The sequence below is a fragment of the Streptopelia decaocto genome (assembly GCF_964273445.1).
Source record: "Streptopelia decaocto genome assembly, contig: HAP1_SCAFFOLD_257, whole genome shotgun sequence".
NCBI classification, from domain to species: Eukaryota; Metazoa; Chordata; class Aves; order Columbiformes; family Columbidae; genus Streptopelia; species Streptopelia decaocto.
In genome coordinates this window covers 48,247-113,000 of record NW_028115184.1, presented here as the reverse complement: position 1 = coordinate 113,000, position 64,754 = coordinate 48,247, and the positions used below count along the sequence as shown (strand labels likewise).

General features: G+C 59.7%; 2 protein-coding genes across 5 annotated transcripts; one reads left to right on the top strand and one right to left on the bottom strand.

Annotated features, from left to right (window-relative positions):
* Positions 1–6,708: 6,708 nt before the first annotated feature.
* Positions 6,709–11,715, bottom strand: LOC309452883 (acrosin-like; the record flags this gene model as incomplete). Its single annotated transcript, XM_082077544.1, has 5 exons — positions 6,709–7,061; positions 7,845–7,990; positions 8,783–9,048; positions 10,496–10,699; positions 11,645–11,715. The coding sequence occupies 5 exons, from the start codon at positions 11,713–11,715 to the stop codon at positions 6,720–6,722; spliced, it is 1,029 nt and encodes a 342-aa protein (XP_081933670.1). The 3' UTR covers positions 6,709–6,719.
* A 1,129-nt stretch (positions 11,716–12,844) lies between these two features.
* On the top strand, positions 12,845–44,282 carry CFP (complement factor properdin). 4 transcript variants are annotated; one of them, XR_014186661.1, is made up of 10 exons: positions 12,846–12,966; positions 17,273–17,432; positions 18,619–18,782; positions 21,326–21,511; positions 22,476–22,649; positions 24,192–24,395; positions 25,482–25,593; positions 27,468–27,619; positions 28,912–28,983; positions 44,272–44,282. XR_014186661.1 is itself a non-coding variant. In XM_082077545.1 (9 exons), the coding sequence occupies exons 1-9, from the start codon at positions 12,915–12,917 to the stop codon at positions 28,917–28,919; spliced, it is 1,212 nt and encodes a 403-aa protein (XP_081933671.1). In that variant the 5' UTR covers positions 12,846–12,914; the 3' UTR covers positions 28,920–29,037. The 4 variants fall into 4 exon arrangements, 3 of the variants coding, with proteins under 3 accessions (XP_081933673.1, XP_081933671.1, XP_081933672.1); XM_082077545.1 differs by lacking the exon at positions 44,272–44,282 and having other exon boundaries at positions 28,912–29,037; XM_082077547.1 differs by lacking the exons at positions 24,192–24,395; positions 44,272–44,282 and having other exon boundaries at positions 12,845–12,966; positions 28,912–29,037.
* The last annotated feature ends 20,472 nt before the right edge of the window (positions 44,283–64,754 follow it).

The window sequence follows — 64,754 nt, the reverse complement described above, 5'->3', positions numbered from 1 at the left end:
ACATTGGGGGGGACCCCAAACCCCCCCCAGAACCCCCCAAAACCCACCCAAAGGGCTCCAAAATCCACCCTGGGACCCCCAAGGTGGGGGGACCCCAATATATGGGGGGGACCCCAAAAAATATGGGGCGACCCCAAAATGTGGGGGGGACGCCAAAATGTGGGGGGGAGCCCAAAATATGGGGGGACCCCAAAATGTGGGGGGGAGCAAAATATGGGGGGAGCCCAAAATATGGGGGGGACCCCAAAAAGTGGGGGGACCTCAATATATGGAGGGGACCCCAAAGTGGGGGGGAGCCCAAAATATGGGGGGACCCCAAAATATGAGTGGGATGCCAAATATGTGGGGAGCCCAAAGTGGGGGGGACCCCAAAATATGGGGAGACCCCAAAATATATGGGGAGGACCCCAAAGTGGGGGGGGACCCCAAAATATGGGGGGACCCCAAAATGTGGGGGGACCCCAAAGTGGGGGGGACCTCCAAAATAAGGGGGACCCCAAAATATGGGGTGACCCCAAAATATGGGGGGGAGCCCAAAATATGGAGGGACCCCAAAGTGGGGGGGACCCCAAAATAGGGGGGGACCCCAAAGAGGGGGGGGAACCCCAAAGAGGGTGGGACCCCAATATACGGGGGTGACCCCAAAATATATGGGGGGGACCCCAAAGTGGGGGGGACCCCAAAATGTGGGGGACCCCAAAGTAGGGGGGGAAAACAAAGTGTGGGGGACCCCAAAATATGGGGGGACACCAAAATATGGGGGGAACCAAAAGTGGGGGGACCCCAAAATGTGGGGGGACCTCAATATATGGGGGGGACCCCAAAATATGGGGGGACACCAATATATGGGGGGACCTCAAAATATGGGGGGACCCCAAAATGTGGAGGGGAGCCCATAATATGGGGGGAACCAAAAGTGGGGGGACCCTAAATTGTGAGGGGACCCCAAAATGTGGGGGGACCCCAAAGTGGGGGACCCTTTAATATGGGGGGACCCCCAAAAAGTGGGGGGACCCCAAAATATGGGGGGACCCCAAAATATGGGGGGGAGCAAAATATGGGGGGCCCAAAATATGGGGGGACCCCAAAAAATATGGGGGGACCCCAAAGTGGGGGGACCCCAAAATGTGGGGGGACCCCAAAATATGGGGACCCCAATATATGGGGGGGACCCCAAAGTGGGCGACCCCAAAATGTGGGGGGACACCAATATATGGGGGGACCCCAAAAAATATTGGGGGACCCCAAAATGTGGGGGGGAGCCCAAAATATGGGGGGACCCCAAAGTGGGGGGGGACCCCAAAAAGTGGGGAGATCCCAATAAGGGTGGGACCCCAATATATGGGGGGAACCCCAAAGTGGGGGGGACCCCAAAATACATGGGGGGGGAACCCCAAAATATGGGGGGCACCCCCAAACCCACCTGCTCGACGCGCAGCTCCACGTCCCCATGGACGGATTTGCCCTTGAAGAGCTGCACCCTAAAAATGGGGGGGACCCCAATGTGGGACCCACAAGTGGGACCCACAAGTGACCCCCAAGTGACCCCCAAGTGACCCCAAGTGACCCCCCCCCAAAGTAACCCCCCCAAATGTGACCAAGTGACCCCAAAGTGACCCACAAGTGACCCCCAAATGACCCATAAGTGACCCCCAAGTGACCCAAAGTGACCCCCAAGTGACCCCCAAGTGACCCACAAGTGACCCCAATGTGACCCCAAGTGACCCACAAGTGACCCCAATGTGACCCCAAGTGACCCACAAGTGACCCCCATATGACCCCAAGTGACCCATAAGTGACCCCAAGTGACCCCAAGTGACCCACAAGTGACCCCCATATGACCCCAAGTGACCCATAAGTGACCCCAAGTGACCCCAAGTGACCCACAAGTGACCCACAAGTGACCCCATATGACCCCAAGTGACCCATAAGGGACCCCCAAAGTGACCCCAAGTGACCCCAAAGTGACCCCCAAGTGTCCCCAAGTGACCCCAAGTGACCCCCCAAGTGACCCCCAAGTGACCCCAAAGTGACCCCGAAATGACCCCCAAGTGTCCCCAAATTGACCCCAGTGACCCACAAGTGACCCAGAAATGACCCATAAGTGACCCCAAGTGACCCCAATGTGACCCCAAGTGACCCCAAGTGACCCCAAGTGACCCCCAAGTGACCCCCAAATGTTGGGGGGGGGGTTTCTATAGGTCCCAGGGTTCTATATGTCACATGGGGGGGTCAGGGGGGATCTATAGGTCCCGGGGGGGGGTTCTATAGGTCCCAGGGGGGTTTGGGGATCTATAGGTCCCAGGATGGGTCAGGGGGGATCTATATGTCCCAGGGGGGTTCTATAGGTCCCAGGGGGGGTCAGGGGGGTTCTATATGTCCTGGGGGGGTTCTATATGTCCCGGGGGGGTCAGGGGATCTATATGTCCCACAGAAGGTCAGGAGGGTTCTATAGGTCCCAGGGGGGTCAGGGGGGTTCTATATGTCCTGGGAGGGGTTCTATAGGTCCCAGGGGGTTGGGGGATCTATAGGTCCCAGGGTGGGTCAGGGGGGTTCTATAGGTCCCAGGGGAGGTCAGGGGGGTTCTATATGTCCGGGGAAGGGGTCTATAGGTCCCAGGGGGGGCAGGGGGGTTCTATATGTCCTGGGAGGGGTTCTATAGGTCCCAGGGGGTTGGAGGATCTATAGGTCCCAGGGTGGGTCAGGGGGGTTCTATAGGTCCCAGGGGAGGTCAGGGGAGGGGTCTATATGTCCCAGGGGGGTTCTATAGGTCCCAGGGGGTTTCTATAGGTCCCAGGGGGGTCAGGGAGGTTCTATATATCCTGGGGGGGGGGTCAGGGGGTTCTATATGTCCCGGGGGGGGGGGGTCTATAGGTCCCGCTGGGGTCAGGGGATCTATATGTCCCACAGAGGGTCAAGGGGGTTCTATATGTCCCAGGGGGGTTCTATATGTCCCAGGGGGCATCTATATGTCCCGGGGGGGGGGGGGCTTGGAGGGGTCATGGGGGATCTATAGGTCCTAGGGGTTTGGGGGGGGGGGGTGAGGGGTTCTATAGGTCCCAGGGGGGTCGGGGGGGTTCTATATGTCTCTATGGGGGGTGGGGGGGGTTCTATACGTACCAGTCGGTGTCGGGGGGGCCGATGACGAGCAGCAGGGGGGGGGCGGGGCCGCTCGGGGGGGGTTTCCCCGCCCCCCCCGCCCCTCCCCCCGCCAGGAAGTTCCCGTCCGACAGGCGGCGCCGCAGGAACTGCATCCTATGGAGCTATAGGGGGCGCTAGAGGGGCTATACGGGCCTTAGGGGGGGTCTATAGGGGGATCTATAGGGGATATAGGGGCTATACGGGCCTTAGGGGGCTACAGGAGGATCTATAGGGGCTATAGAGGGATCTATAGGGGGATCTATATGGGGATCTATAGGGGGATCTATAGGGGGAGCTAGAGGGGGAGCTAGAGGGGCTACAGGAGGGTCTAGAGGGGCTATAGGGGGATCTATAGGGGGGGCTAGAGGGGATATAGGGGCCTTAGGGGGGGTCTATAGGGGCTAGAGGGGGATCTATAGGGGGAACTATGGATCTATAGGGGGAGCTAGAGGGGATATAGGGGCTATATGGGCCTTAGGGGGCTACAGGAGGGTCTATAGGGGGATCTATAGGGGGGGCTAGAGGGGCTATACGGGCCTTAGGGGGGTCTATAGGGGCTATAGGGGGATCTATAGGGGGGTCTATGGGGGGGCTAGAGGGGCTACAGGGGCTACAGGGGGGTCTATAGGGGCTATAGGGGGATCTATAGGGGGGGCTATGGGGGATATAGGGGCTATATGGGCCTTAGGGGGCTACAGGAGGATCTATAGGGGCTATAGGGAGATCTATAGGGGGATCTATAGTGGGAGCTATAGGGGATATAGGGGGCTAGAGGAGGATCTAGAGGGGCTATAGGGTGATCTATAGGGTGATCTATAGGGGGAGCTATAGGGGGAGCTATAGGGGGAGCTATAGGGGATATAGGGGCTATACGGGCCTTAGGGAGCTAGAGGAGGATCTAGAGGGGCTATAGGGTGATCTATAGGTGGATCTATAGGGGATATAGGGGCTATAGGGGCCTTAGGGGGCTACAGGAGTTATAAGCGCTATGGGGGGGTATAGGGTATATAGGGGCTATAGGTGTTATAGAGGCCTTAAGGGGCTATAGGGGGATCTATAGGGGGATCTATAGGGGGATATAGGGGCTAGAGGGGCCTTACGGGGCTGTATAGGGGGATCTATAGGGGGCAAGGGGGTCTATGGGGGAATTTATAGGCAGATCTATAGGGGGAGCTATAGGGGGATCTATAGGGGGATCTATAGGGGGATCTATAGGGAGCTATAGGAGGCTGTGGGGGGATTTATAGGGGGCAAAGGGGACTATGGGAGGATCTATAAGTGAATCTATGCTATAGGGGGCTCTATAGGGGGCTATAGGAGCATCTATAGGGGGATCTATAGGGGGCGGGGGGGACTATGGGGTTCTATAGGGGGATCTATAGTGAGCTTTATAGGGGGCTATAGGAGGCTTAGGGGTCTATGGGGGCTATAGGGGATTATAGGGGGTGGAGCTATAGGAGCTATAGGGGTCTGATCTATAGGAGCCGGGGGCTCTAGGGGCTCAGCCTCTGCAGGACCCCCCTATAGGGACCTATAGGGCCAACCTATGGGGCTCCGAGATAGGAAGGGACACCCTATAGGGCCTATAGGGGGCTGCCCTATAGGGGACGGGGTGAAGGTGCCTATAGAGGAGCGTCCCGGGGGGTATAGGGGGATCCCCTATAGGGGAAGGAGCTCTATAGGAGTCTATAGGGGAATGGAGGTGGGGGGGGATCTATAGCGGAGAGGAGCTATAGGGGCTATAGGGATTATAGGGGCTGGAGCTATAGGGGATGGGGCTATAGGAGCTATAGGGGAAGGGGCTATAGGGGCTATAGGGGGTGTGTCTATAGGGGATAGAGATATAGGGACTATAGGGGATGGGGCTATAGGGGCTATGGGGAGGGGTCTATAGGGGATGGAGCTATAGGAGCTATAGGGATGGGTCTATAGGGGATGGAGCTATAGGGGCTATAGGGGCTATAGGGGATGGAGCTATAGGGGCTATAGGGATGGGTCTATAGGGGCTGGGGCTATAGGGCCTATAGGGGAAGGGGCGCTGCCGGGAGCCCTATAGGATGCTATAGGAGTCCCCGGGAGGCCCCGCCCCCCTCCCGCGCGCTCACTTCCGGCCCCGCCCCATCCCCACCCGACATGACGTCAGCGGTGACGTCAGCGCGCGCGGCCCCGCCCGCCGTTCTGCAGTGGGGAAAAGGGGCGGGGCCGGTGACGTCATGGCGGGGGCGGAGAGCGCAGGGAAAGGGACCCAGGCGTTCGGGAGCCCCTCCCCCCCCCCCCCCCCCCGCAAGGGGACCCAGGAGTCCGGGAAATCCCCTTCCCCCCCACAAGGGACCCAGGCGTCCGAGACCCCCCATTAGGGGACCCAGGCGTCCGGGGATCCCCCCCCCCCCCCGCAAGGGACCCAGGCGTCCGGGGATCCCCCTTCTCCCCACTAAGGGGACCCAGGCGTCCGAGACCCCCCCCACAAGGGACCCAGGCGTCCGAGTTCCCCCCCACCCCGCCAAAAGGGGACCCAGGCGTCCGAGACCCCCGATTAGGGGACCCAGGCGTCCGGGGATCCCCCCCCCACCCCCCCAAAAGGGGACCCAGGCGTCCGAGGCCCCTGATTAGGGGACCCAGGCGTCCGGGGACCCCCCTTCTCCCCACTAAGGGGACCCAGGCGTCCGGGACTGCTCCCCCCCCCCATTAGGGGACCCAGGCGTCCGGGAGTTCCCCCCTCCCCACTACAAGGGACCCAGGCGTCCGAGACCCCCCCCGCAAGGGACCCAGGCGTCCGGGGATCCCCCCTTCTGGGTTCAATTCCCACGTTGTGAGCCAGTGGGGGGTCATGTTAGAGTTTTGGACCCCCCCCCAGTCCCCTCGGGGGGGGGGATCATGCTTGAGTTCTGGGATGAAGAGAAGCTTCACTATAACCCACTATAATCCCTTCCCCGAACTCCTGGGTCCCTTGGGGCATTCCTGGGTCCCTTGGGGCACTCCTGGGTCCCTCCCGAACTCCTGGGTCCCCCACTAGAATCCCTTCCCCGAACTCCTGGGTCCCTTGGGGCACTCCTGGGTCCCTCGGGGCACTCCTGGGTCCCTCGGGGCACTCCTGGGTCCGTCCCGAACTCCTGGGTCCCTTGGGGCACTCCTGGGTCCGTCCCGAACTCCTGGGTCCCTTGGGGCACTCCTGGGTCCCTCCCAAACTCCTGGGTCTCTTCTGAAGACCCGGGTGCACCCACTATAATCCCTTCCCCGGACTTCTGGGTCCCTTGGGGCACTCCTGGGTCCCCCACTATAACCCCTCTCCCCAACTCCTGTCTCCCTTGGGGCACTCCTGGGTCCCTCCCGAACTCCTGGGTCCCTCCCGAACTCCTGGGTCCCTTTCCCGAACTCCTGGGTCCCCCACTATAATCCCTTCCCCCAACTCCTGGCTCCCTTGGGGCACTCCTGGGTCCCTTGGGGCACTCCTGGGTCCCTCCCAACCTCCCAAGCAAAACACGGGCAGTGCGAAAACGCCCCATTTATTCCCAGCGCCCATTAAGCGGGCTCCCGATCCCGATCCCGGACTCCGGCTCCGTTCCGCACTCCGGCTCCGCTCATTCCCGCCCCCCCCCCAGCAGCTCCTGGAGCCCCCGCAGCAGCTCCAGCACCTTCCGCAGCGCCAGCGGCGCCGAGCCCCCGCCCCATTGCTGCCCATAGAGCCCGGGGGGGCTGCCCGGGGGGGCCCCCGGCGTGGCCGTGGCCGTGGGGCCCGTGGGGGGGGCGGCGCGGGGGGGCAGCCCCATCTGCCGCAGGATCCAGTGGTAGAAGCGCTGGGTCGAGGTGTAGATCCCGGGTCTCCTGGCTCGAGCGCAGCCCCTCCCCCAGCTCGTCACCCCCACCAGCCAATAGTAGGAGCCGTGGGGGGATTCGCAGACCAAGGGGCCGCCGCTGTCACCCTGGTGGGGGGGGGAAGAGCTGCCGAACGCCTGGGTCCCTTTGCTGAAGTTAGAGGTGCTTTGGGGCACTCCTGGGTCCCTCCCGAACTCCTGGGGCCGTCCTGAAATACTGGGGCCCTTGGGGCACTCCTGGGTCCCTCCCAACCTCCTGGGTCCCTTGGGGCACTCCTGGGTCCCTCCCGACCTCTTGGGTCCCTTGGGGCACTCCTGGGTCCCTCCCGACCTCCTGGGTCCCTTGGGGCACTCCTGGGTCCCTCCCAACCTCCTGGGTCCCTTGGGGCACTCCTGGGTCCCTCCCAACCTCTTGGGTCCCTTGGGGCACTCCTGGGTCCCTCCCGACCTCTTGGGTCCTTTGGGGCACTCCTGGGTCCCTCCCGACCTCTTGGCTCCCTTGGGGCACTCCTGGGTCCCTCTCCCGAACTCCTGGGTCCCTTGGGGCACTCCTGGGTCCCCTTTCCCCATTCCACCCCCTGCCCCATTCCCAGCCCCAGTGCAGCACCCCCTCCCCGAACTCCTGGGTCCCTTGGGGCACTCCTGGGTCCCTCGGGGCACTCCTGGGTCCCTCCCCAAACTCCTGTGTCCCTCGGGGCACTCCTGGGTCCCCTCTCCCGAACTCCTGGGTCCCTCCCGAACTCCTGGGTCCCCCACTATAATCCCCTCTCCCTACCTCCTGTGTCCCTTGGGTCCCTCCTGGCTCCCTTGGGGCACTCCTGGGTCCCTTGGGGCACTCCTGGGTCCCTCGGGGCACTCCTGGGTCCCCTCCCCATCCCCAGCGCCCCCTACCTGGCAGGTGTCGACGCCCCCCTGGGGGTACCCGGCGCACAGGTTGTGGGGGTGCACGGCCCCCCGGTACCACATGGTGCTGTTGCAGAGCCCCACGTCGATCAGCTGCACCTGCGCCTCCTGCAGGACGGCCGGGGGGCCCGAGGCTGCGGGACCCGGGAGGGCGGGTCAGGGACCCAGGAGTGCCCCGGGGGACACAGGAGGGACCCAGGGGAGCCAGGAGTTCGGGTCAGGGACCCAGGAGTGCCCCGGGGGACACAGGAGGGACGCAGGGGAGCCAGGAGTTCGGGGGGATCCAAGGAGGGCAGGGGGGACACACGAGTTAAGGAGGGATCCAGGAGTGCCCCGGGGGACCCAGGAGGGACCCAGGAGTTCGGGTAAGGGACCCAGGAGTTCAGGTAAGGGACCCAGGAGTGCCCCAAGGGACCCAGGAGGGACCCAGGGACCCAGGAGTTCGGGTAAGGGACCCAGGAGTTCGGGGAAGGGACCCAGGAGTTCAGGTAAGGGACCCAGGAGTGCCCCAAGGGAGCCAGGAGTTTGGGTAAGGGACCCAGGAGTGCCCCGGGGGACCCAGGAGGTCGGGAGGGACCCAGGAGTGCCCCAAGGGACCCAGGAGGTCGGGTAAGGGACCCAGGAGTGCCCCAAGGGACCCAGGAGTACGGGAGGGACCCAGGAGTGCCCCAAGGGACCCAGGAGGTCGGGAGGGGAACCCAGGAGGTCGGGAGAGGGACCCAGGAGTTCGGGTGAGGGACCCAGGAGTTCGGGTGAGGGACCCAGGAGTGCCCCAAGGGACACAGGAGGGACCCAAGGGACCCAGGAGCTCAGGATGGACCCAGGAGTCTGGGAGGGACCCAGGAGTGCCCCAAGGGACCCAGGAGTCAGGGGAGGGACCCAGGAGTGCCCCAAGGGACCCAGGAGTGCCCCAAATGACCCCTCACCTCTCGCCTCGGTGGCCCCCCACCCGCTGACGTAGCAGGGCCCCAATTCGGCCACCCTGAGCCCCGGGTCGGCCACACAAGCCAACTGAACGTAGTAATCGCAGCGCACGGGCTGGTCCAGCTCCAGCAGGGCGATGTCGTTGCGCTGCGACACGTTGTCGTAGCGCTCGTGGGCCAGCAGGCGCCGCACCTGCCGCACTTGGGCTTGGTAGCCCGGGTGGACCAAGTTGGTGGCCCCCAGGACCACGCGCCACGACGGGATGTCCCTGGGGATGGGGACAATAGGACCTTGTGAGGCAACACATTGACGGGTGGTCTCCCATCCAAGAGCTGAACGGGGCTGACCCTGCTTAGCTTCCCAGACCAGCGTTCTATGGCTGGATCCATAAGGTCTCCCATCCAAGTGCTGAACGGGGCCGACCCTGCTTAGCTTCCCAGACCAGGGTTCTATGGCTGGATCTATAAGGTCTCCCATCCAAGAGCTGAACGGGGCCGACCCTGCTTAGCTTCCCAGACCAGGGTGCTATCCTGTATATATTATATATATGTACATGATGCCCTAGTATATCCTGCTAGTGTCTGAACTAAACCCAATGACCCACTGACCACCCTCATAACCCACCCCAGGTGCCATTGGGCTTCATGGTCTCCCATCCAAGCGCTGAACGGGCCGACCCTGCTTAGCTTCCCAGACCAGGGTTCTATGGCTGGATCTATACGGTCTCCCATCCAAGAGCTGAATGGGGCCGACCCTGCTTAGCTTCCCAGACCAGGGTTCAATGGCTGTATCTACATGGTCTCCCATCCAAGAGCTGAACGGGGCCGACCCTGCTTAGCTTCCCAGACCAGGGTTCTATGGCTGGATCTATACGGTCTCCCATCCAAGAGCTGAACGGGGCCGACCCTGCTTAGCTTCCCAGACCAGGGTGCTATCCTGTATATATTATATATATGTACATGATGCCCTAGTATATCCTGCTAGTGTCTGAACTAAACCCAATGACCCACTGACCACCCTCATAACCCACCCCAGGTGCCATTGGGCTTCATGGTCTCCCATCCAAGCGCTGAACGGGCCGACCCTGCTTAGCTTCCCAGACCAGGGTTCTATGGCTGGATCTATACGGTCTCCCATCCAAGAGCTGAACGGGGCTGACCCTGCTTAGCTTCCCAGACCAGGGTTCTATGGCTGGATCTATACGGTCTCCCATCCAAGAGCTGAACGGGGCTGACCCTGCTTAGCTTCCCAGACCAGCGTTCTATGGCTGGATCCATAAGGTCTCCCATCCAAGTGCTGAGCGGGGCCGACCCTGCTTAGCTTCCCAGACCAGGGTTCTATGGCTGGATCTACATGGTCTCCCATCCAAGAGCTGAACGGGGCCGACCCTGCTTAGCTTCCCAGACCAGGGTGCTATGGCTGTATATATTATATATATACAGATGATCCCCTAGTATATCCTGTTAGTGTCTGAACTAAACCCAATGACCCACTGACCACCCTCATAACCCACCCCAGGTGCCATTGGGCTTCATGGTCTCCCATCCAAGAGCTGAACGGGGCCGACCCTGCTTAGCTTCCCAGACCAGGGTTCTGTGGCTGGATCTATACGGTCTCCCATCCAAGAGCTGAACGGGGCCGACCCTGCTTAGCTTCCCAGACCAGACCAGGGTTCTATGGCTGTATATATGATATATATGTATATGATGCCCTACCTGGGGTCCACGTTGACGAAGCAATGGGCGGCCGTGAGCACCCATTGGGCGCTGATGAGCGACCCCCCGCACACGTGACCCGTGCCCTCGCTCCACGGGTCCTGGATGCTGACGATCCACGGCCACGCCCCCGTTTGGGCGGAGCTCCCTCCCACCACACGTGACCAGCCGTAGTACGACGCCAGGGGGCGCTGCCCGCAGGTCCTGCCAGGGGGAGATGGTTGGGGACACCGGTGATTGGTTGGTGGTGACTCTTGAGTCCCTTTCCCAAACTCCTGGGTCCCTTGGGGCACTCCTGGGTCCGTCCCGAACTCCTGGGTCCTTCTCCCAAACTCCTGGGTCCTTTCTGATCTCCTGGGTCCCTTGGGGCACTCCTGGGTCCCTTGGGGTACTCCTGGGTCCCTCCTGCACTCCTGGGTCCCTTGGGGTACTCCTGGGTCCCTTGGGGCACTCCTGGGTCCCTCCTTCACTCCTGGGTCCCTTGGGGTACTCCTGGGTCCCTTGGGGCACTCCTGGGTCCCTCCTTCACTCCTGGGTCCCTTGGGGCACTCCTGGGTCCCTCCTGAACTCCTGGGTCCCTTGGGGCACTCCTGGGTCCCTCCTGAACTCCTGGGTCCATCCCGAACTCCTGTGTCCCTTGGGGTATTCCTGGGTCCCTCCTTTACTCCTGGGTCCCTTGGGGCACTCCTGGGTCCTTCCTGAACTCCTGTGTCCCTTGGGGTATTCCTGGGTCCCTCCCATACTCCTGGGTCCCTTGGGGCACTCCTGGGTCCCTCGGGGCACTCCTGGGTCCCTCCTTCACTCCTGTGTTCCTTGAGGCACTCCTGGGTCCCTCCCACACTCCTGGGTCCCTTGGGGCACTCCTGGGTCCCTGGGGCACTCCTGGGTCCCTCCTGAACTATTGTGTCCCTTGGGGCACTCCTGGGTCCCTCCCAAACTGCTGGATCCCTCCCGAACTCCTGGGTCCCTCGGGGCACTCCTGGGTCCCTCCCCAACTCCCAGATCCCTCGGGGCACTCCTGGGTCCCTCGGGGCACTCCTGGGTCCCTCCCCAACTCCCAGATCCCTCGGGGCACTCCTGGGTCCCTTGGGGCACTCCTGGGTCCCTCCCCTACTCCCAGGTCCCTCGGGGCACTCCTGGGTCCCTCACGTGCAGCCGTCCCAGTTGCCTCTGGCCGGCCAGCAGGCGCCCAGCAGCACGAGCAGCAGCAGCCGGTTCATGGCGCCCGCTCAGCACCCTTGGGTGCTCCCGGATCAGCACCAGCACCCGGATCAGCACCAGCACCCCTGGGTGCCCCCGGATCGGTCCCAGCACCCTTGGGTGCCCCCGGTTCCGCACCCGAGCTCATAGACACGAGGGTTCCGGCCGCCGGACCTGGGGGTGCTGGGGGGGGGGGATGGAATGTTCCATTGAGGGGACTTGGTGGGGAGGACACCCCAATAGGTTCAATGGGAGGGGGACCCAGGAGTGCCCCAAGGGACCCAGGAATGCCCCAAGGGACCCGGGAGCTCAGGAGGGACCCAGGAGTTCAGGAGGGACCCAGGAGTGCCCCAAGGGACCCGGGAGCTCAGGAGGGACCCAGGAGTTCAGGAGGGACCCAGGAGTGCCCCAAGGGACACAGGAGTTCCCCAAGGGACCCAGGAGTGCCCCAGGGACCCAGGAGTTCAGGAGGGACCCAGGAGTGCCCCGAGGGACCCAGGAGTGAAGGAGGGACCCAGGAGTGCCCCAAGGGACACAGGAGCTCAGGAGGGACCCAGGAGTGCCCCAAGGGACCCAGGAGTTCAGGAGGGACCCAGGAGTGCCCCAAGGGACCCAGGAGTTCAGGAGGGACCCAGGAGTGCGGGATGGACCAGGTGGGTGCTCGGGGGGGGGAGACGGGGGGTTCCATTGAGGGGACGGGGTGGGGGACACCCCAACAGGATCAATGGCAGCGGGGGGAGGGTTCTGTCCCGAACGCCTGGGTCCCTTGGGGCACTCCTGGGTCCCTCCTGAACTCCTGGGATTCTTGGGGCACTCCTGGGTCCCTTTCCCGGACTCCTGGGTCCCTTTCCCGAACTCCTGGGTCCCATCTCCCAAACTCCTGGGTCCCTCCTGAACTCCTGTCTCCCTTGGGGCACTCCTGGGTCCCTCCCACATTCCTGGGTCCCTTGGGGCACTCCTGGGTCCCTCTCACGAACTCCTGGGTCCCTCGGGGCACTCCTGGGTGCCTCCCGAATGCCTGGGTCCATTTTTGCGGTGGCGGGGGGGTGGGGGGGTGGGGTGAGAAGCTTCCCCCCCCCCCCCCCCGAACTCCTGGGTTCCTTTTTTTTAGGGGGAGGAGCCACCCGAACTCCTGGGTCCCCTTTTCCTGTGGGTGGGGTTTCCCCCCCAACTTCCCCTTATCCCCGAGGGACCCAGGCGTCCGGGGGTGGGGGAGGGGATGGAGCCCGCGGGGCTGCTGGTGCTGCTGGGGGTGCTGAGCGGGGCCCACGGTACTGGGAGCACTGGGGGGGGCTGGGGGGGACTGGGGGGACTGGGATTGAACTGGGGGGGACTGGGGGGGGAACTGGGGGGGACTGGGATTGAACTGGGAGGGACTGGGAGGGACTGGGATTGAACTGAGGGGGGACTGGGGGGGACTGGGAGGGAACTGGGAGCACTGGGATTCACTGGGAGAGACTGGGAGCACTGGGATGGACTGAACTGGGATGAACTGGGATGAACTGGGAGCACTGGGATGGACTGAACTGGGGTGAACTGGGATGAACTGGGAGCACTGGGGTGAACTGGGAGCACTGGGATGGACTGAACTGGGATGAACTGGGATGAACTGGGAGCACTGGGATGGACTGAACTGGGGTGAACTGGGAGCACTGGGATGAACTGGGAGAGACTGGGAGCACTGGGATGAACTGGGAGCACTGGGATGGACTGGGAGCACTGGGATGGACTGAACTGGGATGAACTGGGAGCACTGGGATGGACTGGGGTGAACTGGGAGCACTGGGATGAACTGGGAGCACTGGGATGGACTGAACTGGGATGAACTGGGATGAACTGGGAGCACTGGGATGGACTGGGATGAACTGGGAGCACTGGGATGAACTGGGAGAGACTGGGAGCACTGGGATGGACTAGGAGCACTGGGATGGACTGGGAGCACTGGGATGAACTGGGAGCACTGGGATGGACTGGGCTGAACTGGGAGCACTGGGATGAACTGGGAGAGACTGGGAGCACTGGGATGAACTGGGAGCACTGGGATGGACTGAACTGGGATGAACTGGGATGAACTGGGAGCACTGGGATGAACTGGGATGAACTGGGAGCACTGGGATGGACTGAACTGGGATGAACTGGGGTGAACTGGGAGCACTGGGATGAACTGGGAGCACTGGGATGGACTGAACTGGGGTGAACTGGGAGCACTGGGATGGACTGAACTGGGATGAACTGGGATGAACTGGGAGCACTGGGATGGACTGGGATGAACTGGGAGAGACTGGGAGCACTGGGATGGACTGGGAGCACTGGGATGGACTGAACTGGGATGAACTGGGATGGACTGGGAGCACTGGGATGGACTGGGATGAACTGGGAGAGACTGGGAGCACTGGGATGGACTGGGAGCACTGGGATGGACTGAACTGGGATGAACTGGGATGGACTGGGAGCACTGGGATGAACTGGGAGCACTGGGATGGACTGAACTGGGATGAACTGGGATGAACTGGGAGCACTGGGATGGACTGGGAGCACTGGGATGGACTGAACTGGGATGAACTGGGAGCACTGGAATGGACTGGGGTGAACTGGGAGCACTGGGATGGACTGAACTGGGGTGAACTGGGAGCACTGGGATGAACTGGGAGAGACTGGGAGCACTGGGATGAACTGGGAGCACTGGGATGGACTGAACTGGGATGAACTGGGATGAACTGGGAGCACTGGGATGGACTGGGAGCACTGGGATGGACTGAACTGGGATGAACTGGGAGCACTGGAATGGACTGGGGTGAACTGGGAGCACTGGGATGGACTGAACTGGGGTGAACTGGGAGCACTGGGATGAACTGGGAGAGACTGGGAGCACTGGGATGAACTGGGAGCATTGGGATGGACTGAACTGGGGTGAACTGGGAGCACTGGGAGCACTGGGATGGACTGGGGTGAACTGGGAGCACTGGGATGGACTGGGGTGAACTGGGAGCACTGGGATGAACTGGGAGCACTGGGATGGACTGAACTGGGATGAACTGGGATGGACTGGGAGCACTGGGATGGACTGGGATGAACTGGGAGCACTGGGATGGAGTGGGGTGAACTGGGAGCACTGGGATGGACTGAACTGGGGTGAACTGGGAGCACTGGGATGGACTGAACTGGGATGAACTGGGAGCACTGGGATGGACTGGGGTGAACTGGGAGCACTGGGATGAACTGGGAGCACTGGGATGGACTGAACTGGGATGAACTGGGATGAACTGGGAGCACTGGGATGGACTGAACTGGGGTGAACTGGGAGCACTGGGATGAACTGGGAGCACTGGGATGGACTGGGAGCACTGGGATGGACTGGGAGCACTGGGATGGACTGAACTGGGATGAACTGGGAGCACTGGGATGGACTGAACTGGGGTGAACTGGGAGCACTGGGATGGACTGGGGTGAACTGGGAGCACTGGGATGAACTGGGAGCACTGGGATGGACTGAACTGGGATGAACTGGGATGAACTGGGAGCACTGGGATGGACTGGGATGAACTGGGAGCACTGGGATGAACTGGGAGAGACTGGGAGCACTGGGATGGACTAGGAGCACTGGGATGGACTGGGAGCACTGGGATGGACTGGGAGCACTGGGATGGACTGGGCTGAACTGGGAGCACTGGGATGGACTGGGCTGAACTGGGAGCACTGGGATGAACTGGGAGAGACTGGGAGCACTGGGATGAACTGGGAGCACTGGGATGGACTGAACTGGGATGAACTGGGGTGAACTGGGAGCACTGGGATGAACTGGGAGCACTGGGATGAACTGGGATGAACTGGGAGCACTGGGATGGACTGAACTGGGATGAACTGGGGTGAACTGGGAGCACTGGGATGAACTGGGAGCACTGGGATGGACTGAACTGGGGTGAACTGGGAGCACTGGGATGGACTGAACTGGGATGAACTGGGATGAACTGGGAGCACTGGGATGGACTGGGATGAACTGGGAGAGACTGGGAGCACTGGGATGGACTGAACTGGGATGAACTGGGATGGACTGGGAGCACTGGGATGAACTGGGAGCACTGGGATGGACTGAACTGGGATGAACTGGGATGAACTGGGAGCACTGGGATGGACTGGGAGCACTGGGATGGACTGAACTGGGATGAACTGGGAGCACTGGAATGGACTGGGGTGAACTGGGAGCACTGGGATGGACTGAACTGGGGTGAACTGGGAGCACTGGGATGAACTGGGAGAGACTGGGAGCACTGGGATGAACTGGGAGCATTGGGATGGACTGAACTGGGGTGAACTGGGAGCACTGGGATGGACTGGGGTGAACTGGGAGCACTGGGATGAACTGGGAGCACTGGGATGGACTGAACTGGGATGAACTGGGATGGACTGGGAGCACTGGGATGGACTGGGAGCACTGGGATGGACTGGGATGAACTGGGAGCACTGGGATGGAGTGGGGTGAACTGGGAGCACTGGGATGGACTGAACTGGGGTGAACTGGGAGCACTAGGGTGAACTGGGAGCACTGGGATGGACTGAACTGGGATGAACTGGGATGAACTGGGAGCACTGGGATGGACTGGGAGCACTGGGATGAACTGGGATGTACTGGGAGCACTGGGATGGACTGGGAGCACTGGGATGAACTGGGATGAACTGGGAGCACTGGGATGGACTGGGGTGAACTGGGAGCACTGGGATGAACTGGGAGCACTGGGATGGACTGAACTGGGATGAACTGGGATGGACTGGGAGCACTGGGATGAACTGGGAGCACTGGGATGGACTGAACTGGGGTGAACTGGGAGCACTGGGATGAACTGGGAGAGACTGGGAGCACTGGGATGAACTGGGAGCATTGGGATGGACTGAACTGGGGTGAACTGGGAGCACTGGGAGCACTGGGATGGACTGGGGTGAACTGGGAGCACTGGGATGGACTGAACTGGGATGAACTGGGATGAACTGGGAGCACTGGGATGGACTGGGGTGAACTGGGAGCACTGGGATGAACTGGGAGCACTGGGATGGACTGAACTGGGATGAACTGGGATGGACTGGGAGCACTGGGATGGACTGGGATGAACTGGGAGCACTGGGATGGACTGGGGTGAACTGGGAGCACTGGGATGGACTGAACTGGGGTGAACTGGGAGCACTAGGGTGAACTGGGAGCACTGGGATGGACTGAACTGGGATGAACTGGGATGAACTGGGAGCACTGGGATGGACTGGGGTGAACTGGGAGCACTGGGATGAACTGGGAGCACTGGGATGGACTGAACTGGGATGAACTGGGAGCACTGGGATGGACTGAACTGGGGTGAACTGGGATGGACTGGGATGAACTGGGATGGACTGGGAGCACTGGGATGGACTGGGAGCACTGGGATGGACTGAACTGGGGTGAACTGGGCTGAACTGGGAGCACTGGGATGAACTGGGAGCACTGGGATGGACTGAACTGGGCTGAACTGGGAGCACTGGGATGGACTGGGCTCACTGTGTCGGCTCCACCCCCTGACCCCGCCCCCTCGTTTTGCCCCCACCCCCTTTCAGCCTCCCCGCCCGTCTGGTGCTTCACCCCATTGGCCGAGCCCGGAGGGGGCGGAGCCTGCGCCGAATCCCTGGGAGACGAACGCGTCCCATTGGCCCATTGCTGCCTCAACCCCGCCTACGGATACAGGCTCCGCCCACTCGGCCTCTGCGTCCCCTGCCGGTCAGACCACGCCCCCCCTCCCGGAAGCCACGCCCCTCCCCCCTCCCCGAAAGACACGCCCCCTCCTGGAAGCCACCCCCTAAAGCCACGCCTCCCACCACTATCCCACCCCAGAAGCCACGCCCCTCCCCCTGGAAGCCACGCCCCTCTCCACAGAAGCCACGCCCCCCTCCCTGGATCCCACGCCCCCTTCCCCTGAAGCCACGCCCCCCCGCTATTATCCCACCTCAGAAGCCACGCCCCTTCCACTGGAAGCCACGCCTCCTCCGGGAAAAGCCACGCCCCCTTCCCCTGAAGCCACCCCCCCATTATCCCACCCTAGAAGCCACGCCCCTTCGCCGGGAGCCACGCCCCCTTCCCCAGAAGCCACGCCCCCTCCCTAGAAAGCCACGCCCCATCCCAGAAAGCCACACCCCCTCTCGGGAAAGCCACGCCCCTCCCCGGAAAGCCACGCCCCCCCCGCCACACCCACTCCCACAGAGGTAATCCCATGTGACCCCCTGGTGACCTCAGGTGACCCCAGTGTCCCTGGATGACCCCCCCAAGTGTCACCAGTGTCCCCATGTGACCCCATGTAACCCTGGGTGACCCCAAGTGACCCCGGGTGACCTCATGTGACCCAGGGTGACATCAGGTGGCCCCAGGTGACCCCATGTGACCTCATTTGACCCTGGGAACCCCAGTGTCCCTGAGTGACCCCAAGTGACCCCGGGTGACCTCAGGTGACCCCGGATGATGTGGGTGACCCCAGGTGACCTCATGTGACACCAGTGTCCTCATGTGACCCCAAGTGACCCCGGGTGACCTCAGGTGACCCCGGATGATGTGGGTGACCCCAGGTGACCCCAAGTGCCACCAGTGTCCCCATGTGACCCTGGGTGACCCCAAGTGACCCCGGGTGACCTCAGGTGACCCCAGATGACGTGGGTGACCCCAGGTGACCCCAAGTGCCACCAGTGTCCCCATGTGACCCCAAGTGACCCCTGGTGACCTTAGGTGACCCCAGATGACGTGGGTGACCCCAGGTGACACCAGTGTCCCCATGTGACCCTGGGTGACCCCGGGTGACCTCAGGTGACCCCAGATGACGTGGGTGACCCCATGTGCCACCAGTGTCCCCAGGTGACCCCAAGTGACCCCGGGTGACCTCAGGTGACCCCAGGTGACCCCACTGTCCCTGTCCCAGGCAGGACACGTGGGGACCTTGGGGACCGTGGGGTGGCTGCTCCGTCACCTGTGGGGAGGGGACCCAGAGACGGGGCCGGAGGCGGAGCCCCCGGGGGGACAATGGGGACAACGGGGACACCCGGGAGTGGCAGCTGAGAGCGTGTGAACTGAGCCCTTGTGCAGGTGGGACAGGGGGACATGGGGACAGGGGGACAGGGGGACATGGGGACACGGGGACAGGGGGACAGGGGGACATGGGGATATGGGGACATGGGGACAGGGGGACACGGGGACAGGGGGACATGGGGACATGGGGACAGGGGGACAGGGGGACAGGGGGATATGGGGACACGGGGACAGGGGGATATGGGGACAGGGGGACAGGGGGACATGGGGATATGGGGACAGGGGGACATGGGGACAGGGGGACAGGGGGACATGGGGATATGGGGACAGGGGGACATGGGGACAGGGGGACAGGGGGATATGGGGACAGGGGGATATGGGGACAGGGGGACAGGGGGACATGGGGATATGGGGACAGGGGGACATGGGGACAGGGGGACATGGGGACAGGGGGACAGGGGGACATGGGGATATGGGGACAGGGGGACATGGGGACAGGGGGACAGGGGGACATGGGGATATGGGGACAGGGGGACATGGGGACAGGGGGACAGGGGGATATGGGGACAGGGGGATATGGGGACAGGGGGACAGGGGGACATGGGGACAGGGGGACATGGGGATATGGGGACAGGGGGACATGGGGACAGGGGGACATGGGGATATGGGGACAGGGGGATATGGGGACAGGGGGACAGGGGGACATGGGGATATGGGGACAGGGGGACATGGGGACAGGGGGACATGGGGATATGGGGACAGGGGGACAGGGGGACATGGGGACAGGGGGACAAGGGGACACGGGGACAGGGGGACAGGGGGACATGGGGATATGGGGACATGGGGACAGGGGGACACGGGGACAGGGGGACATGGGGACATGGGGACAGGGGGACAGGGGGACAGGGGGATATGGGGACACGGGGACAGGGGGATATGGGGACAGGGGGACAGGGGGACATGGGGATATGGGGACAGGGGGACATGGGGACAGGGGGACAGGGGGACATGGGGATATGGGGACAGGGGGACATGGGGACAGGGGGACAGGGGGATATGGGGACAGGGGGATATGGGGACAGGGGGACAGGGGGACATGGGGATATGGGGACAGGGGGACATGGGGACAGGGGGACATGGGGACAGGGGGACAGGGGGACATGGGGATATGGGGACAGGGGGACATGGGGACAGGGGGACAGGGGGACATGGGGATATGGGGACAGGGGGACATGGGGACAGGGGGACAGGGGGATATGGGGACAGGGGGATATGGGGACAGGGGGACAGGGGGACATGGGGACAGGGGGACATGGGGATATGGGGACAGGGGGACATGGGGACAGGGGGACATGGGGATATGGGGACAGGGGGATATGGGGACAGGGGGACAGGGGGACATGGGGATATGGGGACAGGGGGACATGGGGACAGGGGGACATGGGGATATGGGGACAGGGGGACAGGGGGACATGGGGACAGGGGGACAAGGGGACACGGGGACAGGGGGACAGGGGGACATGGGGATATGGGGACATGGGGACAGGGGGACACGGGGACAGGGGGACATGGGGACATGGGGACAGGGGGACAGGGGGACATGGGGACAGGGGGATATGGGGACATGGGGACAGGGGGACATGGGGATATGGGGACAGGGGGACATGGGGACAGGGGGACAGGGGGACATGGGGACATGGGGACAGGGGGACATGGGGATATGGGGACAGGGGGACAGGGGGACATGGGGACAGGGGGATATGGGGACAGGGGGACAGGGGGACAGGGGGACAGGGGGACATGGGGACAGGGGGACATGGGGATATGGGGACAGGGGGACAGGGGGACATGGGGACAGGGGGACAAGGGGACACGGGGACACGGGGACAGGGGGACATGGGGATATGGGGACATGGGGACAGGGGGACACGGGGACAGGGGGACATGGGGACAGGGGGACAGGGGGACATGGGGATATGGGGACAGGGGGACATGGGGACATGGGGACAGGGGGACAGGGGGACAGGGGGACAGGGGGACATGGGGACAGGGGGACATGGGGATATGGGGACAGGGGGACATAGGGACAGGGGGACATGGGGACATGGGGACAGGGGGACATGGGGATATGGGGACAGGGGGACATGGGGACAGGGGGACATGGGGACATGGGGACATGGGGACATGGGGATATGGGGACATGGGGACAGGGGGACACGGGGACAGGGGGACATGGGGACAGGGGGACAGGGGGACAGGGGGATATGGGGACATGGGGACATGGGGATATGGGGATATGGGGACAGGGGGACATGGGGACATGGGGACATGGGGACAAGAGGGAGTCAGTTCAGGGGGAACCCAGGAGTTCAGGAGGGACCCAGGAGTTCGGGAGGGACCCAGGAGTTCGGGGGGGACCCAGGAGTTCGGGAGGGACCCAGGAGTTCGGGAGGACCCAGGAGTTTGGGAGGGACCCAGGAGTTCGGGGAGGGACCCAGGAGTTCGGGAGGGACCCAGGAGATCGGGGCCAAACTCAGGGGGAGGCGTGAAGGAGGATGGGGAGGTGGGGCCAATCTCATCCCCTCCCCTTTTTTCTCCAGTGGGCGGGGTTTGGAGCACGTGGGGCCCCTGGGGGCCGTGTGCGGCCACGTGCCAGGGGGCGGGGCCAAGGCCGGGGCGGAGCCGAAGCCGGCGCTGTGATTGGCCGGAAGCGGAGCCGTCGGGACCCGAGTGCGAAGGGAACGCGACCCAGAGCGAAACGTGCGCGGAGCTGCCGCCCTGTCCCCGTGAGGACCCAGGAGTTCGGGAGGGACCCAGGAGTTCGGGGGGACCCAGGAGTTCGGGAGGGACCCAGGAGTTCGGGGGGACCCAGGAGTTCGGGAGGGACCCAGGAGTTCGGGGGGACCCAGGAGTTCGGGAGGACTGGGAGGTCTATGGGGGGTCTATGGGGTCAATAGGGGTCTATGGGATCAATGGGGGTTCTATGGGGTCAATGGGGGTCTATGGGGTCAATGGGGGTTCTATGGGGTCAATGGGGTGTCTATGGGGTCAATGGGGGGTCTACGGGGTCAATGGGGTGTCTATGGGGTCAATGGGGGGTCTATGGGGTCAATGGGGGTCTATGGGATCAATGGGGGATCTCTGGGGTCAATGGGGGTCTATGGGGTCAATGGGGAGTCTATGGGGTCAATGGGGGTCTATGGGATCAATGGGGGTTCTATGGGGTCAATGGGGGTCTATGGGGGTCAATGGGGTGTCTATGGGGTCAATGGGGGTCTATGGGGGTCAATGGGGTGTCTACGGGGTCAATGGGGTGTCTATGGGATCAATGGGGGTTCTATGGGGTCAATGGGGGTCTATGGGGGTCAATGGGGTGTCTACGGGGTCAATGGGGGTCTATGGGGGTCAATGGGGTGTCTACGGGGTCAATGGGGGTTCTATGGGGTCAATGGGGGGTCTATGGGGTCAATGGGGGTCTATGGGGTCAATGGGGGTTCTATGGGGTCAATGGGGTGTCTATGGGGTCAATGGTGGGTCTGTGGGGAGGACACAGGGTGGGGGGGACCCAATAGTTCGGGGAGGGACCCAGGAGTTCGGGAGGGACCCAGGAGTTCGGGGGGACCCAGGAGTTCGGGAGGGACCCAGGAGTTCGGGGAGAGTCCCAATAGTTCGGGGAGGAACCCAGGAGTGCGGGAAGGGGACCCAGGCATCCTGGAGGGCGTGTCCCGCGCTGACCCCGCCCACCCGCAGAGGACGGCGCCTGGGGGGCGTGGTCAGAGGCGGTGCCGTGCGCGGTGACGTGCGGGCTGGGCGTGGCCACGTTCCGGCGCGCCTGCGACGCCCCGCCCCCGAGATACGGCGGCCGCCGTTGCCCCGGCAACGACACCCGGAAGTCGACGTGTGGACCCCTGGGGGCGTGTCCAAGTGAGGGGCGGGGCTTGAGGGTTGGGTTTGGGGTCTATGGGGTCAATGGGATCAATGGGGGTCAATGGGGGGTCTATGGGGTCAATGGGGTGTCTATGGGTGTCAATGGGGGTCTATGGGGTCAGTGGGGGGTCTTTGGGGGTCACTGGGGATCTATGGGGTCAATGGGGGGTCTATGGGGTCAATGGGGTGTCTATGGGGGTCAATGGGGGGTCTATGGGGTCAATAGGGGGTCTGTGGGGTCAATGGGGATCTATGGGGTCAATAGGGGGTCTATGGGGTCAATGGGCATCTATGGGGTCTATGGGGGGTCACTGGGGGGTCTGTGGGGTCTATGCGGTCAATGGGGTCAATGGTGGGTCTATGGGGTCAATAGGGGTCTATAGCGTCAATAGGGATCTGTGGGCTCTATGGGAGGTCTATGGGGTCAATGGGGGGGTCTATGGGGGTCAATGGGGGTTCTATGGGGTCAGTGGGGGTCTATGGGGTCAATGGGGAGTCTATGGGGTCAATGGGGGTCCTATGGGGTCAGTGGGGGTCTATGGGGTCAGTGGGGTGTCTATGGGGTCAATGGGGGGGCTATGTGGTCAATGGTGAGTCTATGGGGTCAATGGGGGTTCTATGGGGTCACTGGGGGTTCTATAGGGTCAATGGAGATCTATGGGGTCAATGGGGGGTCTATGGGGTCTATGGGGGTTCTATGGGGTCAGTGGGGGTCTATGGGGTCAATGGGGGGTCTATGGGGTCAATGGTGGGTCTGTGGGGTCAATGGGGTTCTATGGGGTCAATGGGGGTCTATGGGGTCAGTGGGGGATCTATGGGGTCAATGGGGGTCTATGGGGTCAATGGTGGGTCTGTGGGGTCAATGGGGTTCTATGGGGTCAATGGGGGTTCTATGGGGTCAGTGGGGGTCTATGGGGTCAATGGGGGGTCTATGGGGTCAATGGGGTCTATGGGGTCAGTGGGGGTCTATGGGGTCAGTGGGGGTCTATGGGGTCAATGGGGGGTCTATGGGGTCAATGGTGGGTCTGTGGGGTCAATGGGGTTCTATGGGGTCAACGAGGGTTCTATGGGCTCAGTGGGAGTCTATGGGGTCAATGGGGGGTCTTGTGGGGTCAGTGTGGTGTCTATGGGGTCAATGGGGGTCTATGGGGTCAGTGGGGGATCTATGGGGTCAGTGGGGGTCTATGGGGTCAATGGGGGGTCTATGGGGTCAATGGTGGGTCTGTGGGGTCAATGGGGTTCTATGGGGTCAATGGGGGTTCTATGGGGTCAGTGGGAGTCTATGGGGTCAATGGGGGGTCTGTGGGGTCAATGGGGGCTCTATGGGGTCAGTGGTGTTCAATGGGCTCAATGGGGGTCTATGGGGTCACTGGGGTCACTGGTAGGTCTGTGGGGTCAATGGTGAGTCTATGGGGTCAATGGGGATCTATGGGGTCAATGGGGTCAATGGTGGATTTATGGGTTCAGTGGGGGATCCATAGACCCCATAGACTCCCATTGACCCCATAGCCCCCACTGACCCATTGTTCCGCCCCACAGCCATCCCTGAGTGGGGTGCGTGGGCCCCCTGGTCCCCCTGTTCCCGCCCCCAGGGGGGGCCCCTGAGCTGCCGCCCACTTGTGGGGCAGCAACGTCGCTCGCGAAGCTGCTTGGGGCGCTCGCCGGGGGGCCCCGTCTGCCCCACGGCGCCGGCGGGCGGAGCCTTCCAGGTCCGGGCCTGTTACGACGTGCATCAGTGTCTGAGTGAGTCGCCCCATAGCGCCCTGGAGCTGCCCCATAGAGCCCTATGGAACTCCTGGAGCTACTCCAGAGCTGCCCTATGGAGCCCCAGAGCTGCCCTATAGAGAGCTCGTTGACCCTACAGATGCCTATTGACCACCCGTTGACCCCATAGATGCCCACTGACCCCATAGATCCCCCATTGACCCCATAGACCCCCATTGACCCCATAGACACCCCATTGACCCCATAGACCCCCATTGACCCCATAGACCCCCCATTGACCCCATAGTCCCCCATTGACCCTATAGTACCCCCATTGACCCCATAGACCCCCCACTGACCCCATAGTCCCCCCATTGACCCCATAGATCCCCACCGACCCTTATTGACCCTATAGATCTCTCATTGACCCCATAGACCCCCATTGACCCCATAGACCCCCCACTGACCCCATAGTCCCCCCATTGACCCCATAGACCCCCATTGACCAAATAGATCCCCATTGACCCTATAGATCCCCATTGACCACACAGACCCCCCACTGACCCCATAGTCCCCCCATTGACCCCATACATCTCCATTGACTCCATTGACCCCATTGACCCCATAGTCCCCCATTGACCCCATAGACCCCTATTGACCCTATAGATCTCTAATTGACCCCATACATCCCCATTGATCCCATAGACCCCCCATTGACCTCATAGATCCCCATTGATCCCATAGTCCACCCATTGACCCCATAGACCCCCTGTTGACCCCATAGATCCCCATTGACCCCATAGTCCCCCATTGACCCCATAGATCCCCATTGACCCCATAGTCCCCCCATTGACCCTATAGACCCTTATTGACCCTATAGATCTCTAATTGACCCCATACATCCCCATTGATCCCATAGACCCCCATTGACCCCATAGTTCCCCCATCGACCCCATAGATCCCCATTGACCCCATACACCCAACAGCTGCCCATAGTGCCCTATAGAGCCCTATAGCACCCCATAGCAGCCCCATAGGGCACCATGCCCCCCACCATAGGCACCCCACACCCCCAGCCCTATAGGGGGTCCAGGGCCCTACAGGTGAGGCCTCCTGTGCCCCCAGTGTCGGGGAACTGGTCGGACTGGAGCCCATGGGGTCTCTGCACCCCGCCATGTGGGGCCAGCCCCACACGGAGCCGCGTCAGAGAGTGCCGGCCCATACACCCCAACTACCCGTATGTATAGGGCTATGGGGGGCTACGGGGTCAGTGGGGGGCTACGGGGTCTATGGGGGGGTCTGTGAGGTCAATGGGGAGCTATGGGGTCAATGGGGAGTCTATGGGGTCAATGGTGGCTCTATGGGGTCAATGGTGGCTCTCTGGGGTCAATGGGGGTCTATGGGCGTCTATGGGATCAATGGGGGTCAATGGGGGTCTATGGTGTCAATGGTGGGTCTATGGTGTCTATGGGGTCAATGATGGGTCTACGGGGTCAATGGTGGATCAATGGGGGTCTATGGGGGTCAATGGGGTTAATGGTGGGTCTATGGGGTCAGTGATGGGTCTATGGGGTTAATGGTGGGTCTATGGGGTCAATGGTGGGTCTGTGGGGTCAATGGGGCCCTATGGGGTCAATGGTGTCTATGGGGTCAATGGTGGGTCTATGGTGTCTATGGGGTCAATGGTGGGTCTGTGGTGTCTATGGGACTCTATGGGGTCAATGGTGTCTACGGGGTCAATGGTGGATCAATGGGGGTCCATGGAGTCAATGGGGGTCTATGGCGTCTATGGGGTCAATGATGGGTTTATGGGGTCAATGGGGGTCTATGGGGTCAATGGTGAGTCTATGGTGTCTATGGGGTTAATGATGAGTCTATGTGGTCAATGGTGGGTCTATGGTGTCTATGGGGTCAATGGTGGCTCTATGGGGATCTATGGGGTTAATGCTCCTCCCGCAGCCCCACGGTGACCCCCGTCAGCTCCTCGGTCCCCGTCAACGTGTCGTTCTGGGGGGGGTCTGTGGGATCAATGGGAGTCTATGGGGTCAATGGGGGTCTATGATGTCTATGGGGTCAATGGTGGGTCTATGGGGTCAATGGTGGGTCTGTGGGGTCAATGGGGATCTATGGGGTCAATGGTGTCTATGGGGTCAATGGTGGGTCTATGGTGTCTATGGGGTCAATGGTGGGTCTGTGGGGTCAATGGTGGGTCTATGGGGTCAATGGTGAGTCTATGGTGTCTATGGGGTCAATGATGGGTCTACGGGGTCAATGGTGGATCAATGGGGGGTCTATGGGGGTCAATGGGGTCAACGGTGGGTCTGTGGGGTCAATGGTGAATCAATGGGTGTCTGTGAGGTCAATGGGGGTCTATGAGGTCAATGGTGAGTCTATGGCATCTATGGGGTTAATGATGGGTCTACGGGGTCAATGGTGGATCAATGGGGGTCTATGGGGGTCAATGGGGTTAATGGTGGGTCTATGGGGTCAGTGATGGGTCTATGGGGTTAATGGTGGGTCTATGGGGTCAATGGTGGGTCTGTGGGGTCAATGGGGCTCTATGGGGTCAATGGGCTCTATGGGGTCAATGGTGGGTCTATGGTGTCTATGGGGTTAACGATCGGTCTGCGGGGTCAATGGTGGATCAATGGGGGTCTATGGGGGTCAATGGGGTCAATGGTGGGTCTAGGGGTCAATGGTGGATCAATGGGTGTCTGTGAGGTCAATGGGGGTCTATGAGGTCAATGGTGGGTCTATGGTGTCTATGGGGTTAATGATGGGTCTACGGGGTCAATGGTGGATCAATGGGTGTCTGTGAGGTCAATGGGGGTCTATGAGGTCAATGGTGGGTCTATGGCGTCTATGGGGTTAATGATGGGTCTACGGGGTCAATGGTGGATCAATGGGGGTCCATGGAGTCAATGGGGGTCTATGGCGTCTATGGGGTCAATGATGGGTCTATGGGGTCAATGGGGGTCTATGGGGTCAATGGTGGGTCTATGGTGTCTATGGGGTTAATGATGAGTCTATGTGGTCAATGGTGGTTCTATGGTGTCTATGGGGTCAATGGTGGCTCTATGGGGATCTATGGGGTTAATGCTCCCCCCGCAGCCCCACGGTGACCCCCGTCAGCTCCTCGGTCCCCGTCAACGTGTCATTCTGGGGGGTCCCGCGCCCGCGCTGCCCCCCCCTGGATGGCCAGAGGCTGCGCCTGGAGGAGACCCGGCCATGTCTCAACGTGCTGCCCTGCCCCACGGCCGACGGTGCGCAGGACGCCTGGGTCCCTTCCCTGGGGGGGGGCCCGGACCGCTGGGTCCCTTGGAGGGGGGGGCGGTCCCAGACGCCTGGGTCCCCTAATGGGGTGTCCCGGACACCTGGGTCCCTTGGAGGGGGGGCGGTCCCAGACGCCTGGGTCCCCTAATGGGGTGTCCCGGACTCCTGGGTCCCTTGGAGGGGGGGCGGTCCCAGACGCCTGGGTCCCCTAATGGGGTGTCCCGGACACCTGGGTCCCTTGGAGGTCAGTGGGGGTCTATGGGGGTTTATGGTATCAATGGTGGGTCTATGGGGTCACTGGGGGGGTCTATGGGGTCAATGGTGGGTCTATGGGGTCAATGGGGGTCAAAGGTGGGTCTATGGGGTCAAAGGTGGGTCTATGGGGTCAATGGGGGGTCTATGGGGTCAATGGGGTCTATGGGGTCAATGGGGCATCTATGGGGTCAATGGGGGTCTATGGGGTCAATGGGGGCTCTATGGGGCCACTGGGGTCAATGATGGGTCTATGGGGTCTATGGGGTCAATGGGGGTCTATGGGGTCAGTGGTGGGTCTATGGGGTCTATGGGGTCAATGGTGGGTCTATGGGGTCAATGGGGTCAGTGGTGGGTCTATGGGGTCTATGGGGTCAATGGTGGGTCTGTGGGGTCAATGGGGATCTATGGGGTCTATGGGGTCAATGGTGGGTCTGTGGGGTCCATGGGGTCAATGGTGGGTCCATGGGGTCAATGGTGGGTCTGTGGGGTCAGTGTAGGTCTATGGAGTCAATGATGGGTCTGTGGAGTCAATGGGGATCTATGGGGGCCTATGGGTCCAGCGGGGGGTCTGTGGGGTCAATGGGTCCCGGACACCTGGGTCCCTTGGAGTGGGGGCGGTCCCAGCCACCTGGGTCCCTTAATAAGGTGTCTCGGACGCCTGGGTCCCTTGGAGGTCAATGGGGGTCAATGGGGATCTATGGTGTCTATGGGGTCAATGGTGGGTCTATGGGGTCAGTGGTGGGTCTATGGGGTCAGTGGGGTCTATGTGGTCAATGGGGGGTCTATGGGGGTCTATGGGGTCAATGGTGGGTCTATGGGAGGAGGATGGGGAATCCCCAGACGCCTGGGTCCCTTTTTGGGTGGGGGTGTCTCGGACGCCTGGGTCCCTTGTGCGGCCAGGGGATTCCCCGGACGCCTGGGTCCCTTTGTGGGGAGAGGGGGATTCCCCGGACGCCTGGGTCCCTTTGTGGTGGGGGGGAGCCCGCACGCCTGGGTCCCTTATTGATCCTGTCCCCTCCTCCCACAGAGGACTGAGCTTCCGGTGACGTCACGTGACCCTCGCGGAGCCCAAAATCGCCTGAATTGGCCCCAAAAGCCTTTTGACCCCTCCCCGCCCCCCCCAATAAACACCCGGCAACTCCTGCGGCTCCGGACGCCTGGGTCCCTTTTTGGGGGTGGGGTCCCGGACGCCTGGGTCCCCTAATGGGGGCGGTCCCGGATGCCTGGGTCCCTTGGAGGGGGTAGAGGGGAATCCCGGACACCTGGGTCCCCTAATGGGAGCGGGGGGGGAGCGGTCCCGGACGCCTGGGTCCCCTTAGTGGGGAGAGGGGAATCCCCGGACGCCTGGGTCCCTTGCGGGGGGGTTCTCGGACGCCTGGGTCCCTTGTGGGGGGGAGGGGGACCTCTCGGACGCCTGGGTCCCCTAATCGGGGGTCTCGGACGCCTGGGTCCCCTAATGGGGGGGGGCGGTCCCGGACGCCTGGGTCCCTTGTGGGGAGAAGGGGGATCCCCGGACGCCTGGGTCCCCTAATGGGGGAGGAAGCGGTCCCAGACGCCTGGGTCCCCTTAGTGGGGAGAGGGGAATCCCCGGATGCCTGGGTCCCTTGTTGGGGGGTCTTGGACGCCTGGGTCCCCTTTTGGCGGGGTGGGGGGGAACTCGGACGCCTGGGTCCCTTGTGGGGAGAGGGGGACCTCCCGGACGCCTGGGTCCCCTAATCGGGGGTCTCGGACGCCTGGGTTCCCTTTTGGATGGGGGTCCCGGACGCCTGGGTCCCTTGGGGGGGGAATCCCCGGATGCCTGGGTCCCTCCTCGGTCAAATCTATGGGGCCCGGACGCCTGGGTCCCTCCCCAATTCAGTCTATGGGGCCCGGACGCCTGGGTCCTTTCTCGGTCAACTCTATGGGGCCCGGACGCCTGGGTCCCTCCCCAATTCAGTCTATGGGGCCCGGACGCCTGGGTCCCTCCTTGGTCAAATCTATGGGGCCCAGACGCCTGGGTCCCTCCTTGGTCAAATCTCTGGGGCCCGGACGCCTGGGTCCCTCCTCGGTCAAATCTATGGGGCCCGGACGCCTGAGTCCCTCCCCAGAGGTATCATATGTTATGTAATATACTGTTATGGTATATTACTGTATGTTGGGATTCACTCCCCCCACCTTTTAACAATAATTAGTGTGTTTAAATACAGTGAGGTGTTACATATCCATAATGACCCAGGAACGCCTCTACGTATCCATGACCTTTCCCCCTTTTTATTAAAATGAGTCTCAGAACCATTTCCATAGACCGCCACCCGTTCGCCTGCGCAGCCACTTGGGGAATTTGAGGAGGGGTCTCTGGGGTCTGTGGATGAAGCAATGGGGATATTGGGGTCAATGGGGATATTGGGGATAATGGGGTCAATGGGGATATTGGGGTCAATGGGACATTGGGGTCAATGGGACAATGGGGACAATGGGGACATTGGGGTCAATGGGACATTGGGGTCAATGGGGACAATGGGACATTGGGGTCAATGGGACATTGGGGATATTGGGGTCAATGGGGACATTGGGGTCAATGGGGACATTGGGGTCAATGGGACATTGGGGTCAATGGGACAATGGGGACATTGGGGCCAATGGGACATTGGGGTCAATGGGACATTGGGGATAATGGGGACATTGGGGATAATGGGGACATTGGGGGGACAATGGGGACATTGGGGTCAATGGGGACATTGGGGGGACAATGGGGACATTGGGGTCAATGGGACATTGGGGTCAATGGGGACATTGGGGTTAATGGGACATTGGGGGGTCAATGGGGACATTGGGCTCAATGGGACATTGGGGGGTCAATGGGGACATTGGGGTCAATAGGACATTGGGGATAATGGGGACATTGGGGTTAATGGGACATTGGGGGGTCAATGGGGACATTGGGGATATTGGGGTCAATGGGACATTGGGGGGTCGATGGGACATTGGGGGGACAATGGGGACATTGGGGTCAATGGGACATTGGGGTCAATGGGACATTGGGGTTAATGGGGACATTGGGGGGTCAATGGGACATTGGGGATAATGGGGATATTGGGGATAATGGGGACATTGGGGTCAATGGGACATTGGGGATATTGGGGTCAATGGGACATTGGGGTCAATGGGACATTGGGGGGACAATGGGGACATTGGGGTCAATGGGGACATTGGGGAGTCAATGGGACATTGGGGGGTCAATGGGGACATTGGGGTCAATGGGGATATTGGGGTCAATGGGGATATTGGGGTCAATGGGACATTGGGGTCAATGGGGACAATGGGACATTGGGGTCAATGGGACATTGGGGATATTGGGGTCAATGGGGACATTGGGGTCAATGGGGACATTGGGGTCAATGGGACATTGGGGTCAATGGGACAATGGGGACATTGGGGCCAATGGGACATTGGGGTCAATGGGACATTGGGGATAATGGGGACATTGGGGATAATGGGGACATTGGGGGGACAATGGGGACATTGGGGTCAATGGGGACATTGGGGGGACAATGGGGACATTGGGGTCAATGGGACATTGGGGTCAATGGGGACATTGGGGTTAATGGGACATTGGGGGGTCAATGGGGACATTGGGGATATTGGGGTCAATGGGACATTGGGGGGTCGATGGGACATTGGGGGGTCGATGGGACATTGGGGGGACAATGGGGACATTGGGGTCAATGGGACATTGGGGTCAATGGGAACATTGGGGTTAATGGGGACATTGGGGTTAATGGGACATTGGGGGGTCAATGGGGACATTGGGGTCAATGGGACATTGGGGTCAATGGGACATTGGGGTCAATGGGGCATTGGCGGCTCCCTCAGCTCCGTCACAGTGAACTTGCCCCCTTGGCTCACGGTGTTGACCGCACTGGACCGAGAGCTGCCCAAGTGCCCAAAGGCAGCCTGGCCCCCCCTCGCTGTCGATCTTCGTTACCTCGTCTGCTCGAGCTGACAGCCGGTGCATCACACTCCTGCCCTCGGCGTTCCATGGGCTCTGTGCTTCGGACCAGACCGCTCTAAACTCAGCGTTTGAACAGGGAGGGACCCAGGCGTCCGGGCCCCAGAGATTTGACTGAGAAGGGACCCAGCCGTCCGGGCCCCATAGATTTAAATGAGGAGGGACCCAGGCGTCCGGGCCCCATAGATTTGACTGAGGAGGGACCCAAGCGTCCGGGCCCCATAGATTATTGCACTGAGGAGGGACCCAGGCGTCCGGGCCCCATAGATATGACCGAGGAGGGACCCAGGCGTCCGAGCCCCATAGATTTGACTGAGGAGGGACCCAGGCGTCCGGGCCCCATAGATTTGACTGAGGAGGGACCCAGGCGTCTGGGCCCCATAGATTTGACCGAGAGGGACCCAGGCGTCCGGGCCCCATAGATTTGACTGAGGAGGGACCCAGGCATCCGGGTCCCATAGATTATTGCACTGAGGAGGGACCCAGGCGTCCGGGCCCCATAGATTATTGCACTGAGGAGGGACCCAGGCGTCCGGGCCCCATGGATTTAAATGAGGAGGGACCCAGGCGTCCGGGTCCCATAGATTTGACCGAGGAGGGACCCAGGCGTCCGGGCCCCATAGATTTGACTGAGGAGGGACCCAGGCGTCCGGGCCCCATAGATTTGAACAAGGAGGGACCCAGGCGTCCGGGCCCCATAGATTTGACTGAGAGGGATCCAGGCGTCCGGGCCCCATAGATTTGAATGAGGAGGGACCCAGGCGTCCGGGCCCCATAGATTGAACTGGGGAGGGACCCAGGCGTCCGGGCCCCATAGATTTGACCGAGGAGGGACCCAGGCGTCCGGGCCCCATAGATTTGACTGGGGAGGGACCCAGGCGTCCGGGCCCCATAGATTTGAATGGGGCGGGACCCAGGCGTCCGGGCCCCATAGATTCAAATCAGGAGGGACCCAGGCGTCCGGGCCCCATAGATTTGAATGGGGAGGGACCCAGGCGTGCGGGCCCCATAGATTTGAATGGGGAGGGACCCAGGCGTGCGGGCCCCATAGATTTGACCCATGAGGGACCCAGGCGTCCGGGCCCCATAGATTTGAATGGGGAGGGACCCAGGCATCCGGGCCCCATAGATTCAAATCAGGAGGGACCCAGGCGTCCGGGCCCCATAGATTTGAATGGGGAGGGACCCAGGCGTCCGGGCCCCATAGATTTCAATGGGGAGGGACCCAGGCGTCCGGGCCCCATAGATTTGAATGAGGAGGGACCCAGGCGTCCGGGCCCCATAGATTTGAATGGGGAGGGACCCAGGCGTCCGGGCCCCATAGATTTGAACAGGAAGGGGCCCAGGCGTCCGGGCCCCATAGATTTGACCAGGAGGGACCCAGGCGTCCGGGCCCCATAGATTTGAATGGGGCAAGACCCAGGTGTCCGGGCCCCATAGATTTGAATGGGGCAAGACCCAGGTGTCCGGGCCCCATAGATTTGAATGGGGAGGGACCCAGGCGTCCGGGCCCCATAGATTTGACCGAGGAGGGACCCAGGCGTCCGGGCCCCATAGATTTGAATGGGGAGGGACCCAGGCGTCCAGGCCCCATAGATTTGAACAAGGAGGGACCCAGGCGTCCGGGCCCCATAGATTTGATGGTGGAGGGACCCAGGCGTCCGGGCCCCATAGATTTGACTGAGGAGGGACCCAGGCGTCCGGGCCCCATAGATTTGAATGGGGAGGGACCCAGGCGTCTGGGCCCCATAGATTCAAATCAGGAGGGACCCAGGCGTCTGGGCCCCATAGATTTGACTCAGGAGGGACCCAGGCGTCCGGGCCCCATAGATTTGAATGAGGAGGGACCCAGGCGTCCGGGCCCCATAGATTTGACCAGGAGGGACCCAGGCGTCCGGGCCCCATAGATTTGAATGGGGAGGGACCCAGGCGTCCGGGCCCCATAGATTTGAACGAGGAGGGACCCAGGCGTCCGGGCCCCATAGATTTGAATGGGGAGGGACCCAGGCGTCCGGGCCCCATAGATTTGACCAGGAGGGACCCAGGCGTCCGGGCCCCATAGATTTGAATGGGGAGGGACCCAGGCGTCCGGGCCCCATAGATTTGAACGAGGAGGGACCCAGGCGTCCGGGCCCCATAGATTTGAATGGGGAGGGACCCAGGCGTCCGGGCCCCATAGATTTGAATGGGGAGGGACCCAGGCGTCCGGGCCCCATAGATTTGAACAGGAAGGGACCCAGGCGTCCGGGCCCCATAGATTTGAATGGGGAGGGACCCAGGCGTCCGGGCCCCATAGATTTCAATGGGGAGGGACCCAGGCGTCCGGGCCCCATAGATTTGAATGAGGAGGGACCCAGGCGTCCGGGCCCCATAGATTTGAATGGGGAGGGACCCAGGCGTCCGGGCCCCATAGATTTGAATGGGGAGGGACCCAGGCGTCCGGGCCCCATAGATTTGACCAGGAGGGACCCAGGCGTCCGGGCCCCATAGATTTGGCTCAGGAGGGACCCAGGCGTCCGGGCCCCATAGATCTGAATGAGGAGGGACCCAGGCGTCCGGGCCCCATAGATTTGAATGGGGAGGGACCCAGGCGTCCGGGCCCCATAGATTTGGGTCCGTTTTCAATCAAATCTACGGGGCCCGGACGCCTGGGTCCCTTCCTTTGGGGATCCATAGATCCCCACAAATGCCTCTTAGGGAACCCAGGAGTGCCCCAGAGGGACCCAGGAATGCCCCTTGGGGACCCAGTGTCCACTCGGGTCCCTTCGGGTGCGTTCGGGTCCCTTCGGCTCCACTCGGGTCCCTTCGGGTCCCTTCGGGTGCGTTCGGCTCCGCTCGGGTCCCTTCGGGTCCATTCGGCTCCGCTCGGGTCCCTTCGGGTCCCTTCGGTTGCGTTCGGTTCCGCTCGGGTCCCTTCGGGTCCCTTCGGCTCCACTCGGGTCCCTTCGGGTCCCTTCGGCTCTACTCGGGTCCCTTCGGGTCCATTCGGCTCCATTCGGCTCCACTCGGGTCCGTTCGGCTCCACTCGGGTCCCTTCGGGTCCCTTCGTGTCCGTTCGGCTCCGCTCGGGTCCGTTCGGCTCCACTCGGGTCCCTTCGGGTCCCTTCGGGTCCGTTCGGCTCCGCTCGGGTCCCTTCGGCTCCGCTCGGGTCCCTTCGGGTCCCTTCGGCTCCGTTCGGCTCCGCTCGGGTCCGTTCGGCTCCTTCCGTCTCCGCTCGTTTCCCGCCCTTTCCCCGCCGTCCCCTCACAGCGCGAAGCGCGGGGACACCCGGCGCCACTTTTTCGCGCATTTCCCGAGGTGACAACAGCCGGGGGTGGGGACAGAGCTCGGGGAGGCTCCTTGGGCGCGCCCCCCCCGGACGGGGGGGTTTTGGGCTGAAAAAGGGCTTTTTTGGGGTCAATGGGACATTGGGGACATTGGGGTCAATGGGGACCATAGAGAGGGAGGGTTTTAGGACCCTGGGGGTTCCCAGGGAGGGTTTTAGGACCAATGGTGGTCAGTGGGCTCCATAGGAACCAATGGCGGTCAATGGGATCAATGGGAATCAATGGGATCAATGGGATCAATGGGATCAATGGGGGTCAATGGGATCAATGGGGATCAATGGGATCAATGGGATCAATGGGGTCAATGGGATCAATGGGATCAATGGGGGTCAATGGGGGGATCAATTGGAGTCAATGGGACCCATAGACTCCCATAGAGATCAATAGAAGTCAATGAGGGGCAATGGGGTCAATGGGGGTCAATGGGGTCAATGGGAGTCAATGGGGCTCAAGAGGAACCAATGGGAGTCAATGGGGATCAGTGGTGTCAATGGTGTCAATGGGGGTCACCATGGGGGTCAGTGATCCCTATGGGGGTTCCCAGGGAGGGTTTTAGGACCCTGGGGGTTCCATAGAGACTCATAGGAACCCATGGGGACCCACAGAGCCCCATAGGGACCCATTGGGACCATAGAAACCCATAGGGACCCATAGAGACCCATAGAGACCATAGAGACCCATAGAGACCCATAGGGACCCCTAGGGACCATAGAGACCCATAGGGACCCATAGAGACCACAGAGACCCATAGGGACCCATAGAGACCCATAGAGACCCATAGAGACCCATAGGGACCCATAGAGACCCATAGAGACCCATAGGGACCATAGAGACCATAGAGACCCATAGAGACCCATAGAGACCATAGAGACCCATAGGGACCCATAGAGACCCATAGGGACCCATAGAGACCCATAGAGACCCATAGGGACCCATAGAGACCCATAGGGACCCATAGGGACCCATAGAGACCCATAGAGAGGGAGGGTTTTAGGACCCTGGGGGTTCCCAGGGGGGGGTTTAGGACCCTGGGGGTTCCATAGGGACACATAGGGACCCATAGAGATCATAGGGACCCACAGACCCCCATAGGGACCATAGAAACCCATAGAGACCCATAGACAGGGAGGGTTTTAGGACACTGGGGGTTCCATAGAGACCCATAGGAACCCATAGAGACCCATAAAGCCCCATAGGGACCATAGAAACCCATAGGGACCCATAGAGAGGGAGGGTTTTAGGATGCTGGGGGTTCCGGGGGGGTTTAGGACCCTGGGGTTCCATGGGGGGTGAGATGCACAGATCTAATGCAGGGTCAGTTGTTCTCCTCTTGCTCTTCATGCACGTCCCGAAAAGTCTCACTGGGGCGACCGCTGACCGCCCATGGCCACCCATGGCCACCCATGGCCACCCAGGGCCACCCATGGCCACCCAGGGCCACCAATGGCCACCCAGGGCCACCCATGGCCACCCAGGGCCACCCAGGGCCACCCAGGGCCACCAATGGCCACCCAGGGCCACCCATGGCCACCCATGGCCACCCAGGGCCACCCATGGCCACCCAGGGCCACCAATGGCCACCCAGGGCCACCCATGGCCACCCAGGGCCACCCAGGGCCACCCAGGGCCACCAATGGCCACCCAGGGCCACCCAGGGCCACCCATGGCCACCCATGGCCACCCATGGCTGCTAGCGCGCGGCTGAGGAAAACATGCAGGCCAACCCACTGTGGGTGATAAAGCGTGATTCGAATTTATTGCCCGGGACAGCGCGTATTTATACCAAGTACAATAATGCATGCTTGTCGCTAATAGGCTGAGCACCAAAAGGTCACATTCACTTGCTCCGCCTACATGGTTTAGCTGACTGTGCACATCCTGCATCCCTTCCCCCGCCCCCATCTCTTCCCAACACCCCCGTGTCCCACCCCCATCTCTTCCCAACACCCCCGTGTCCCACCCCCATCTCTTCCCAACACCCCCGTGTCCCACCCCCATCTCTTCCCAACGCCCCCGTGTCCCACCCCCATCTCTCCACAACACCCCGTGTCCCACCCCCATCTCTTCCCAACACCCCGTGTCCCACCCCCATCTCTTCCCAACACCCCCGTGTCCCACCCCCATCTCTTCCCAACGCCCCCGTGTCCCACCCCCATCTCTTCCCAACACCCCCGTGTCCCACCCCCATCTCTCCACAACACCCCGTGTCCCACCCCCATCTCTTCCCAACACCCCCGTGTCCCACCCCCATCTCTTCCCAACACCCCGTGTCCCACCCCCATCTCTCCACAACACCCCGTGTCCCACCCCCATCTCTTCCCAACGCCCCCGTGTCCCACCCCCATCTCTTCCCAACACCCCGTGTCCCACCCCCATCTCTTCCCAACGCCCCCGTGTCCCACCCCCATCTCTTCCCAACACCCCGTGTCCCACCCCCATCTCTTCCCAACGCCCCCGTGTCCCACCCCCATCTCTTCCCAACACCCCGTGTCCCACCCCCATCTCTTCCCAACGCCCCCGTGTCCCACCCCCATCTCTTCCCAACACCCCCTGTCCCACCCCCATCTCTTCCCAACGCCCCCGTGTCCCGCCTCAGCCAGCCGTGCTCCGTCGCCCCCCCGGCCCGGCTGCCAGGCCGCCAGCTGAACGGGCTCTGCTCCCACAGCGCACCCGTGGGCCCGTGTCCGTGCTCCTGGAGCCAGCCCCTCACAAACGGCCTCCAGCGGCCACTGACCCCCGTGACCAACACTGAGCCCATCGGCCGCCACGGCTTCCCATGGAGCCATCGACCCCCATTGACGCCACCGACCCCCACTGACCCCCACTGACCCCCACTGACCCCCATTGATTCCCATTGATTCCCATTGAGCCCCACTGACCCCCACTGACCCCCACTGACCCCCATTGATTCCCATTGATTCCCATTGATTCCCATTGAGCCCCACTGACCCCCACTGACCCCCATTGATTCCCATTGACTCCCATTGAGCCCCATTGACCCCCACTGACCCCCACTGACCCCCATTGATTCCCATTGACTCCCATTGATTCCCATTGAGCCCCATTGACTCCCATTGATTCCTATTGAGCCCCATTGACCCCCACTGACCCCCACTGACCCCCATTGATTCCCATTGAGCCCCATTGACCCCCACTGACCCCCACTGACCCCCATTGATTCCCATTGATTCCCATTGACTCCCATTGAGCCCCATGGACCCCCACTGACCCCCACTGACCCCCATTGATTCCCATTGAGCCCCATTGACCCCCACTGACCCCCACTGACCCCCATTGATTCCCATTGATTCCCATTGATTCCCATTGAGCCCCACTGACCCCCACTGACCCCCATTGATTCCCATTGACTCCCATTGATTCCCATTGAGCCCCATTGACTCCCATTGATTCCTATTGAGCCCCATTGACCCCCACTGACCCCCATTGACCCCCACTGACCCCCATTGATTCCCATTGACTCCCATTGATTCCCACTGACCCCCATTGATTCCCATTGACTCCCATTGATTCCCATTGAGCCCCATTGACTCCCATTGATTCCTATTGAGCCCCACTGACCCCCATTGACCCCCACTGACCCCCATTGATTCCCATTGACTCCCATTGATTCCCATTGACTCCCATTGATTCCCATTGACTCCATTGACTCCCATTGATTCCCATTGAGCCCCATTGACCCCCACTGACCCCCATTGATTCCCATTGACCCCCATTGACTCCCATTGACTCCCATTGACTCCCATTGATTCCCATTGAGCCCCATTGACTCCCATTGATTCCCATTGAGCCCCATTGACTCCCATTGATTCCCACTGACCCCCATTGATTCCCATTGAGCCCCATCGACCCCCATTGATTCCCATTGACCCCCATTGATTCCCATTGAGCCCCATTGACTCCCATTGATTCCTATTGAGCCCCATTGACCCCCACTGACCCCCATTGACCCCCACTGACCCCCATTGATTCCCATTGACTCCCATTGATTCCCATTGACCCCCATTGATTCCCATTGACTCCATTGACTCCCATTGATTCCCATTGAGCCCCATTGACCCCCACTGACCCCCATTGACCCCCACTGACCCCCATTGATTCCCATTGAGCCCCATCGACCCCCATTGACTCCCATTGACTCCCATTGACTCCCATTGATTCCCATTGAGCCCCATTGACTCCCATTGATTCCCACTGACCCCCATTGACCCCCACTGACCCCCATTGACCCCCACTGACCCCCATTGATTCCCATTGAGCCCCATCGACCCCCATTGATTCCCATTGACCCCCATTGATTCCCATTGAGCCCCATTGACTCCCATTGATTCCTATTGAGCCCCATTGACCCCCACTGACCCCCATTGATTCCCATTGACTCCCATTGATTCCTATTGAGCCCCATTGACCCCCATTGACCCCCATTGATTCCCATTGACTCCCATTGATTCCCACTGAGCCCCATTGACCCCCACTGACCCCCATTGACCCCCATTGACCCCCATTGACTCCCATTGACCCCCATTGACTCCCATTGATTCCCATTGCCCCCCACTGACCCCCATTGCCCCCCACTGACCCCCATTGGTTCCTATTGACGCATTGACGGCCATTGGTTCCTATGGAGCCCATTGAGGCATTTGTGGGGATCTATGGATTCCCCAAAGGAAGGGACCCAGGCGTCTGGACCTCATAGATTTGATTGAAAAGGGACCCAAATCTATGGGGCCCGGACGCCTGGGTCCCTCCCCCTTCAAATCTATGGGGCCCGGACGCCTGGGTCCCTCCTCGGTCAAATCTATGGGGCCCGGACGCCTGGGTCCCTCCTCAGTGCAATCTATGGGGCCCGGACGCCTGGGTCCCTCCTCAGTGCAATCTATGGGGCCCGGACGCCTGGGTCCCTCCTCAGTGCAATCTATGGGGCCCGGACGCCTGGGTCCCTCCTCAGTGCAATCTATGGGGCCCGGACGCCTGGGTCCCGCCCCATTCAAATCTATGGGGCCCGGACGCCTGGGTCCCTCCTCAGTGCAATCTATGGGGCCCGGACGCCTGGGTCCCTCCTCAGTGCAATCTATGGGGCCCGGACGCCTGGGTCCCTCCTCAGTGCAATCTATGGGGCCCGGACACCTGGGTCCCTCCTGAGTCGAATCTATGAGTCCTGGACGCCTGGGTCCCTCCTGAGTAGAATCCATAGGGCCCGGACGCCTGGGTCCCTCATTGGTCAAATCTATGGGGCCCGGACGCCTGGGTCCCTCCCCATTCAAATCTATGGGGCCCAGACGCCTGGGTCCTCCTGATTCAAATCTATGGGGCCCGGACGCCTGGGTCCCTCCCCATTCAAATCTATGGGGCCCGGACGCCTGGGTCCCTCCCCATTCAAATCTATGGGGCTCGGACGCCTGGGTCCCTCCCCAGTGCAATGGGGCCTTGAGAGTCACTAACGGGCACTTATGGGGCACGTGGGGGGCACTTGTGGGGGTCACAACAGGCACTTATGGGGCACTTATGGGAAACTTGTGGGGCACTAATGGGAAACTTGTGGGTCGCTTTACCCACAAGTTTGCTGATCGTGCCCCATAGAGCCCCACAAGTGACTCACGGAGCCCCATAAGTGACCTATAGTTCCCCATTAGTGCCCCATAAGTGACTCATAGAGCCCCATAAGTGCCTGTTAGTGACCCCCAAGTGCCCCATAGTGACCCATAGATCACCTTAAGTCACTTTAATCACTTCAACAGTGATTTTAGGAGTGGGAAAATAATGGGAAAATAATGGGAAAATAATGGGAAAATAATGGGAAAATAATGGGAAAATAATGGGAAAATAATGGGAAAATTTCAAGTGGAATTTTAGCAATTTTGACGTGAAATTGTAAACATGTTGAAGTGGATTTTGAAAATTCTAGAGAGAATTGTAAAAGCTTCAACTGGATTCTAACCATGTTGAGAGGGATTTGCAGAGTTGCCTTCGGGGCCTGCTGCCGAGGAGCGGCCGTTCCCGGCGGCCTCGACGCCAACCCGGCCTGTGAAACCCCCGTCCCGGACGGACCGGAATCTGAACGTTGTCAGGTGACGCGGCCGCCCCGAGCGCCGTGCACCGGGGACGGAACAGGCTCCTGCGGGCGGCGGACGGACACGCAGCAGGGAATCCCCTGGCTGGGGTTTTTGTAATCAATTTTAATTTTTCTTTTTTTTTTTCCTTTTTAGGTAAATTAAAAAAAAACCTACAACCCAAAACCACAATGGTACCAGATCACGCAGCCAAGCCGCAGCGCTCGCTCGGACACCGAACGCACCGCGCGCGCTCGGCGGCCGCTCCCGCGGCTCCTGCCCTGCGCCGCCCCTCGGGAACGGGGCTCCCGGGAGCCTCTGAACGCCCCCGCCTGCCGGAACCCCGGCCCCGCGGGCGCCCGCCGCCAAACCCTGGCGACGAACGTCGCCTCGCGGAGCCGCCGGACCGGGGAAAAAACCAGCCGGGGGAAAAACAAAAATCCCCCAGCTGGGGTTTTTTTATTCTATTTTAAATTGAGCTGAAAGGGAAAAACCATTAACCTGCCAGAACAAATAACGACAACCCCAAAACACAGTATCACCACATCACACAAGGCTGACGCGCCGCTCGTTCGCCTACCGCCAGCGCCGCAGCCGTTCCCTGCCCCGCTCCCCGGGCCCCGCCCCTCGGAAACGCCGCTCCCGGCGCCCTCCAGCTCGCCCGCCGCCGACACCCCGGGCCCGGCCGGACACGAGTCCGTGCGCTGGCGACGAACGTCGCCTCGCGGAGCCGCCGGGGCCGGGGGAAAAAACCTGGACGGGGGGTAAAACCCCCCAGCTGGGGCTTTTTTTATTCTTTATATTTGGAATTTACCTGAAAAGGAAAAAAAAATTGAACGTCCAAGGACAAAAAACCTAAAACCCCAAGCTACATTGGCTCGAGGTTTCACGCTGTCCCAACGTGCTGCGCGTCACCTACCGCACCGACCCTTTTGAGTACCTGCCTCGAGCTGATTGTCAGGAGAGGAAAACAGTTTGCACTTAATTCCCTTGCCATCCTTCATACAGTTCTTGACCACGGTGACCTGTTCTTCCACGGCTTCCCGATCGTGACGTCGTGGAAAGTGATGGCGAGGGACGCTACTGCTCGCTAAGTGGACAAAACATGCCGATCAAAATCGGCTGGAACTTGATTCAGTGATTTCTACACGGGCAGGAGATGCCAAGGGCTACAGGGAGGCCTTTCCCTTGAGTCGTGAGGTTCGAATGGACCCCCTTGCTTTCCAAACTCCTCCGAGAGGGGATCCAGGTGCGGCCGGATCCGAACGCAGCCCCGCGCCGGATCTACGGTTTGGCTCCCGGACTCGCGGGGGATGGGGAAACACCTAAGATATTGTATTTACATACAGCCAAAGGATTGTACGTGTACACCTCATTCCTTATATGGCTCAGCCTGAATTTCAGAATTGCATCGCTCTACACCTCGCCGTCCCTGCCTCCCTTCCGGGGCGTGGGGACGGGTGGGTTGGGGTCTAAATCCTTGATCTGTTGGGGCAAACTCTCAGGCAAACACCATGTAAATAACTAACAGAACAGTACAGGGAAGGCTGACTGGAGCTGCTGCTTCTGCTGAAGTCCCAGCCGAGCACAGAAACCCCTGGGTATTGATACCCGTACAAACTATTCACCCACCCTCCACACTGTGACTCGGGCCAATAGCAATAGCTGAGTCTGTGCTCCTCTTGCTTCTCGGCGGATCCTTTGCGCTGACCTCGGACCGGACTCGGCTCCGCGCAGCTGTACATTTTGTTTATGGTCCGCAGGAGCTCCCTTCCCGCCTTGAATGTGGCGTTTTCGCTGAAAGAAGCCTATTTCTTCAAAAAGGTGTAAAGCGGGCCTTATCTCACGAGTGTTGATCAGAGTCTGTAGCTGCTTTGGTTACCATCCAAAAAGGCTGTAACTGAGTGTTACATAGCCTAACAAAATGCCTTTTTATAAGTAAGTGACCCAATTTGACCATGTGATCACCTGCAAAGGAAAGAAAAAAGAAAGATTTCATTAAAACACGCTTCATCACTGAAAAAACAGCACACTACAGAAAACACTAGTGAACAATGTTCTTAGTAACAACTGCAAAACACCACTGAAAGGACTATGGGCTCCCCTGCCCACAGCTGCTCCATCCCACGACTGCACAACCTCTGCCTGCGCAATTTAATGTGTCAGCAGATTAACCGTGGACTCCCAGACCTCCGCCCACCCCCCCCGACTCCACGTGTCCGGGCAGAGCAGCTCCAGCCAAACGCGCACCCGCGCAGACAGACGCTCCACAGCATGTTATGGACCACACGATGGCAACGGCACCGACAACGCCCAACGACGAGAACGACTCCAAACCAGACACACATCGAGCAAAACAACCTGCGGGGAGGCAGCGGCGTGGCAAGGAGCCTCCACTGCGACCCCAGGAAACAAAGGAGCTGAAAGTCAGGGCCCCTTATGAGACGGCGGCGCTGGCGCAAACACACACACACACACACACACACACACACACAGAGACGGCGGCACCGGTGCACACACACACACACACACACACAGAGACGGCGGCGCTGGCGCACACACACACACACAGAGACGGCGGCGCGGCTTAAAAACTTCAAGATGCTGGGAAGAAGTGCCAGTCCCTGAGACTGGATGGGTAGAGAGCAGAGCTGCCGACGCAGCCCTCAGCAACACCAACTGACCAGAAACATCCAAAACGCAATGACCTGCCACGCTTTCGGCTGCTGATATGGGAAAACCAGCACCCAATTGGCGCTACGCCAATCAGCACCGGCATTCCAGATCCCGGGACGGCACCCGAGACGCCTTTCGTGTCCCTCGAACGCCACGAGACCCCAGGATCGTCTGACAGGCGCAAGGCGGCGTCCCGAACTACACCACAACGCAGACACAGGCTGGAGCTGCCCTGCCCGGCACACGCTGGCGTCGCACGGGAAAGGTCCCCAGGCCCTTCACCCGCCCAAAGGGGACTGTTCCTGGACGGCCCTTGCCCCGAACAGAACTTGACCCCCCTCCCTGCGGTTCCCAGCCCCTTCCCAGCCCCCCAGCCTCCACTTAGCTTTCAGAGGGCCAAGAGACCGAATCCATCTTCAACGGATGAAAACGCCACGTGCGCCGACAGGGATCTTCCAGCATCGCCGGCTTCCTCCTCAACATCTACAGCAACACAGGAAAACACAACCTCACCAAGCAGAGCGAGCACACGGTATAAAGGCACAAGGCACATCTTCCCACTGACAACACGCAACAACCCACCTGCTTACGGCGCGCGGCTCGCCTCCTGCGTTGCCCCTTCTGTGCCAGGTTGTCCCTCTGCACCTGAAATCAAGGTATTCAACAAGTCACCCAGATGCTCATCAACAGCTTGACCATCCCACAGGTCTGCTTTCTGTTTAGGAATCCCACCAGAAGCTCTAATTGAGTCTCTAAAACACTGCGGAAGGGACAGTCCGCTCCCCTGCCCACAGCTACTCCATCCCAGATGACTGCACCACCTTGGCCTGCGCAGTTTAACACGTCAACAGATCAACCGTGCACCCCTAGAGCTCCGTCCACCCACCCCGGACTCCACGCCTCCGGGCAGAGCAGCTCCAGCCAAAGGCGCACGTGCGCACACAGACGCCCCTCAGAACGTTATCGACAACACATCAACAGCGCCAAAAACGCTCTATAACAAGAACGACTCCAAACCAGAGACTGCATCGATCAAAAGAACCTGCAGGGAGGCAGCGGTGAGGCGAGGAGCCTCTACTGCAACCCCAGAAAAAAATAAGAGCCGAACGGCACGGCCCGTTATGAGACGGCGGCGCTGGCGCAAACACACAGAGACGGCGGCGCCGGCGCAGACACACGAGGCTGCTGCAAGACTAAGAACTTCTTCCCAGCATCTTGAAGTGCCAGTCCCTTAGACTGGATGGGTAGAGAGCAGAGCTGCCGACGCAGCCCTCAGCAACACCAACTGACCAGAAACATCCAAAACACAATGACCTGCCATGCTTTCAGCTGCTCATATGGGAAAACCAGCACCCAATTGGCGCTACGCCAATCAGCACCGGCGTTCCAGATCCCGGGACGGCACCCGAGACGCCTTTCGCGTCCCTCGAACGCAACGAGACCCCGGGATCGTCTGACAGGCGCAAGGCGGCTTCCCGAACTACACCACAACGCAGACACAGGCTGGAGCTGCCCTGCCCGGCACACGCTGGCGTCGCTCTGTGAAATTCCCTGGACCCTTCACCTGCCCAAAGGGGACTGTTCCTGGACGGCCCTTTCCCTTACCAGAACTTTACCCCCATCCCTGCGGTTCCCAGCCCCTTCCCAGCCCCCCAGTCTCCACTTAGCTTTCAGAGGGCCAAGGGACCGAATCCATCTTCAACGGATGAAAACGCCACGTGCGCCAACAGGGATCTTCCAGCATCGCCAGGTTCCTCTTCAGCGTCTGCAGGAACACCTGGGAAACAGAGAAACGACCAAGCTCAGCGAGAGCCACACGGCACAGCTTCCCTCCGGCGCCACGCAACGACCCACCTGCTTACGGCGCGCGGCTCGCCTCCTCCGCCGCTCTTCCAGGCCAAGCTGTCCCTCTGCACCTGAAATCAAGGTATTCAACAAGTCACCCAGATGCTCATCAACAGCTTGACCATCCCACAGGTCTGCTTTCTGTTTAGGAATCCCACCAGAAGCTCTAATTGAGTCTCTAAAACACTGCGGAAGGGACAGTCCGCTCCCCTGCCCACAGCTACTCCATCCCAGACGACTGCACCACCTTGGCCTGCGCAGTTTAACACGTCAACAGATCAACCGTGCACCCCTAGAGCTCCGTCCACCCACCCCTGACTCCACGCCTCCGGGCAGAGCAGCTCCAGCCAAAGGTGCACCTGCGCAGACAGACGCACCTCAGAACGTTATCGACAACACATCGACAGCGCCAAAAACGCTCTATAACGACTCCAAACCAGAGACTGCATCGAGCAAAAGAACCTGCAGGGAGGCAGCGGTGAGGCGAGGAGCCTCTACTGCAACCCCAGAAAAAAATAAGAGCCGAACGGCACGGCCCCTTAGGAGACGGCGGCGCCGGCGCAAACACACAGAGACGGCGGCGCTGGCGCAGACACACAGAGAGGGCGGCGCCGGCGCAGACACACACAGAGACGGCGGCGCCGGCGCAGACACACACAGAGACGGCGGCGCCGGCGCAGACACACACAGAGACGGCGGCGCCGGCGCAGACACACACAGAGACGGCGGCGCCGGCGCAGACACACACAGAGACGGCGGCGCCGGCGCAGACACACACAGAGACGGCGGCGCCGGCGCAGACACACACAGAGACGGCGGCGCCGGCGCAGACACACACAGAGACGGCGGCGCCGGCGCAGACACACACAGAGACGGCGGCGCCGGCGCAGACACACACAGAGACGGCGGCGCCGGCGCAGACACACACAGAGACGGCGGCGCCGGCGCAGACACACACAGAGACGGCGGCGCCGGCGCAGACACACACAGAGACGGCGGCGCCGGCGCAGACACACACAGAGACGGCGGCGCCGGCGCAGACACACAGAGACGGCGGCGCAAACACACACAGAGACAGCGGCGCAAACACACACAGAGACAGCGGCGCAAACACACACAGAGACAGCGGCGCAAACACACACAGAGACAGCGGCGCAAACACACACAGAGACAGCGGCGCCGGCGCAGACACACACAGAGACAGCGCAAATACAAGAAGCTGCTGCAAGACTTAAAACCTTCAAGATGCTGGGAAGAAGTGCCAGTCCCTTAGACTGGATGGGTAGAGAGCAGAGCTGCTGTTGCAGCCCAGAACTACACCGTAAAACACAACTGACCAAAAATGTTCAAGATGCAAGAACCGTGCACCCTTTCGGCTGCTGATACAAGAAAACCGGCAGCCGATTGGTGCTACGCCGATCGGCACCGGCTTTCCAGACCCCGGGATGGCGCTTGAAATGACTTTCGTGCCCCTGGAGCGCAATGATACCCCGGGATCGTCTGACGGGCGCGAGGCGGCTTCCGAACTGCGCGACAACAGCCGCGGGCTGGAGCCGCCCTGCCCGGCACACGCTGGCATGGCACCGTAAAGGTCCCTGACCCCATTTATCTGCCCAAAGGGGACTGCTCCTGGACTGCCCTTTTCTGTCTCAGAACTTTAAACCCGCCCTGCAATTCCCAGCCCCTTCCCAACCCTCGTGCCTCCACTTAACTTTCAGAGGGCCAAGGGACCGAATCCATCTTCAACACAGGAAAACGCGACGTGGGCTAATGGGGATCTTCCTGCATTGTCGCTTTCTCCATCATCACCTACAATAAGGAAAGCAAGGACATGTGTACATTAGGCACCCAAATAATATTTATCGGTAGTAGCCTACGAGTCATTGCTCACCTTGGCTGAGCTCCGGGAGGTACATCTGAATGACCTACCAGGGGCCGCTGCACGCTGCAAAGGTTCTGGAAACAAAACACTCTGCTAGGAGAGGAGATTATGTTAACAGCTATTAATACAGCAATACAAACCAAAAAACAGCACTCCATCTTCATCGTGGTCAGGAACTACTGGAAAATGCAAAGCCCCTGGAACTGAATCAACAAATGAAACATAATGACAAACAACCTTTCTACCACAGCTGCTACTGAACCTTCGCTGCGCCCGAAGCTCTTCCCTCAAACGGACACCTCCGCTGCTCCTGAGGCGTCTGCCCACGGAGCTGAAACGGCTCAAAAGCTGCCGAAGGAGCGACAGAGAACCAGCACCGGAGCCGTCCTGGAGCGGAGTGAGCTCCCTACCCGGGGACTGGGGCTCTAATACCCTGAGCCCCGCCCACCCCTTCCCACAATCCCCTGGAAAGGGGAGGGATCAATCACCCCAGGCCCCGCCCACCACCCTTATCCAATCACCTGGACCCTCACTGGCAATGACAGCACCTGCACTCCTGTGGGCTCTGTCAGACACTGTGGGTTTTGTGAAGCCCTGTCGAGACCTCTTGGGGTCAGTCAGGCTCTATCAGGCTTTGATGGGCTCTGTAGGGCTCTGTCGAGACCTCTTGGGGCCTGTCAGGCTCTATCAGGCTGCGATGGGCTCTGTAGGGCTCTGTCGAGACCTCTTGGGGTCTGTCAGGCTCTATCAGGCTTTGATGGGCTCTGTAGGGCTCTGTCGAGACCTCTTGGGGCCTGTCAGGCTCTATCAGGCTGCGATGGGCTCTGTAGGGCTCTGTCGAGACCTCTTGGGCTCTGCTGAGCCCTGTCCAGATTTCTCAGGCTCTGTTGAGGCCCCCAGGGCTCGGTCATACACATTGAGGCTCTATCAGGAACTTTGTCAGGCCCTGACGGGTCCTGTTGGGCTCTGTCAAGCTTTGTCGGGCTCTGTGAGGATCCGTCAGACTCTCTCGGGCCCTGTCGGGCTTTGTCAGGCAGTGTCGAGCCTGTCGGACTCTCTCAAGCTCTCAGGCCCTGCCTGGCTCTGTTGGTCCTTCCCGAGCTGTGTCTGCCCCTGTCGCGCTGTCGGTCACACGGCTCAGCAGGGGCGGGGAAGGAGTTGTAGGTCTGTAGGCCACACCCCTGCAGGGAGCCCACCAATGGGGTGGGAGTGTGGGTCCAGGGGGAGGAGCCCAGCTGGGAGGGCGGGGTGCTTGGAAAGGGGGTGGGGCCTGGCTGGGGCACACCCCTCCGGGCAGGCACACTGGGGAGCGCTTGGGAGGGGGGTGGGGGTGGCAGTGGCCCCGCCCACACTTTCAGCCCCACCCTCAACCCTAAACCCACCCCCAAATCCCTCAGTGGACATGGAACAAACCACATGCTTAAGGTTTTTTACATTATTTAATTTTATTGGGTGAAAATTGGCCCCAAAACCAGGTTAAAAATCCCCCAGCATGGCCCAGGGGAGCAATGTCAGGATGGCAGCGGCGCAGCGCTGCCCTTTTCCAAGATGGCCACCGGGGTAAAGAGTCACGGGTCCCACCACCCACCTTGGGCCCCACCCCAAAATGGCCGCCCTAGGCAGGCCCCGCCCACCTCAGCCCCACCCTCCCAGCACAGCCATGGCAGCCATGGCCCCGCCCACCAGCAGGGACCCAGCAGCCGAGAGGGCCACACCCACCAGGGCAGCCATCTTGTTCCATGGGCAGGGTGCAGGGCCACAGGGGCAGCCAATGGGAGCAGCCGATACAGCCGGGAGCTGCCGCCTGAGCAGGGCCCAGATGAACAGCCCGTCCGGCAGTGCCAGCAGGGCTGCCCCCCCCGCCATCTTGGATTCCAAGCAGGGTGGAGCCCAGCAGCCATGCTGCCCTCATTTTCTATTGTGCACAGGGCCCCGTGCAGCATCGCAACCCAGGACATCTGGGGGGGTGAGGGGACCCAGGAATGTGGATCTGTGCGCAGAACCCAGTAGCTGTGGGCTGCTACATATCAATGGGGCAGAGTGCTGGAGCTGTATGGTGCTGCAGAGCAGTGCTGTGGATGTACAGGGCAGACTGGATGTGTGGGGCGCTGTGGGGCACTGCTGTGGGTCTATGGGGCAGGGTGCAGGAGCTGCAGTGTGCTGTGGGGCAGCATTGCTGGCCTATGGGCTAGTGTGACCAAGCTACGGTGTTTTCTGGGACAGTGCTGTTGATCTATAGGGCAGAACTGTGGGGTGCTGTGGGGTTACACTGTGGGTCTATAGCGCAGAGTAAACAAGATACAGGGTGCTGTGGGTGATGTATGGGGCAGAGTGGAGACACAGGGTGCTGTAGAGCAGCGCTGTCCATTTATGGCGCAGAGTAAAAGCAGCTACGGGGTGCAGTGACTCCATAGGGCAGAGGGGCTATGGGCTGCTGTGGGTCACTGTGTGGGTCACTCACTCTTCAGGGGTGTTTCACCCCACAACAATCCCATTGACCCCACAGCCCCCCTGGCCCCCACACCCGCCCCACAGACCCTGTGACCCACCCACAGTGGGCAGTGCAGCGTGGGCAGGGGGAGGGGTGGTCAGGTGGACAGAGGTGTGTGGTGCTGTGGGGCAGCACGTTGCACCAACGGGGCAGAATGCAGCACCTACAGGCTGCTGTGGGGCAGCTCTGGGTCTAAGGGGCAGAGTCGAGTCCTGTGGGGTCCTGTGGGGCAGCACTGTGGGTCTGTGGAGCAGAGTAGAGTCACTATGGGGTGCTGGGGGGCACTGCTTTGGATGTGTGGGGCAAATTACAAGAGCTATGTGGTGCTGGGGGGCAGTACTGTGGATGTATGGGGCAGAGTACAGGAGCTATATGGTGCTGGGGGGCACTACTGTGGATGTATGGGGCAGAGTACAGGAGCTATAGGGTGCTGTGGGGCAGTGTTGTGATCTATAGGGCAGAATGGAGGTGCTATGGAGCACTGTGGGTCACTGTGGGTCAGCGTGTGGTTCACTCACCTGCAGGGCGTTCAGCCTCTTCAGGGGTGTTTCACCCCACAACAGCCCCGTTGACCTCACAGGCGCCCTGACCCCCACACCGCCCCATAGACCCTTGTGATCCCCCCTCCCGTCCCCGCCATGGTGTGCAGTGGGGGCGCAGGCAGCCGGAGCTGGGGGGGCAGTCAGCCGGAGCTGGGGGCGCAGCCAGCCGGAGTTGGGGGGCGCGGTCAGCCGGAGCTGGGGGGGCAGTCAGCCGGAGCTGGGGGGGCAGGCAGCCGGAGCTGCGGGGGCAGTCAGCCGGAGCTGGGGGGGCAGCCAGCCGGAGTTGGGGGGCGCAGTCAGCCGGAGCTGCGGGGGCAGCCAGCCGGAGTTGGGGGGCGCAGTCAGCCGGAGCTGGGGGGGCAGGCAGCCGGAGTTGGGGGGCGCAGTCAGCCGGAGCTGGGGGGGCAGTCAGCCGGAGTTGGGGGGGCAGTCAGCCGGAGCTGGGGGGGCAGTCAGCCGGAGCTGGGGGCGCAGGCAGCCGGAGTTGGGGGGCGCAGGCAGCCGGAGCTGGGGGGGCAGTCAGCCGGAGCTGGGGGGGCAGCCAGCCGGAGCTGGGGGGGCAGCCAGCCGGAGCTGGGGGGGCAGTCAGCCGGAGCTGGGGGCGCAGCCAGCCGGAGCTGGGGGGGCAGCCAGCCGGAGCTGGGGGGCGCAGGCAGCCGGAGCTGGGGGGCGCAGGCAGCCGGAGCTGGGGGGCGCAGGCAGCCGGAGCTGGGGGGCGCAGGCAGCCGGAGCTGGGGGCGCAGGCAGCCGGAGGGGGGCGGCCAGGCTGCCTTCGCTGTTCTCTGAGCAGGAGCTGCGGTGGGAAAGGGAAGGAAAGGGCCGTTATTTGTGTCACAGTCCTGGGAAACAGCCCCGAATCCCCCCGCTTCAGTATTAACCCAGTGAGCAAATTAACTGCCAAAAAAATGGATCTTAAAAGCTCCTTTGAGCACCAATTATTCTAAAAACAGCCCCAAAATGAAGTAAATTGAATTGGAGACCAAACAGCCTTAAAAATCTCAAAAACCCGCCCAAATATGGTCCCTCACAGCTTTATATAATAAGATATCTATGTAAAAATAGATTAGATACATTACATAGTAATTATATATTAATATAGAGATTAATATTATATAATGAATATTATTATTACAATATTAAGTTATATATCATTATATTATGCCATTATATATTAATTATAAATTACATTAAGTAATATCATTGAATATTAGTTGATCAGTTAATTATATCAGATTATATATTATATATATTTCTGCTATTCATCATATTATATCTTATTGTAGTATATTACTATATGGATTTTATCTATACATTTAATATTAATATATTATTTAATAAATTAAATAATAAATTAAAATTAATATTAAATTAAATTAAAATCCATAACTAAATGTAAAATCCCATGTAACAATGCAGCGGGTTCACCTTCCTCTCCTCGAGACAGCGCGGGGGCGGGGCCAGCGCGGGGGCGGGGCCAGCGCGGGGGCGGGGCCAGCGCGGGGGCGGGGCCAGCGGGAGGCTTTCCCGCCAGACGGCACCGGCCAATCAGCGAGCGGCTCCTCGGCCCCTCAGCGCGGGGGGAGAACGGGACGGGGAGACAAAATGGCGGCGCGTTAAAAAAGCCGAATTTGTTCCCGCTTAAATATTAATGCAGTAAATTATCAATAAATAGATTTTTAAAGCTTTTTTTGGGGCGCAAATCAGCACCAGATCTGGGACCCCCCGGACACGTTCAATAAAGTGAATTCAGCCCTAAAACCCCCCAAAAAGCACCGAAATGCCTCCCGACTTTAAATACAATAATTTACACACTGATTTCAACAACTATTTAAATTCTTTTAACAATTAATAATTTAAACAATTAAGCGGCTTTAGGAGCCTCCGAACCGCCCAAAATGCTCAAAAAAACCCTCATAAAACCTCAAAAAGCCCCGTTTAAACATAATAATTTAAATTAATAAGCGGCTAAAAGAAAAAGAAAAGCATTTGGAGTCGCAGCCCTGGAAACAGCCCCGACCCCCGGCTCTAAACACCGATCTGCTGCAGGAATTCCGATCACGAGTGGGTTCCAAAGCTCTGAAGCGGCGAATCGGCCGCTCGGGTCCGAACGTGATAAACGAGCCTTTAAAAGCCGATGGAGCCCAACGGCCCGAGCGGCTCCGAGCGCCGAGCGATGGACAGTGAGAGTGATGGACAGTGAGAGTGATGGACAGTGCAGTGATGGACAGTGAGAGTGATGGACAGTGCAGTGATGGACAGTGCAGAGTGATGGACAGTGAGAGTGATGGACAGTGCAGTGATGGACAGTGCAGTGATGGACAGTGCAGTGATGGACAGGGCAGTGATGGACAGTGAGAGTGATGGACAGTGCAGTGATGGACAGTGCAGAGTGATGGACAGTGAGAGTGATGGACAGTGCAGTGATGGACAGTGCAGTGATGGACAGTGCAGTGATGGACAGGGCAGTGATGGACAGTGAGAGTGATGGACAGTGCAGTGATGGACAGTGCAGAGTGATGGACAGTGAGAGTGATGGACAGTGCAGTGATGGACAGTGCAGTGATGGACAGTGCAGAGTGATGGACAGTGCAGTGATGGACAGGGCAGAGTGATGGACAGTGAGAGTGATGGACAGTGCAGTGATGGACAGTGCAGTGATGGACAGGGCAGAGTGATGGACAGTGCAGTGATGGACAGTGAGAGTGATGGACAGTGCAGTGATGGACAGTGCAGAGTGATGGACAGTGAGAGTGATGGACAGTGCAGTGATGGACAGTGCAGTGATGGACAGTGCAGTGATGGACAGGGCAGTGATGGACAGTGAGAGTGATGGACAGTGCAGTGATGGACAGTGAGAGTGATGGACAGTGCAGTGATGGACAGTGCAGAGTGATGGACAGTGAGAGTGATGGACAGTGCAGTGATGGACAGTGCAGTGATGGACAGTGCAGAGTGATGGACAGTGCAGTGATGGACAGGGCAGAGTGATGGACAGTGAGAGTGATGGACAGTGCAGTGATGGACAGTGCAGTGATGGACAGGGCAGAGTGATGGACAGTGCAGTGATGGACAGGGCAGTGATGGACAGTGCAGTGATGGACAGTGCAGTGATGGACAGTGAGAGTGATGGACAGTGAGAGTGATGGACAGGGCAGTGATGGACAGTGCAGTGATGGACAGTGAGAGTGATGGACAGTGAGAGTGATGGACAGTGCAGTGATGGACAGTGAGAGTGATGGACAGGGCAGTGATGGACAGTGAGAGTGATGGACAGTGAGAGTGATGGACAGTGCAGTGATGGACAGTGCAGTGATGGACAGTGCAGAGTGATGGACAGTGAGAGTGATGGACAGTGCAGTGATGGACAGTGAGAGTGATGGACAGTGAGAGTGATGGACAGTGCAGTGATGGACAGGGCAGTGATGGACAGTGCAGAGTGATGGACAGTGAGAGTGATGGACAGTGCAGTGATGGACAGTGCAGTGATGGACAGTGAGAGTGATGGACAGTGAGAGTGATGGACAGTGAGAGTGATGGACAGTGCAGTGATGGACAGTGAGAGTGATGGACAGTGCAGTGATGGACAGTGCAGAGTGATGGACAGGGCAGTGATGGACAGTGAGAGTGATGGACAGTGAGAGTGATGGACAGTGCAGTGATGGACAGTGAGAGTGATGGACAGTGAGAGTGATGGACAGTGAGAGTGATGGACAGTGCAGTGATGGACAGTGAGAGTGATGGACAGTGCAGTGATGGACAGTGCAGAGTGATGGACAGGGCAGTGATGGACAGTGAGAGTGATGGACAGTGAGAGTGATGGACAGTGAGAGTGATGGACAGTGCAGTGATGGACAGTGCAGTGATGGACAGTGCAGTGATGGACAGTGAGAGTGATGGACAGTGCAGTGATGGACAGTGAGAGTGATGGACAGTGAGAGTGATGGACAGTGAGAGTGATGGACAGTGCAGTGATGGACAGTGAGAGTGATGGACAGTGCAGTGATGGACAGTGCAGAGTGATGGACAGGGCAGTGATGGACAGTGAGAGTGATGGACAGTGAGAGTGATGGACAGTGAGAGTGATGGACAGTGCAGTGATGGACAGTGCAGTGATGGACAGGGCAGTGATGGACAGTGCAGTGATGGACAGGGCAGAGTGATGGACAGTGAGAGTGATGGACAGTGCAGTGATGGACAGTGAGAGTGATGGACAGTGAGAGTGATGGACAGTGCAGTGATGGACAGTGAGAGTGATGGACAGTGAGAGTGATGGACAGTGAGAGTGATGGACAGTGCAGTGATGGACAGTGAGAGTGATGGACAGTGAGAGTGATGGACAGTGAGAGTGATGGACAGTGCAGTGATGGACAGGGCAGAGTGATGGACAGTGCAGTGATGGACAGGGCAGTGATGGACAGTGCAGTGATGGACAGTGAGAGTGATGGACAGTGCAGTGATGGACAGTGCAGACTGATGGACAGTGCAGTGATGGACAGTGCAGAGTGATGGACAGTGAGAGTGATGGACAGTGCAGTGATGGACAGTGCAGTGATGGACAGTGCAGAGTGATGGACAGTGCAGTGATGGACAGGGCAGAGTGATGGACAGTGAGAGTGATGGACAGTGCAGTGATGGACAGTGCAGTGATGGACAGGGCAGAGTGATGGACAGTGCAGTGATGGACAGGGCAGTGATGGACAGGGCAGTGATGGACAGTGAGAGTGATGGACAGGGCAGTGATGGACAGTGCAGTGATGGACAGTGAGAGTGATGGACAGGGCAGTGATGGACAGTGCAGTGATGGACAGTGCAGTGATGGACAGGGCAGTGATGGACAGTGAGAGTGATGGACAGTGCAGTGATGGACAGTGCAGTGATGGACAGGGCAGTGATGGACAGTGCAGTGATGGACAGGGCAGTGATGGACAGTGAGAGTGATGGACAGTGAGAGTGATGGACAGTGCAGTGATGGACAGTGAGAGTGATGGACAGTGAGAGCGATGGACAGTGAGAGTGATGGACAGGGCAGTGATGGACAGTGCAGTGATGGACAGTGCAGTGATGGACAGTGCAGAGTGATGGACAGTGAGAGTGATGGACAGTGCAGTGATGGACAGTGAGAGTGATGGACAGTGAGAGTGATGGACAGTGCAGTGATGGACAGTGCAGTGATGGACAGTGAGAGTGATGGACAGTGAGAGTGATGGACAGTGCAGTGATGGACAGTGCAGTGATGGACAGGGCAGTGATGGACAGTGAGAGTGATGGACAGGGCAGTGATGGACAGTGCAGTGATGGACAGTGAGAGTGATGGACAGTGCAGAGTGATGGACAGTGAGAGTGATGGACAGTGCAGTGATGGACAGTGCAGTGATGGACAGGGCAGTGATGGACAGTGCAGTGATGGACAGTGAGAGTGATGGACAGTGCAGTGATGGACAGGGCAGTGATGGACAGTGAGAGTGATGGACAGTGCAGTGATGGACAGTGCAGTGATGGACAGGGCAGTGATGGACAGTGCAGTGATGGACAGTGAGAGTGATGGACAGTGCAGTGATGGACAGTGCAGTGATGGACAGTGAGAGTGATGGACAGTGCAGTGATGGACAGGGCAGAGTGATGGACAGGGCAGAGTGATGGACAGTGAGAGTGATGGACAGTGCAGTGATGGACAGTGCAGTGATGGACAGGGCAGTGATGGACAGGGCAGAGTGATGGACAGTGCAGTGATGGACAGTGCAGTGATGGACAGTGCAGAGTGATGGACAGTGAGAGTGATGGACAGTGCAGTGATGGACAGTGCAGTGATGGACAGGGCAGTGATGGACAGGGCAGTGATGGACAGTGCAGAGTGATGGACAGGGCAGAGTGATGGGCAGGGCAGTGATGGACAGGGCAGTGATGGACAGTGCAGTGATGGACAGTGAGAGTGATGGACAGTGAGAGTGATGGACAGTGCAGTGATGGACAGGGCAGTGATGGACAGGGCAGAGTGATGGACAGTGAGAGTGATGGACAGTGCAGTGATGGACAGGGCAGTGATGGACAGGGCAGTGATGGACAGGGCAGAGTGATGGACAGTGCAGTGATGGACAGGGCAGAGTGATGGACAGTGCAGTGATGGACAGGGCAGTGATGGACAGGGCAGTGATGGACAGTGAGAGTGATGGACAGTGCAGTGATGGACAGTGAGAGTGATGGACAGGGCAGTGATGGACAGTGCAGTGATGGACAGGGCAGTGATGGACAGTGAGAGTGATGGACAGTGCAGTGATGGACAGTGCAGTGATGGACAGTGAGAGTGATGGACAGTGCAGTGATGGACAGTGCAGAGTGATGGACAGTGAGAGTGATGGACAGTGCAGTGATGGACAGTGCAGTGATGGACAGTGAGAGTGATGGACAGTGCAGTGATGGACAGTGCAGTGATGGACAGTGAGAGTGATGGACAGTGCAGTGATGGACAGGGCAGAGTGATGGACAGGGCAGAGTGATGGACAGTGAGAGTGATGGACAGTGCAGTGATGGACAGTGCAGTGATGGACAGTGAGAGTGATGGACAGTGAGAGTGATGGACAGTGCAGAGTGATGGACAGTGAGAGTGATGGACAGTGCAGTGATGGACAGTGCAGTGATGGACAGGGCAGTGATGGACAGTGAGAGTGATGGACAGTGAGAGTGATGGACAGGGCAGAGTGATGGACAGTGCAGTGATGGACAGTGAGAGTGATGGACAGTGCAGTGATGGACAGTGCAGTGATGGACAGTGCAGAGTGATGGACAGTGCAGTGATGGACAGGGCAGAGTGATGGACAGTGAGAGTGATGGACAGTGCAGTGATGGACAGGGCAGTGATGGACAGGGCAGAGTGATGGACAGTGCAGTGATGGACAGTGCAGTGATGGACAGGGCAGTGATGGACAGTGCAGTGATGGACAGTGCAGAGTGATGGACAGTGAGAGTGATGGACAGTGCAGTGATGGACAGTGCAGTGATGGACAGGGCAGTGATGGACAGTGCAGTGATGGACAGGGCAGAGTGATGGACAGTGCAGTGATGGACAGTGCAGTGATGGACAGGGCAGTGATGGACAGTGCAGTGATGGACAGTGAGAGTGATGGACAGTGAGATTGATGGACAGTGCAGTGATGGACAGTGAGAGTGATGGACAGTGAGAGTGATGGACAGTGCAGTGATGGACAGTGAGAGTGATGGACAGTGAGAGTGATGGACAGTGCAGTGATGGACAGTGCAGTGATGGACAGTGCAGAGTGATGGACAGTGAGAGTGATGGACAGTGAGAGTGATGGACAGTGCAGTGATGGACAGTGCAGTGATGGACAGTGAGAGTGATGGACAGTGCAGTGATGGACAGTGCAGTGATGGACAGTGAGAGTGATGGACAGTGAGAGTGATGGACAGTGCAGTGATGGACAGTGCAGTGATGGACAGGGCAGTGATGGACAGTGAGAGTGATGGACAGTGAGAGTGATGGACAGGGCAGAGTGATGGACAGTGCAGTGATGGACAGTGAGAGTGATGGACAGTGCAGTGATGGACAGTGCAGTGATGGACAGGGCAGAGTGATGGACAGTGCAGTGATGGACAGTGCAGTGATGGACAGGGCAGTGATGGACAGTGCAGTGATGGACAGTGCAGTGATGGACAGTGAGAGTGATGGACAGTGAGAGTGATGGACAGTGCAGTGATGGACAGTGAGAGTGATGGACAGTGAGAGTGATGGACAGTGCAGTGATGGACAGTGAGAGTGATGGACAGTGAGAGTGATGGACAGTGCAGTGATGGACAGTGCAGTGATGGACAGGGCAGTGATGGACAGTGAGAGTGATGGACAGTGCAGTGATGGACAGTGCAGTGATGGACAGTGAGAGTGATGGACAGTGAGAGTGATGGACAGTGCAGTGATGGACAGTGCAGTGATGGACAGGGCAGTGATGGACAGTGAGAGTGATGGACAGTGAGAGTGATGGACAGGGCAGAGTGATGGACAGTGCAGTGATGGACAGTGAGAGTGATGGACAGTGCAGTGATGGACAGTGCAGTGATGGACAGTGCAGAGTGATGGACAGTGCAGTGATGGACAGGGCAGAGTGATGGACAGTGAGAGTGATGGACAGTGCAGTGATGGACAGTGCAGTGATGGACAGGGCAGTGATGGACAGGGCAGAGTGATGGACAGTGCAGTGATGGACAGTGCAGTGATGGACAGGGCAGTGATGGACAGTGAGAGTGATGGACAGTGCAGAGTGATGGACAGTGCAGTGATGGACAGGGCAGTGATGGACAGTGCAGTGATGGACAGGGCAGTGATGGACAGTGAGAGTGATGGACAGTGCAGAGTGATGGACAGTGCAGTGATGGACAGGGCAGTGATGGACAGTGCAGTGATGGACAGGGCAGTGATGGACAGTGAGAGTGATGGACAGTGCAGAGTGATGGACAGTGCAGTGATGGACAGGGCAGTGATGGACAGTGCAGTGATGGACAGGGCAGTGATGGACAGTGAGAGTGATGGACAGGGCAGAGTGATGGACAGGGCAGAGTGATGGACAGTGAGAGTGATGGACAGTGCAGTGATGGACAGTGCAGTGATGGACAGGGCAGTGATGGACAGGGCAGAGTGATGGACAGTGCAGTGATGGACAGGGCAGTGATGGACAGGGCAGTGATGGACAGTGCAGTGATGGACAGGGCAGTGATGGACAGGGCAGTGATGGACAGTGCAGTGATGGACAGTGAGAGTGATGGACAGTGAGAGTGATGGACAGTGCAGTGATGAACAGTGAGAGTGATGGACAGTGCAGTGATGGACAGTGCAGTGATGGACAGTGCAGTGATGGACAGTGAGAGTGATGGACAGTGCAGTGATGGACAGTGCAGTGATGGACAGTGAGAGTGATGGACAGTGAGAGTGATGGACAGTGCAGAGTGATGGACAGTGCAGTGATGGACAGTGCAGTGATGGACAGGGCAGTGATGGACAGGGCAGTGATGGACAGGGCAGTGATGGACAGTGAGAGTGATGGACAGTGCAGTGATGGACAGTGCAGTGATGGACAGGGCAGTGATGGACAGTGCAGTGATGGACAGTGAGAGTGATGGACAGTGCAGTGATGGACAGTGCAGAGTGATGGACAGTGCAGGGATGGACAGTGCAGAGTGATGGACAGTGAGAGTGATGGACAGTGCAGTGATGGACAGTGAGAGTGATGGACAGTGCAGAGTGATGGACAGTGCAGAGTGATGGACAGTGAGAGTGATGGACAGTGCAGTGATGGACAGTGCAGTGATGGACAGTGCAGAGTGATGGACAGTGAGAGTGATGGACAGTGCAGTGATGGACAGTGCAGTGATGGACAGGGCAGTGATGGACAGTGAGAGTGATGGACAGTGCAGTGATGGACAGTGCAGTGATGGACAGTGAGAGTGATGGACAGTGCAGTGATGGACAGTGCAGTGATGGACAGTGAGAGTGATGGACAGTGCAGTGATGGACAGTGCAGTGATGGACAGTGAGAGTGATGGACAGTGCAGTGATGGACAGGGCAGTGATGGACAGTGCAGTGATGGACAGTGCAGTGATGGACAGGGCAGTGATGGACAGTGCAGTGATGGACAGTGAGAGTGATGGACAGTGCAGTGATGGACAGGGCAGTGATGGACAGTGCAGTGATGGACAGTGAGAGTGATGGACAGTGCAGTGATGGACAGTGCAGTGATGGACAGTGCAGTGATGGACAGTGCAGAGTGATGGACAGTGCAGTGATGGACAGGGCAGTGATGGACAGGGCAGAGTGATGGACAGGGCAGTGATGGACAGTGCAGTGATGGACAGGGCAGTGATGGACAGGGCAGTGATGGACAGTGCAGTGATGGACAGTGAGAGTGATGGACAGGGCAGTGATGGACAGTGCAGTGATGGACAGTGCAGTGATGGACAGTGAGAGTGATGGACAGTGAGAGTGATGGACAGTGCAGTGATGGACAGTGAGAGTGATGGACAGTGCAGTGATGGACAGTGCAGTGATGGGCAGTGCAGTGATGGACAGGGCAGTGATGGACAGTGCAGTGATGGACAGTGCAGTGATGGACAGTGAGAGTGATGGACAGTGCAGTGATGGACAGTGCAGTGATGGACAGTGAGAGTGATGGACAGTGCAGTGATGGACAGTGCAGTGATGGACAGTGAGAGTGATGGACAGTGCAGTGATGGACAGTGCAGTGATGGACAGTGAGAGTGATGGACAGTGCAGTGATGGACAGGGCAGTGATGGACAGTGCAGTGATGGACAGTGCAGTGATGGACAGGGCAGTGATGGACAGTGCAGTGATGGACAGTGAGAGTGATGGACAGTGCAGTGATGGACAGGGCAGTGATGGACAGTGCAGTGATGGACAGTGCAGTGATGGACAGGGCAGTGATGGACAGTGCAGTGATGGACAGTGAGAGTGATGGACAGGGCAGTGATGGACAGTGCAGTGATGGACAGTGCAGTGATGGACAGTGAGAGTGATGGACAGTGAGAGTGATGGACAGTGCAGTGATGGACAGTGCAGTGATGGGCAGTGCAGTGATGGACAGTGCAGTGATGGACAGTGCAGTGATGGACAGTGAGAGTGATGGACAGTGCAGTGATGGACAGTGCAGTGATGGACAGTGAGAGTGATGGACAGTGCAGTGATGGACAGGGCAGTGATGGACAGTGCAGTGATGGACAGTGAGAGTGATGGACAGTGCAGTGATGGACAGTGAGAGTGATGGACAGGGCAGTGATGGACAGTGAGAGTGATGGACAGTGCAGTGATGGACAGTGCAGTGATGGACAGGGCAGAGTGATGGACAGTGCAGTGATGGACAGGGCAGAGTGATGGACAGTGCAGTGATGGACAGTGCAGTGATGGACAGTGCAGTGATGGACAGTGAGAGTGATGGACAGGGCAGTGATGGACAGTGCAGTGATGGACAGTGAGAGTGATGGACAGTGCAGTGATGGACAGTGAGAGTGATGGACAGGGCAGTGATGGACAGTGCAGTGATGGACAGTGCAGTGATGGACAGGGCAGTGATGGACAGTGCAGTGATGGACAGGGCAGTGATGGACAGTGCAGTGATGGACAGTGCAGTGATGGACAGGGCAGTGATGGACAGTGCAGTGATGGACAGTGCAGTGATGGACAGTGAGAGTGATGGACAGTGCAGTGATGGACAGTGCAGTGATGGACAGTGCAGTGATGGACAGGGCAGTGATGGACAGTGCAGTGATGGACAGTGCAGTGATGGACAGTGCAGTGATGGACAGGGCAGTGATGGACAGGGCAGTGATGGACAGTGCAGTGATGGACAGTGAGAGTGATGGACAGTGCAGTGATGGACAGTGCAGTGATGGACAGGGCAGTGATGGACAGTGCAGTGATGGACAGTGCAGTGATGGACAGTGCAGTGATGGACAGTGCAGTGATGGACAGTGCAGTGATGGACAGGGCAGTGATGGACAGGGCAGTGATGGACAGCTCAGAGCTGCAGGAGCCCGGCCCGACCCGCGCGGGAACAAAGCCGCGCACAGCGCTGTGACCATCGTAATTCAAACACGGGCTCTGAACCCTGACCGGGACTCACAGTCCCGGAAAAGCCCCAAATCCCCCCGGGCTTTGGACTTGAATTCTCCTGGTGAACCCTCAATAAACAGATTTGAAAGGCGCCTTTTGGCACAAATCGGCACCAAAATACCCAAAAAGTACGTAAAAAAACTTTTAAAAGCCGAATTGCTGAGAAAAGCCCCGACCCGGCTCCTCCCGCTCCCAACAGCGACTCGAACCGTTAGAGCGGCTCCGGGAGCCTGAACCGCCCCCCCCCGCGGCTTTAAACCCCAATTCCGATCAAAACCCCCAACCCCGCCCCCGCCCGCCGCTCGCTCATTAACCCGCCGAGCCCCAATTAACACCCGCACGGTAATTACCGCCCTAACCCCCAATTAACCCCGCACGGTAATTCCCGCCCCCCCCCGTTACCCGGTTCCGGCCGCTCCCGGGTTTCCCGCCGCGGGGGGGGGGGGGGGGGGGGGGGGGGCGCTCAGCCGGTTCGTCAGCGCCGAGCAGCTCGCGCGGCCGCTGCCGCCTCCACGTGTCTGGTCCCGCGCGCGCCCTGCGCCGCCCCCTTTATCACCTCGTTGTCCCGCCCCCCGCCCGCCCTCCGGCCAATGGACGAGCGGCCCCCCTCAGCCGCGCTGCCCAATCAGCGCTTCGTTGCTATGGGCGAACGTCGGCGGGAAAACGGCGACCAATCAGCGCCTTTTCTACCTCAGGAGCGCTAGCGAATCAGCGCCGGTTACTGGGAGCGCGAAATTTGGCAGAAAGGCAGTGACCAATCAGTGCCTTCCTCCTCTCAGCGACACGGTGACCAATCAGCGCCTTCCTCTCACCCACTCTGAGAACCCCACGTGGGGATGAGCCAATGGACGACTTCCATGGCTGACACCGTCAGCCAATCAGCGAGCGCCTCCTCCCTCCCTCGGTATAAAATAGCGAATGCGAACAGAAGAGGGAGACAAGATGGCGGAAGAGGAGGTGTCATGGCGGCGTGCGGCGGCGATTGAGGAGGAAGGCGGAGAGTCGGGGCTGGGCGGGAACCGGCGGCTCCTTCGGCAGCGACAGCAGCAGCGAGCGGGGATGTGGGGGGGGCGGGAACCGGCGGCTCCTCCGGCCGCGGCAGCAGCAGCGATCGGGGATGTGGGGCGGGAACCGGCGGCTCCTCCGGCAGCAGCAGCGATCGGGGATGTGGGGGCGGGAACCGGCGGCTTCTCCGGCCGCGGCAGCAGCAGCGATCGGGGATGTGGGGGCGGGAACCGGCGGCTCCTCCGGCCGCCGCCAGGACGCGGCTTCACCGGCACCGGGGGCGCGAGCCCGCGCTGCGGGGCTGCGGGCGGGTGCGGGGCCGGGGCTCCGGGGGTCCCGAGCGGCGGCCGTGGGGCGGGAGGGGCGGCTGTGGTGATAACCTGCGGGGCACTGAAGTGGCTGCTGTGGGGGCTCTTCAGAGGCGAGTCTGGAGTTATGGGGCAGGAACGGGGCTGCTGTAGCGGTACCGGTGGGGCAGCCATAGGGCTGCTATGGAGTTACTGTGGGGTCACCTATGGGGGGGGGGGGCGGGCAGCTGAGTGTGGCCCCACCCACGGGGCGGGGTCAGTGCTGAGGGGCGGGACTGGGAGGACACGCCCAGTGGGAGGTGTGCCTGGGGGTGGAGCCTCCGCGTGTCACGCCCCCATAGGAGGAGCCTCTTGGGGTAGGGAGGGGGCACGCCCGAAGGGGGCGTGGCTTAGGAAGGGAGGGGTGGAGCCGAGGTAAGGGTGGGCTCTGTACAGCACGTGCTCTGAGGGGGCGTGGTTTAGCAGGGGCTGAGTTTGGGGGTGGAGCTGGGGGCGGGGCTTCGATGCGTCATGCTGCTGGGGGTGGGCGGGATGAAAGGGGAGGGGTCTGTACGGGACACGCCCCCAGGGAGGGCACAGACGGGCAGGGGCGGAGCTTGGGCGGGGTGGAGTTGGGGGTGTGGCTTGCTCAGGCCACGCCCCTGGAGGGAGAGGCCAGACTGGACAGCACATGAAAAATTAAAATCACCTGTTGTTAACCACATCGAGTTTGCTGTCTTTAACTCAGAGGTAATTAGTACCGGTCATGTTCTTGCACAACCCCGGAAAAGCCGTGGGTAAATTCAGACTGTCATAACTCACTGTTTTCTGATTTTATTTTACATCTACATATCTTTTACTGTTCCGTAGGGAATCATCACTGCCTGGGAACTTTTTAACACCTCTATTTATAAACAGCCACTATTCAGTGGTTCCTTTTTACTTCTCTTTAAAAAAAAAAAAAAAGTAACATTTTGACTCCGTCTGGTTCTGAGCTTTGTTGCCTCCAATCTCATGGCTCTGCTATAATTTAAATACTAAACACTCCCCATTACTTTCCAATGCTGTTTGAAATCTGAAGCTTCCTCACTGTGTTTCCTATGCAGCCATTCGTCCTGCAGTTTATTTATA

What these genes read in the sequence shown, in the direction of transcription:
- CFP (XM_082077545.1), top strand. Translation starts at nt 12,915, where the DNA reads ATGGAGCCCGCGGGGCTGCTGGTGCTGCTGGGGGTGCTGAGCGGGGCC. An exon ending in GGAGCTGCCGCCCTGTCCCC is followed by an intron (nt 21,512 to 22,475) that starts GTGAGGACCCAG and finishes GCCCACCCGCAG; the next exon opens with AGGACGGCGCCTGGGGGGCG. An exon ending in ACCCCTGGGGGCGTGTCCAA is followed by an intron (nt 22,650 to 24,191) that starts GTGAGGGGCGGG and finishes TCCGCCCCACAG; the next exon opens with CCATCCCTGAGTGGGGTGCG.